Source organism: Chenopodium album, chromosome 4 (genome assembly GCF_948465745.1).
Source record: "Chenopodium album chromosome 4, dcCheAlbu1.1, whole genome shotgun sequence".
Lineage (NCBI taxonomy): Eukaryota > Viridiplantae > Streptophyta > Magnoliopsida > Caryophyllales > Amaranthaceae > Chenopodium > Chenopodium album.
In genome coordinates this window covers 5,252,215-5,321,267 of record NC_137837.1, presented here as the reverse complement: position 1 = coordinate 5,321,267, position 69,053 = coordinate 5,252,215, and the positions used below count along the sequence as shown (strand labels likewise).

General features: G+C 35.2%; 12 protein-coding genes across 13 annotated transcripts in view; 10 read left to right on the top strand and 2 right to left on the bottom strand.

Moving 5' to 3' along the window:
* Window positions 1–1,956, top strand: part of LOC145627521 (B3 domain-containing protein REM16-like) — a 6,285-nt gene extending 4,329 nt beyond the window's left edge. Inside the window, exons 3-5 of the mRNA XM_081679903.1 lie at window positions 696–1,248; window positions 1,396–1,562; window positions 1,675–1,956. Of these exons, the coding sequence (XP_081536029.1) occupies window positions 696–1,248; window positions 1,396–1,562; window positions 1,675–1,956 (1,002 nt within the window). The remainder of the gene's footprint in view (window positions 1–695; window positions 1,249–1,395; window positions 1,563–1,674) is intronic.
* Window positions 1,957–7,349: 5,393 nt separating this feature from the next.
* Window positions 7,350–8,134, top strand: LOC145626439 (B3 domain-containing protein REM16-like). Its single transcript, XM_081678872.1, has 2 exons — window positions 7,350–7,585; window positions 7,768–8,134. Exons 1-2 carry the CDS (start codon window positions 7,385–7,387, stop codon window positions 8,104–8,106), a joined length of 540 nt encoding a protein of 179 aa, XP_081534998.1. The 5' UTR covers window positions 7,350–7,384; the 3' UTR covers window positions 8,107–8,134.
* A 4,252-nt stretch (window positions 8,135–12,386) lies between these two features.
* Window positions 12,387–17,085, top strand: LOC145626438 (protein INVOLVED IN DE NOVO 2-like). Its single transcript, XM_081678871.1, has 7 exons — window positions 12,387–12,538; window positions 13,359–13,449; window positions 14,209–14,390; window positions 14,658–14,750; window positions 15,273–15,524; window positions 15,744–15,956; window positions 16,511–17,085. Exons 1-7 carry the CDS (start codon window positions 12,485–12,487, stop codon window positions 16,739–16,741), a joined length of 1,116 nt encoding a protein of 371 aa, XP_081534997.1. The 5' UTR covers window positions 12,387–12,484; the 3' UTR covers window positions 16,742–17,085.
* Window positions 17,086–18,528: 1,443 nt separating this feature from the next.
* On the top strand, window positions 18,529–24,694 carry LOC145628686 (lipase-like PAD4). Its single transcript, XM_081681056.1, has 4 exons — window positions 18,529–18,794; window positions 18,971–19,313; window positions 22,745–23,467; window positions 23,554–24,694. Exons 1-4 carry the CDS (start codon window positions 18,775–18,777, stop codon window positions 24,355–24,357), a joined length of 1,890 nt encoding a protein of 629 aa, XP_081537182.1. The 5' UTR covers window positions 18,529–18,774; the 3' UTR covers window positions 24,358–24,694.
* A 36-nt stretch (window positions 24,695–24,730) lies between these two features.
* LOC145628687 (amino-acid permease BAT1 homolog) lies at window positions 24,731–28,571 on the bottom strand. Its single transcript, XM_081681057.1, has 7 exons — window positions 28,344–28,571; window positions 28,046–28,228; window positions 26,935–27,054; window positions 26,650–26,841; window positions 26,233–26,535; window positions 25,649–25,831; window positions 24,731–25,437 (listed from the first exon to the last, which is right to left on the bottom strand). Exons 1-7 carry the CDS (start codon window positions 28,422–28,424, stop codon window positions 24,946–24,948), a joined length of 1,554 nt encoding a protein of 517 aa, XP_081537183.1. The 5' UTR covers window positions 28,425–28,571; the 3' UTR covers window positions 24,731–24,945.
* A 3,356-nt stretch (window positions 28,572–31,927) lies between these two features.
* Window positions 31,928–33,655, bottom strand: LOC145628685 (psbP domain-containing protein 2, chloroplastic-like). Its single transcript, XM_081681055.1, has 3 exons — window positions 33,252–33,655; window positions 32,991–33,146; window positions 31,928–32,321 (listed from the first exon to the last, which is right to left on the bottom strand). The coding sequence occupies exons 1-3, from the start codon at window positions 33,636–33,638 to the stop codon at window positions 32,061–32,063; spliced, it is 804 nt and encodes a 267-aa protein (XP_081537181.1). The 5' UTR covers window positions 33,639–33,655; the 3' UTR covers window positions 31,928–32,060.
* Window positions 33,656–34,271: 616 nt separating this feature from the next.
* Window positions 34,272–39,541, top strand: LOC145628684 (NAD-dependent protein deacylase SRT2-like). Of its 2 annotated transcripts, none has more exons than XM_081681054.1 (12): window positions 34,272–34,419; window positions 35,227–35,269; window positions 35,375–35,612; window positions 35,831–35,896; window positions 36,469–36,514; window positions 36,987–37,147; window positions 37,232–37,361; window positions 37,781–37,945; window positions 38,079–38,206; window positions 38,438–38,537; window positions 38,861–38,968; window positions 39,081–39,541. In XM_081681054.1, exons 1-11 carry the CDS (start codon window positions 34,384–34,386, stop codon window positions 38,915–38,917), a joined length of 1,170 nt encoding a protein of 389 aa, XP_081537180.1. In that variant the 5' UTR covers window positions 34,272–34,383; the 3' UTR covers window positions 38,918–38,968; window positions 39,081–39,541. The 2 variants fall into 2 exon arrangements, with proteins under 2 accessions (XP_081537180.1, XP_081537178.1); XM_081681052.1 differs by having other exon boundaries at window positions 34,273–34,419; window positions 39,078–39,541.
* A 3,536-nt stretch (window positions 39,542–43,077) lies between these two features.
* On the top strand, window positions 43,078–44,397 carry LOC145626437 (small heat shock protein, chloroplastic-like). The gene is made up of 2 exons (XM_081678870.1): window positions 43,078–43,370; window positions 43,904–44,397. The coding sequence occupies exons 1-2, from the start codon at window positions 43,115–43,117 to the stop codon at window positions 44,212–44,214; spliced, it is 567 nt and encodes a 188-aa protein (XP_081534996.1). The 5' UTR covers window positions 43,078–43,114; the 3' UTR covers window positions 44,215–44,397.
* A 1,701-nt stretch (window positions 44,398–46,098) lies between these two features.
* LOC145626436 (small heat shock protein, chloroplastic-like) lies at window positions 46,099–47,476 on the top strand. Its single transcript, XM_081678868.1, has 2 exons — window positions 46,099–46,472; window positions 46,914–47,476. The coding sequence occupies exons 1-2, from the start codon at window positions 46,229–46,231 to the stop codon at window positions 47,219–47,221; spliced, it is 552 nt and encodes a 183-aa protein (XP_081534994.1). The 5' UTR covers window positions 46,099–46,228; the 3' UTR covers window positions 47,222–47,476.
* A 3,365-nt stretch (window positions 47,477–50,841) lies between these two features.
* On the top strand, window positions 50,842–52,447 carry LOC145626435 (small heat shock protein, chloroplastic-like). The gene is made up of 2 exons (XM_081678867.1): window positions 50,842–51,238; window positions 51,692–52,447. The coding sequence occupies exons 1-2, from the start codon at window positions 51,019–51,021 to the stop codon at window positions 52,000–52,002; spliced, it is 531 nt and encodes a 176-aa protein (XP_081534993.1). The 5' UTR covers window positions 50,842–51,018; the 3' UTR covers window positions 52,003–52,447.
* Window positions 52,448–54,697: 2,250 nt separating this feature from the next.
* On the top strand, window positions 54,698–55,970 carry LOC145626434 (small heat shock protein, chloroplastic-like). The gene is made up of 2 exons (XM_081678866.1): window positions 54,698–55,023; window positions 55,403–55,970. The coding sequence occupies exons 1-2, from the start codon at window positions 54,777–54,779 to the stop codon at window positions 55,708–55,710; spliced, it is 555 nt and encodes a 184-aa protein (XP_081534992.1). The 5' UTR covers window positions 54,698–54,776; the 3' UTR covers window positions 55,711–55,970.
* A 1,905-nt stretch (window positions 55,971–57,875) lies between these two features.
* Window positions 57,876–59,088, top strand: LOC145626432 (small heat shock protein, chloroplastic-like). Its single transcript, XM_081678865.1, has 2 exons — window positions 57,876–58,219; window positions 58,560–59,088. Exons 1-2 carry the CDS (start codon window positions 57,979–57,981, stop codon window positions 58,865–58,867), a joined length of 549 nt encoding a protein of 182 aa, XP_081534991.1. The 5' UTR covers window positions 57,876–57,978; the 3' UTR covers window positions 58,868–59,088.
* Window positions 59,089–69,053: the final 9,965 nt, after the last annotated feature.

The window sequence follows — 69,053 nt, the reverse complement described above, 5'->3', positions numbered from 1 at the left end:
TTTATTTATTTGTATTCATATTTTTATATTGTTATTTATGCCGTAGTTTAATTTGGATTTATGCCCATCTTTGGTGGGATTACTAATTGAATCTGATTTACGTATCTAAATTATTGATTTATGCATTTCAAATACTATCAAGAAGATTTTTGCCTGTTTAATGGTTACAATTAGGGTGTTATGCACTATCATATCTAAGTACAATTTGCTAATTACAAATAGTTAGTACTGATCTGCCTATTAGTTGCCTTTATGTTACTCGAACTCTTCATTTCACCTTAGGTATTTTTGTCGAACCCTTGACCCTCAAACATGGTTAGGACACTTACACACCTCATTTTAGTTTAAAATTATGGAATTTATTTTATAAAATAGCCAAGGTTGACACTTGGACACGTACCTGTGTCAGACATGAGTACTCAAATCCGAGTAATATTGTGTAGTCTAACTAATTTATCAAATTGACTTTTTACTTAGAAAATGGGTTCAAGATATTCAAGAATAGGTTATTTTTAGCTTTCATGTCAAAGTTGAGACGTACTTGAGAGCCATGTTCATATGTTCGTAAGAATCTTAATTTTTGTGCAATTCAACAAGTTTTTTCACGTATTATTGATTGATTGAAATGTGCTAAATTTCTGATTCACTCATTCATTGATGTTAAAATTTTCCTTCATGTTTAACATTATGATCAGGAGATTCCCCTGTATTTCTCCGAAAATGTCAAGGGGAAGTTACCTCATAAGGTGGCTCTCAAGTGGCCGAGTGTCAATATCGATACCTGGGAAGTTCAGCTTAAAACACACGACGATACCACTTGGATTGTTGGAGAGGGTTGGGAGGAGTTTGTGTCTGCTTTCGGATTGGAAGAGAATGACACTTTGGTGTTCAAATACAAAAACAATTCCTATTTTAAGGTCAGGATTTTCAATGGGAAAACTTCATGTGAGAAGGAATCGTCTCATTTCGTCGTAAAATCAGTTTCTCAGCAATCGCAACAAAGTTGTTCACTACTTAAGGATACCTGTAGCCTAAAGCAGGAAACTATTGGTGAAGTTGAGAAGATAAGTAACAATGATCAGAGCTCAATCTCAAGAAGTTCGAGGGAGAAAAGAGTGTTATTTGAAGACTCTGAATCAGATGATGATAAACCTTTATTCTTGAGATGTATCATTCGTAACAAAGATGCAGTAAAACCAAAATGTCCAACACCATTGGCTTTTTGTAGAGCTGTTAAAAGGAAAACAGGTATATGTTTGTAAGTTTGCTCAATTTTCTTGAATTCTATCAAGTATTCATTGGTGTTTTGAGAGACTAAAAATGAGTTGAAACTTTTATGTTACGGAGTATATGTTGATATTCCTCATTCATTTTATAATCTTCATGTGGCCTTAGAACCAGAAGTGGAGTATAACTCCTATCCGCGCAATTCATGCAGTCGGGATCAGAAAGAAATGGAGATACAAAGGGCTAGGCAACGTGCTAAAGAGCTGCAAATGCACCGCGAAAATAGTTTTTTTGTTGCCTTGTCAAGATCCCATGTTTATGGGACAATGAAATTGGTGTGTTCATTTGCATCCCCCTAGTCCTTGCACAATGTTTCACTAACATAAGAATAATGTATTAATTTTTATGTCTAGCCATGTGATCTGATGTTCTGATGGATATATGCAGGGGATTCCGAAACATTGGTGGAATGAAGTCGTCAAGGTCCAGTATGATAAATGTTTGAAACTTCGTGTTAAGGGCAAAGACGAGTATGATCCACATTTGTACGTGTGCTACTATGATAAGTCGAATTGTACGGGTACAATCACTACCGGGTGGAGGAAGTTTGTTCAGGAGAATTCATTGTATGAACATGATTGTTGTGTCTTCAGTCTCGCTAAGCCATTGGAAGATAACTACGAGTTTATTTACCTAGAGGTTGAGATAATTCGTGCTATAAATTCATAGGAAGATCAAGATACGATTAAATGGTGAATGGTATAATGCTTGCCTTAACTCTTTTGCTTTTTGGATGTATAGTAGTAGTAGATCAGTAGCTCTAGTAGTGCACTTTTGATATTAACACAAGTAATCGAGATGTATAGAACATTGTTTTAATTTGTTGGATGTCGCGATGATGTAGGTACAAGAACCCTCAATTTTTGGTTTGAAACGGATCTGGTGCATCCGTGCAATGTATGTAACGTGTGTTCCTAGAGAGGATCTAATGAACTATAAAGATACCGTATGAAATGTGATCATTATGATGAGAAGTATTTAGGGTCTGTTCTCATTGACTGAACTCAGCTGAACTGAACTGAAATGAATATTTTATAAGAGAAGGAAATTGGGAGCTGAAGTGAACTGAACTGAATTTCAACGTAAGAGAACAGACCCTAAGTTTATGATACTTCGTAATACTCGTAAAATCTTTGTGTTCAAGTTCTTCTGATTGTTTTTGCTCCTGTGGAACAAAGATAATGTAATGTAACAAGCAAAATGTGATTAATTTTTGTTCCACAGGATAGTGTATATGAATTTGATACATCATACATGAACTTATTATTAAAATTAATCAAATATTTTACACTATTCATCCATTTCTTTGATTATTGGAGTATCTTTTATCACATTTTCTAATATACGAAGCATATCAGCATTAATTATTAAACACATATAACTAACTATGAAAAATATTGTTAAATTAGTTTCAATGCATATGAAATACTTATATGCAAGATACGTAGTTAAATAAATACACTATGTATAAACTTCGTTTGAAATAATGCATTGACAAAAAATTAACTTTACTTTTTGCCAATTTCGAGCTCAATTTGGACACTTGAAAGACAAAACTGATCCCTAAAACCTTAATAAAAAAATTTATTGGCACGCAAATTAAGTAAAAAAGTGGATTTGGTGGCAATTAACAAGTTAGTACAAAATTTTACAATTTTTTTTAATAAAAATGGCTGATATTTGCAAAAGACTCCGTGTAAACTTTAAAATTTAAATGGCAGTTTCAAGACAAAAAGAAAAAGAAAGAAAAAAAAAACCTTTTCATTTGCAATGACAAATTTTTTCAATGTTAAAAGTAATAATGAAAAGGAAAATTGTAAAAAGACTTAAATTCTTCGCATATACTCCATACTTCCTTCAATTTTTAATATTACGAAGTAATTATTTTCATTTGCAATCTTGTAATCAGAAAATAGTTACTTGGTATATATGTGATATATTTTATTAGATGTGTCTCGAACAAATTTAGGTAACTCCGACAAACTAAGTTAAACCAACAACAATTAAGTTACTCTCTCCGTGTTTTAATAAGTGTTACACTTTGAGTTTTAGGCAATTTAATTGACTTTAATAAAAATAAGTGATAAGTGGAGTAATTGAAGTATGAAAAATTTCCAATTGCAGCCATTTTAAGTATGATTTTTGAAAATTGCAACCATTTAAAAATAAAATTGCAAATTGTAGTCATTTTAAGTTTGATGTTTGCAAATTGCAGTCATTTTAAGTTTGATGTTTGCAAATTGCAACTATTTAAAAATAAAATTGCAAATTGCAGCCCAAAGTACTAAAAAATTATACTCCGTAAGTTGCAATCCAATTCAATTTTTTCATAAATTTACGTGCCAAACAATGTTTCGTTAAAGTCTTAGGGTTCATTAAAGTGCTTAAGGGACCAAATTGATGAGCTCGGAATTGTCAAAAAGGAGTGTGGACTATTAGTGAGTAAAAATATATTGCTCCCTTCGTCCCCCGAAACTTCGACTCTTATGACTAAAATTTAGTCTGAAAATGAATATCTCATTTGTATTTAAATGCCTTTTAATTTGCAATAATATTTGTGTAAAATTAGCTTCCTTAAGTACCTTTTTTTTTTTCATGTACTTTTATTGCTTTCTTTCTATCTTTTTGCACATCCATATAAATTTACCTTTCAATGTAATTTTACTCCACTAATTTTATTTAAGTTTCTTAATACTCTTGAAAAATGTCCAAAGGGGTCGAAGTTTCGGAGACGAAAAACTTAATTGTAAGGGATTTTAAAAAGAGTTTTAAAAGTTACAAGTATTCACTTAATTCACTATTTCCAAACTTGTCAATTCTCATATAGCTCACATAATTTCTTAGTAGAAAAGAAAAGAAGCAGAATATGGAAGGAAGGGGTGATTTTAGTGAAAGTGGCAATACTAAGAAAACAATAGAGGAAACTATGTATTGGAAACACTTCGACACTGTGCGTTTTTCTGTTCAACTTCCCACGGATTTCAAAACCCAACTTGTAAGTCTTTTTCATCATCTACTAGTTTTACCATATTTTATCTGAGTGACTATACTGTCTACTCTCTTTGTCTCGAAATAATTATCATGCATGAACTAATGATACGGAACACATGACATACACCAAATTTTGAGTGTGGAAAAAAATGTTGCTCGGTTGGTTTATGTTTTTGAATGTCATGAACTCATGATGCTTGAAATATACTTTTCATTTTCATCTCAAGCTATTGAGAATTTGATTTATTTTTTTTGGAAAAAAAAAAATAAAATTAATTGGGTATGGTATACTTGATCGAAGTGGATGCTTGATTGCTTGGAATGAAAATTTATTCACATGTTTTTTTTTTGTTTTTTTGAAAGATGTTTACTTTAGTTTAGTACTTTAGTGATTATACTCAGATCAAATGTTCAATTTTCCGTCCCCCATTCAAGAATTATAAGGTATTAAGGTTACATACTTACATCTAGTGCTGTCAAATTTCAAACCGAAACCGTTTAACTGCCCGAAACCGACCGACCCAAATGAGAACCAAACCGATTAAAAACCGATTTTTTTGAAACCGAAAATCAACCCGAACCGTATTTTAGTAAACCCGAAACCAAATCGACCCGAATAATGTTAAACCGTATAAGAACCGAACCCGTTAACAAACCGAACCAAATATAAACCGAACTGAAAGAAAACCGAACCGAAAAAGAACCGAACCGTATCTAACCCGAAACCGGTTCCAACCCGAAACCGTTTAAACTGGCAAAAAAACCGCTTACACCGAACCGTTAGCAAACTGCTACCCGTTTGCACCGAACCATTTAAAAACCGAACTGTTTGTAAACCGAACTGGTTATAAACCGAACCGTTTATGAACCAAACCGCTTCTAAATCAAACCGTTTACAAACTTTTTTATATAATAAAATGGATTTTTTTTTACGGGAATATAACTAAATGGATTAAATATTAGAAATCTTAGAATTTTTTTTTTAAAATAGCAAGGCAAATCATTCATTAAGGATAATCAGTGTTCACAAACAAGAGCAAAACAAGCAGGCTCAGGCCCTGCCTCAAACTATTAGCAACACTACTGCCTCTAGTCATGTATATAAATGATTAAATAAGAAGCATATAATAACCTAATTGTAAACACAATAATACATTAATACACTAACTCTTATAATCTACTTCGTAATAAACTAGTAAGATCAGTATGACTAAACTTGAAACAGAACATAATATGTATTTATAAAATCAATGAGAATTTGTTTATAATATGATGCCTAAATAGTAAATATGAAATGATTCGCGACTTTATATAAAACTTGTGAACGCAAAAGGTTAGCAAGTACTATCAAATTTCAAACCAAAACCATTTAACTGCCCGAATCCAAACAACTCGATAAACAATTTATTCTTTGAAACCGAAAACCGACCTGAACCGTAATTTAGTAAACTTGAAATGGAACCGATATGAATAACATTAAAGTAGTTAAACCATCGAATAACCAAACCAGTTATAAACTGAACCGAAAAAGAACCGAACCAGTTAAAAACTAAACCGAAAAAGAACCGAACCAGTTATAAACTGAACCGAAAAAGAACCGAACCAGTTAAAAACTAAACCGAAAAAGAACCGAACCAGTTATAAACTGAACCAAAAAAGAACCGAACTGTTTCTAACCCGAACCGTTTACTACCCGGACTGTTTACAACCCGAACCGAATTAAAACCGCTTAAGAATAAACCGAAACCGAATCGAACCGATAACTATTTAAACCGAACCAAAACCGACCCGTGAGACAATTAAACCGATTCCAAACCGACCCGTGAGATATTTTTTTTTTTTTAAGGTTGCCCACCCGGTTCACCGGAGCTTAGCTCCGACTACATCCGGATCCGACTCGGGTAGCACACCTGACTTATGGTGGGTGAGTCTCCCAACAAGAGTTTCTGCATACGGTGAGGCTTGAACCCGAGACCTCCCTTAAGCGACATCAAGTTGCTTACCACTTGAGCCAACTCTTGTTGGTTGTTAGTAGGAGATAGAATAATAAAAAGTAGTATAGGTGGGGTTAGTGGGAAAAAAAATAAAATATTTGTAAAAGTGGGATTGGTGGAGAAAAATTATAAAATAACGGTGGATCCAATCTAAATATAAAAGTGTTGCAATTAATATTCTGTATAAAACAAATGTAAAAGGAAAGTGTTGTGATTAATACGAAATGAAGGGAGTACAATACTTCGATACAATATGACATTTAGGCCTTGTTCTTAAATTTTTGTTTTTGAAATGCATATTACATTTTTTGGCAGTAAACAGTTAATTAGTAAGATTGTTCATTTTGATGTGAATATCAGATGATTCCTAAGAAATTCACAGAAAATGTAAGGAAAAGATTACCAGACAAAGTGTTTCTTAGAGGCCCAACATCTGATATTGATGACAGCCATAGCTGGGAAGTACAACTTAGTACAAGTAACAACACAACTTCAATTGTCGGAGAAGGTTGGAATGAGTTTGTAACCGCGTACAACCTTAAGGAAAAGGACACTCTCATCTTCAAGTACAAGAATAACGCGTGTTTTAAGGTTTCTATGTTTGATGCACAAAGTTGTGGAGTTGAGAAGGAATCGTCTTATTTCGTGAAGAAATATGTTTTACCAAGAAGTGATCATAATCATGGGAATAGTCAGGAAAAGATAGCCAATTCGAGGAAAGAGACTTCCCCACATGATTCCAATGTTTTGATTGAGAGAAATGAAGAGAGTGATCAAAATCCGACAAGAGTTGATACAAGGGAGCCGGTGTTTGAGTACATGTCTATAGAGGTTAATGAAGACTTGGATGAGGAAGTTGAGATACTAAACCCTAAACGGAAAATTGATGACCCTGAATGGACACCGGGAAAGAGACCAAGGGGGGAACTTCGCGATGTTTGGGATACTACTCGACATGAGGAAAGCATAGGTCCTCTTGAGAGCATAAGAAAGCCTATTACAGAACCTTTGGAATGGCCTAGAAGTGTAATGAAAGCTCGACAAGGTATAGTTTTCTTGATCCTGCCCTCCTCCTAAGTCCTAACCTTTCAAATTTGTGCACGATTTCTATAATGAGTGTTTTTTCAATCATGTGTACATTGGAAGGTGCTTTGATCCACGACAAGACACCAAAGCATGAAATCCCTAGCAGGAAACGGGAGCCAACATATGGTGAAAAAGATAGGGCTCGGAAATTAGCATCACAAGGGTTAACAGAAGAGAGCTTCTACATAATATTGTCATCCTCGCATGTGTCCAAGACATTCCGATTGGTAAGTCATGTATACGTGCTTAAACATATATATGTATCCAATATTTTGTTCAATACTTGTCACATTGTTTATGTGGTGAATTGGTACTTGTAACATTGTAACATTGAACCCTTTTTTCAGTTACATATTTGTATCCAATAAATTAATACGAGTATAATTTAATTTGGGGCTTATATATTTAGGCTCTTCCAAAAGCATGGACAGACAAGTATATGTCCCCCTCCCATCAAGACGTGATCCTTAGGCTAAATGGTCGGGAATGGCGTGCAAGGTACAACTTTGACAAGAAAAGAGTTGTAGGTCAGTTCATTAGCGGATGGATTCATTTTGCTCGCGACAATGCTTTACATGAGTTTGATGCCTGTGTGTTTACGTTAGCTGGGCGAAAGGATGGAAAAGTTAGCCTAGATGTAAAGATAATTAGGGTCATTGATGAAGAGGAAAATGATGAATTTCCAAGTGATGGTAAAAGTGGTCAAGACACTCAACAGAGAGGTGCTCTGCGCATGATGCAGTTGTAGGACTTAATAAATGCATGGATGGTCGCATGAAGAATGGTGTTTTTGAGAAACAAGTCGTATGTTTTCCCGATCATGTTAACTTATTTTTGACACACTTGTGTTTTGACAATCATGTGTGATCCTACTACATTTAATTTATGTGTTAATTCGTAGTTTCGTACTCGTATTAAACATGAAATACATAGAGTAACTTTTCTTTGGATAGTGTTCCCTGTTTAGTAACTAAAATGTTGGCAACCCCTCCTCTGTTTAATAATTTTTTATTTTTTTTTGCCAAAAAAAAAAAAATAAAAAAAATAAAAAAATTATTATTGCAACATTTGTGGCGATGTGTGATATATGATCTTGTTCATATACTTTTTGTTCAATTATTAGATACTCGGAGACCATTAAGTAACAAGTACTCCATGCAGAGGTGGAGGTCTTGGCCCAAACGCCAACTCTTTTATCTTTATTGTTGGCCCCCTTTAAGATTAGGTTAATAGTAAATGTTTCTTATATGAATACATAGAAAAATTATAGCTCAAGGGTAATTTATGATGTTGCAATACTTGGAGACCCAAGGTCTCCGTTACAGGTTATGTGCAACGACTTGACATAAAGTATAGAGGAAAAAAAATGTCTAATTTGAATACGAGTAATAGAGAAACTAAAATAATCAAAACGTGCCAGCTAGAATAAAATAGAGAAAGTAAAATAAAATGTCCAAACGTGTCAACTAATAAATAAACCATATAAATGGTACTCGTATAATCCAATAAAATAAAGGAAAATGTTATACATAGCCCTTAGAGCTATATATAAGCATTAAATTTACACTTGAAAATCGTAAAAAGTTAAGAAATCATCAAAATATAAACACTAATTACACTTATTTACGCGTGTTTTTGTCATAAATTCCTGATTTTATATAATTTCCAAGAATGTATTTAATGCTTATATATAGCCCTTAGGGCTACATATATCCTTACCCTAAAATCAATTTCTAATGGTAATAATTACCTGTATAATTGCCGTAACCTGTAAACCTTATGCTACAATTTCGAGGTTTTGGAAATGACATTTTAGTTGACAATTTGGTGCTGCTTCTGACATTTTTAATTTCCCTCTGAAAAATACTCATTTCACCACTCCATTTTTTCAGCTAATTTACACTTCATCATCATAAATTTGTTTTTTAAGTGAGTTCGCCATTGTTCTCAAGTAAAGATGGCATCGTGCCGTGCCGTGGCACACCCCAGCCCACGGCAGGTGGGCCATGTCGTGTTGGGCCGCGGGTCAACCTATTTATTATTATTTTTTTTTTTATAATAAATCTAAATAAAAAAACGATATATATATATACTACCTCCGTTAACTATTATTTGCAACAAAGGGGTATTATTTGTGAGATATAAAATATTCTTTTGTTGCAAATAATAGTTAACATATGTAGTATTTTTAATACACCTTAATTTTACATAAATAATGTTATTAATTTATGTTTATGTTTATGTTTATGTTAATATACTTCCTCCGTTTTCTTTTAGATGCAACACACTCTTTAGCGCGGTAATTAAGAAAGGTGGGCTTTACTTGATATAATTAACTTTAAAATAGGATGAGTGGTTGTTAGAAGTGTAATTTAGTGGGCCATGTGCTTTAAATAAGGGAAATAATATAGTTTTTTCCTAAAGTAACTTTCCTTTTATAATGTGTTGCAAGTATTGTGACATTTCCTTTTTAGAGAAGTGTTGCAAGTAAAAGAAAACGGAGGAAGTATATTTTTTTTTTAATAACTTTAATTTAATTAAGTTTATATAAATAATTTTTAAGTTTATATAAACTTAATTAAATAAGTTTATAAAAATAAACTTAGTTAAATATAAGTTTATAAAAATAAACTTAATTAAATAAGTTTATATAATCGGGCATGGGCCGTGCCATGGGTCGTGCCAGCGGGCCGACGACCGTGCCAAATTTTATTTTTTTGTTCACAGCACGGCCCACGGCCCACAAGTGGGCCGCTGTGCCGGAGTCGTGCCGCCCACGTGCCGGTACGGCCCGTTGCGAATAAATACTATTAGCAACAAACAAGTGCCACTTGCAAATAATATTCTCATTAGTGGTTCCCACACGCCAGTTGCTAAAAGCCACTTTTCGCTAGCTATTTTTTTCCACTAGTGGTTCCTATTATTATAACATTATTACAGTATTACTATTACACATACTAGATTAAGTACCCTGTTTTAATCTATTATGCTATCTATACTATTAATATTAAACTTGTTGATTTATTGTCGTTAGTATTGTATGTATTTGCAGGCAGTTGAAAATGTGAAGTACGGCTTGCCTTACCCTAACAATCACTAGCATATTTCAAGACTGCGAGAGTACATTTCAAGTGAAGAAATTTCCTTCCATTTTGTATGACTGTGAGTAATCCTACTGTAGAATTGTGTAATTCTCTTTGAAGGAGGGTTTCTCATTCATTGAATATATATAGGATTTATAACCTAAATATGAGAATACCTAAAATACACAAAATATATCCTTTACAGAATATTCACAAGATAATATAAATATTATCTAACACACCCCCGCAGTCGAAACGGGAGGAGGACGGACGCTGAGACTGTATCTGAAATCCAAGAAAAGTTGGCGAGGTAAACCTTTAGTAAAAATATCTGCGTACTGTGATGAAGAAGGAACATGTAAGACCTTAATCTCACCAAGAGCAACCTTTGTCGCGGACAAAGTGAATGTCTATCTCAATGTGCTTGGTACGGTGGTGTTGTACCGGGTTGCAAGATAAGTATACGGCAGAAATGTTATCACAATAAACCAAAGACGCCCGTCAAATAGGGCAATGCAACTCGAGAAGTAGATTCCGGAGCCAACATAATTCAGAAACAACATTAGCGACACCTCTATATTCTGCTTCGACACTGGACTTGGACAATGTAGCCTGTCGTTTTGCGGACCATGAGACCAGATTATCACCCAAATAAACACAGTAACCTGACGTGGAGCGCCGTGTGTCCGGGCACCCGGCCCAATCGGCATCTGTGTATGAAGTAAGGCTCGTAGGTGCAGAACGGTACAAATGTAATCCATGATCAAAAGTGCCTTTGACATATCTGATAATACGCTTTAGAGCGTTAAAATGAGGTTCCCGAGGAGCATGCATTATACTCTATCACCTACCTATTGAAATTGTCACAAATTTGTAATATACTTCAAGTAATTTTGATCAACTATTATTACTACTACTGATAGTACATGGTTATGTAGAGTATATTTGATAGGTATCAACCCCGTATGTTGATGTTGAAAATCTTTATGTAACTCTCACCAAATACTCTAAAGCCTACACAAAAAAGTAGAAACATTACCGACTTTGTTACTCTGTATAAAAGTTGTTTACCTAGGTTCATCTCAACTCTCAAGTGGAACATCAAATTATCAATCAATTAACTACTTAACAAAATTTACATGAGAAAATAACTTCCCCAAAAATTTTAATTCCTATGTTTAACAAAATGGCAACTAAGGTGGCATTAACACCAATAGACCATTGGATCCACAAGTGCTCTATGGTGTTGTTTTTAGATCATGTTGAAGTTCTCAATCCGAGTCACTTATTTTAGGTTAGGTTCATGATATATTATCGGATTAGAGCAATCATTGTGCTCTTAAAAATGGTTATATTTGCATTACTTTGACTGGTATATTAGTCGATATACAACTTAATTAATATTATTTAAAAAATTAAAATAGTATAATAAATAATAAAAAAATTTAAGGCAAAGAGAGTATGTATTCGAGTGTGCAGTTGGGATTTGATGGAGTTAGAACACGTCGAGCCTATCTTAAATTTGAATTATGCTAAAATAAGTACGTCTTGTGTATGGCTGACCATACTATGTGACCGTTTGTAAATTAATAAAGTAATTTTTATAACACTGACCGAGTAACCCTTATATTACTGACCGTGTAACTTCTATAACACTGACGAAGTAACTCCCATAACACTGATGGAGTAACTCTCGTAACTTTGACGAAGTAACCGCTACAACACTAACGAAGTAACTCACACAAATTTGTGTTGTATCAGTAGTCTCACTACAAATTCAAATCTGAATTTACAACTATTATTAAGGGCCTGTTCTCATAGATTGAACTGCTGAACTGAACCAAAATGAATATTTTATAAGAGAAGAAAATTTAGAGCTAAATTGAACTGAAAATAAATGTATTAGAACAGACCGTAAGTAATTTTTGTGGGGCGAAAGCATTGAAAAAGAGGAAAAAAAAACCGTCCTAGTAGTAATTCATCTTTCTGCTAATTACACTTGACCATCAAAAATTCAAAATTAAAACTTCTTCTTCAAGCGGAATGGAAGAAAGCGGAATTGTTGATGATTCGTCCACATATTTCCATACCCAAATTGTGAGTAAAATCTGTAATTTAGTTTACCCTCAATCTTTATTACATTTGTTAAAAATTTAATCTTTTTGTTTGTTTTAAAACACACTTTCTGATCAATTTGTTCATGCAATTATTTATACCCTTGAAATTCCTTTTGCTTTTTCTAGGCTCTTTGTTTCACTGTCAATATAACAAACGGAATGGAATTCAATTAACAATTTTCGATTCAGATTCCTTTTCCTTTTTCTGTGAAAGTTGGGTTTTAATAAGAGAGTGTAGTTTTGTTAAGAGACCTTCAAATAACCCTTTGTCTTTGCTATAGGATCCTTTTGTTTTTATAACTAAATTAGTTCAGATTACTTAAATATAAATTCCGATAAGTTCAGATAAATAAAATAAGGTCGAAAAATAAAGCAGGTAGATATGAGTAATCTTTGCTCTTTATACGCTCTTTTATACATTTGGAGCAATCTTTGCTCTTTATATATTATTAAGAAAATTGGTCTATTTAAGTTTATGAATAGTGCAAAAAGTCAAAGTGATGATAAATGGTTTGTGGGACTAAAGGAGTAATATTGTTTTAATACATAGGCCAACATAATTATAGTTAGTGTATGTTCAAATGGGATTTTAATAAAGAGATTGATTGATTCCGTACATTTGATTTCAGCTAATGCCTAGATTAGAATCATTAGATGACCAATTATTTGGTTTTAATGAATTTGGAATAAAAATTACTTGCAACTTGATGTGAGCTTATTATTTATGATGGCCTTGGTTGCTACACTGGTTCATGATTCTATATCTAGATTCTGAAGTTAATTTTCACATTGTATATTAGATGACTCACAAGAAAGCCGGTGACCGAAAGAGAGGTTGGAGAGATGAATGCCAGATTGTTGGTTCAACCCAAACCCTCAAAGTACAAGCAGGTACTTCATATAAATTCCCTTTAACTAATTTGTTTTAGTAGTATTAAGGAGATCAAGGGTTGTTTGTCATCTGGTAGTGGAAAATGACTCCAGTGTTTATGTTACATGCATAAATGGACTTCATTTGCTCAACCCAATTTTCACCCCCTGCACACCTGCAGGGCTGCGGGCGCGTTAGTGCTCTTGTTATGGTAATGATTCCAATGTTTATGTAATATCCTTCCCGCATAGTATGAATCCAATTCTCGCCCCAAAAAACCCCTGTGCTGACCATGAATCCGAAACATGCAAATTGGTGCTATATGTAGCTATTTTAGTACATGGTATACAATTACTGATACATTTGTGGACTAGTTTGACAAAAGTAGCAATCTGCACTCATACCTGATAAGGATGTATTGCGTTGCATTCTAGGTAATGCTGATAGTAGTCAGATAATTAGGAGAGCTTGATAATGCCTTCTTTTTTCAATTGTAAACCAATCATCTCACCATAGTGTATTACAGACAGCTAAATATTACTACTCCTTGGTATGGAATAGAAACCATTGTCCTCTTAGTATGAAATACGAGTATATACTTTTGTGTTTAATGTTTTTTGAAAGAAAAACGATCATTAGCTTTCTTTAAGATTGAAGTTATTCATATAAAAGCACCTAATGACAATTGTTTGGTATATTCTGTTTTCAATTAGTTTATCTTGTAACACTTGTTAGCTTTAAAGACTATAAATACTCTTATGGGTTTTGATATATGTCAGAGAACAGAAGTATACTATTGAATGCTGAAAATCATCTTCAGAAGATCATTCAGAAATGTGAAAGGCATCAGTCGTTGCTTGAATCTGGGAAACAAGAGCTTGAGAAACTCCGACAAGAGTCAAAGAAGCATTTAGCTCAATGTGCAAGTGTAAGAGAAAAGCTTTCAGCGGAAAACAGAAAGGTGTTACTCCCTCCCATCTCATTTGAATGCTCAAATTTGGATAAAAACAGAGAAACAGGTTTTAGTATCTAAGTTTTGGAAGTACAGATGCTCCAAATATTCATGAAAAGCTAAAGTTTGATGTTATGTAGTATAATCAAGCTTTTACAATGCTTGTATTTTCTTGTGTATTCATCATTAGACGTTTTTATGTTTGCATGTATGTGATCTACATTAATTCTGTATAGGACTTTGTATTTGACAGTACTTAGCCTTATCATTCTTCAGAAATCCGAGGATCGTAGCTCTTATCCTGAAGTTCCTCAAAAAGTGAAACGAGAGGTTGATGAGACCCTGATGAAGCTGGCAGAAAAGCAGAAGGTTTGGAACAATGCTTTTGAATGCCTGGTTATTATAATTGTAGTTCGAAGTTTTCAGTATTTTTTACTCCGTATATCTGATTTGGTGGTATCATTTTATGACAGTTCCTGTCTAATTAGAATATTCAACTTTTGATAAAACACATAAACAGATTTTACTACTTAAATGTTGAAGTACTTCCCTCTGATAGGATGCTCTAAATATTCGTGAAAAGCTCAAGCTTGATGTTAGGGGTATAAGCAAGCTTTTAGAATGCTTGTATTTTTCTTGTGTATTCATCATTAGATGTTTTTACATTGTGCATGTATGTGATCTACATTAATTCTATTTAGTACTCTATATCAATCTTCAGAAATCCGAGGATCGTAACTCTCATCTTGAAGTTCCCCAAAAAGTGCAACAAGAGGCTGATGAGACCTTGATGGGAACAATACTTTTGAATGCGTGGTTATTATAATTATAGTTACTTTGAAGTATTCAGTAATTTTTATATCTGAATTGGAGGTGTCATTTTTATGACAGTTGGAGCTGGAAAATCTTCACAAGAGAATACTGTACCTCCAAAACCAGCTGGATGGTAGACAAGGACTCGAGCTAAAACTTGAGACATTGAAAAGCTTTGAAGCTGATTGCGAGCTATTTCTAGGAATGAGAAAAGATTTTCAAGAGAAGAAAGAACAAGTAGATGATTTAGAAAACCTTGCAACAGTTCTACTCGTGAATGAACAAAGGGCTAAGGGTGAACTGCATGAAGCTCGTGAAGCATTGATGAATGTAGGTTTTTGAAATCCATACTCTGGTAGTCTGGTTAGCTTATTTATTTTCGTATTGATTTCATGATCTAGTTATAGTAGCTTTGGGTTTTCTTCATGGCTCTGCACTTTAACAATTTTTGACGTGCAGAGCCATGAAATTAGATTGACATAAAGATAATTATTATCATACTTATTTTCGAAATCTAAGGCTAATTTTATATGTATGCTTGAGTTTCAGGGGTTGATAGATTTTCCAAATCCTACCATTGGCGTTAAGAAACTAGGGGAGCTTGATTCTTTGTGTTTCTTGGAAGCTTGCAAGCGAAAATATCCCATCGAAATAGCAGAAATTAAAGCTGTAGAATTATGCTCTTTGTGGGAATCAAATCTTCAAGATTTTTCTGATTGGCATCCCTTTAAGGCCATTCTCTGTGATGGAGTAATAATAAAGGTACTTAATAATTGACTCTGTCAATCATCTTTTCTCTATGCTTTTATCATAAGTCTATCTTTTTGGCATCCATCAATTAAACCAGGCAAAGATACGGACAATAATGCAACCTTTGACGGGCTCATGTAGCTTATGGCCCCTCAAACTTTTTAGCAGACCTATTGAAAACCTTTAGTCATTGAGCTGAGTCCGTCTTGAACGGTCCAGTTAGTGGGTCAGCTTATTATGCAAAGAGGCCTGGGGCCGCCGGGCCGGTCTAGCTTGGTGGCTTTATGGTTGGGTTTCAGCAGCTTCCCTTTAAAAATAAAAGGGATGACAACAAACCTAGCTTAATTATGATGAAGTGGTAAAGTGCTGAAAGTTTGGCCTACCTAAGTTTTGTACTACTATCTTATCTTAATGGATATAATTAATTAACTTATGAGTTAATGATTTATTTTTTATGATGCTAAGTCCTGCCTTTGTCTCAGCGATATAGTATGTAACCTATGTTCATAGTTCTTCACATTTACTGTAATTTAATAACTCTCCTCGATTTTCTTGCTGTAATGAAGGAAGACATAGATATGGAGGACGAAAGGTTGAAAAATCTTAAAGACGAGTGGGGAGAAGACTTGTGTTATACTGTGACAAATGCACTGAGGGAGCTTATTGAGTATAATCCCAATGGGAGGCTTCCTGTTAAAGAACTGTGGAACTACGAGTTTGATAGGAAGGCTTCATTGAGAGAAGGGGCTGGATTTTTGTTGCAGAAGTGGAGGACCCTCAAACGAAGAAAAAGATAGACGGGTTGAAGGTTTGCCTTTGCTTCAATCTTGGCTGTGTACAGGTAGAATCTACTGCAAGGAATGCAGATTATATTAGCTCTAATTCAACTTGTGCTTTGTCCAATGTATATGGATCATTTGCTAACTATTGTTATCAAAGCTATTGGACGTCAATGGTATTGGAGTGCACGTCTTTGTAAATCTTTCGAAGAAAAACTCCAATCACAAGGAATGGGCAACCCAAAATGGCTTAGTCCTTATGATATCACTGTATGTCACTTCATCCTAGCATGATTTTTTGTTCTTTGATAACACTCAAAATTATGTATATACTTCAACATATTTTTGCTCTTGTGTGAAAATTAGTGATTTCATGTCACGTATCATATCATTCTAGATAAGTATTGCTTATGGTAAGGTGTAATGTCATATTAGACTAACATTCCGCACAAATCAATTTAAGACAATCCTTGAACACACATTATAATTATACTCCGGATGACTTGATAAATTAAGATGAAGGGGCGAACTCGATTAGGACGTGATTATCCCCTAAAAGACATAGAACCGCGTTTATACTGAGCATTCATAAAAATCACTATAGTGACTAGTGAGTAGTGATTATGGAGTGATTCAAGTCTAACAAATTGACAGTACTTTCAACATTCGATTCAAATTCAAAGCACCTATGATTTCAAATCATAATTAAGGGTTCTACTAATTAAGAGGCCCACATAATTTGTTAGTTGTTGTCAAGCAAGCCCACTCTAAATTCTGAAACATCCACCACAATACCAAAAATACTTTTTGATTACCTTAAGCATCAAACTCTTTGAAAGATGACTTTTTCTCCTTTTCCTTTTCTCACTTCACATTCCCAAATTACACGTTTTAGACCTCAATTTTGGAGACTTTCTTCTTTTTTTTTTTTAGTATCGTTTTATTATAGCCTACCTTACCCGACAGTAGGGTATAAATTAAAATATTTTGTCCCACCTTTTATAGATAACTAATAATTTATGTTTTCCGTATAATTTATTCGTCTTTTTATCAAGCTATTTCAATTAGTACTTGATCTAAATGTAAGGTTTGTAATCGGAAAATTTAAATCTTGTTAGAGGCATTTTGAGAGTAGGAGACTATGAGTATTCTTACTTTTTTCTTTGTTATTCTCAAGGAGCCTTATATATTAAACTGGTGAGAAATTTTGTTGTATCGGAATGCTTCTTCTTACCTTTTAAAAAATAAACCTTGTATTTTTAGACCAATCACCCATACACCCTTTCTACATTGACAGCCCACTCCTAACAAGTTATTTTGATTGTTAATATAGTTAATCGTCAATAATTATATTTTTCTTTATGTAGATCACAAAAGACAATAAAAGATATTGTGTAAACAAAAAGAACAAATAGTGAAGACGAGAGAGTTACTATTACTAAACCAACTTACATGGAGTACTTAATTTCAAAATGAAGGGCAATTATTATAAATACTTACGTAAAGAGTGAGGTGATGTGAGTCGGGGCAGCTAAAATTACAAAGAGTAAAATCTCAAATTGACACTTGTCTCATCGCTTATAATGGTTACACGTTTGTCACCGATTCAATGTACTACAAAGTATATATTATTCTTTTCTAATGGAGCAAAAACGGAATTACTACATCTTAAAACAAAAATTTAACCCTAAAAAATTCACATCTTATCATTATTGACAATTTGACATGCATATTATGATAATTTAAACTAATAAAATGATAATCATATTATGATAATTTAAACTAATAAAATGATAATCATTATAACAACACTCCAAGTCCCAACACTCCCACAATATTTGACATTGACAATAAATGACCCTATCAATCCTCCCAAAATATCACCCTCAACATTCATTTTCTTACTTTAATCATAGTATCCACAAAATAACAAATAAATAAATAAAATATCCAAAAAAAAGTTAATTGTCAAAAATTTCTCCTTCATCTTTTTGAACCTCATTTCTTGGAAAAGAAAAATAAAAAAGAAAGAAAGAAAATAGTCTGAGAAGATGGAAGCCGAAGGTTCAATGTAAGTTCATTAGAAAAACTTTAAAATACATTAACTCTAACAAAAACAATTACAAACTCCCCTGTTTTTCTCTGTTTTTTTCCCTGTTTTCTCCATTCTTTTCTACTTGACTTTGAATTCTTTCTAAATTCCATTTTTTTTTCTCCTACACTAATTTTCTTATAATTTTACTACAGATTTGAAACAACTGAAATGGTGGCAAATTTTTTAGCATCAACAAACCTATTACTTGATTCATGGAGATTATGCAACCAAGCTAACTCCCCTGCATCCGGGCCTTTTCTTGTTCAACATAACGGGCCAGTCGGGCTCATTGCCTTCTCTGGCATGCATGATCTCGGGTTAGGGTCGGGCTCATACATGAACGACATGGTTGCCCTTCAAGAAGGCGAGATTGGTGGGCTTTTCTCCGGGCTCGGCCGACATGGAGATGATCATGATGAGGCTCCTGTTATGGTTCATGTTGGCCTTTTGCAGCTCTTCTTTGGCATCTATGGCTGCCCTAGTTTTCAAGCTCAGGTTTGTGTATTTCTATCTTGCTTATGTTTTGGACCGTTCATATTAAGATAACTAACGTAAGTGTTTTTGTTAGAGTTTTATGTACGTGTATTTTATTGCATGGCTTAAAGTTTACTTGACATTAAAAAAAAAAAAAAAAAAGTTTGTCTAGATTTCTCCTTTCACTTCAACCACTTGTATCGGATTCTTGACATTCGTATATGGGTTGAATTGAAAACACTTTAAGTTCCAACCCTTAATATTTGGCTGATGTTAAGAGAAAATTTCACAAAATAACTAAATTGGACACATAGACACTTTTTTTTTACACATACTTTTGTTGGACCTTTATGTTTATCAATTTATGTAATATAAATTTGTAATACGTATATTCTTCTTTGAGGTGAATTTGAAATATAGACTATATAGTGTTCAATAATACCATTACTTAAGTAAATAGTGCTTCTTATACATTTCAAAGTTAAATAAACTTCGGAAATACTATTATCTTGGTAAGTTTCTATCTTGCTTGTTTAGATACTGTTGAGTATTGATCATAGATTCATAGGGCTGCTAGGTGATATTTCAAAATCTAATTTTTCTTCTTTTTATAAAATTATACAATCTTGTTTTATGATTAGGACTTTTAGCTGGGTTATTTAAAGCAAGATTAACAAATGATGTGATGATATAATTTCATGCATTAAGTATATATATATTTTTATTATTATTATTTTTATGATTAGCACTTTTACTCTTTTAGGAGGGTTATTATACAATCTTAGTTTTGTTTAATGGGATGGGGGGGATTGATGTTCTAATTGGTTAGTAAGCTTCCTTGTATATTTCTATAAATGTGTCAATTATCTCAATTGGAAAGATTCGATTCTCATGCTCATCCATCCAAATACAAAAAAAGTGATTGAATTTGATATGAAACATCATTGTACTAGAACCGAATATTAGAGTGTTTCTATTGTGTGAAACCTACATGCAATACCACTATACTAGCCAAGTAATCAAGCATAGTAGCAATCAATAAGATTTTAAAATCCTACGTTAACTTCATCCCTTTAACATGTTATAGAAATGAATCTATTCATATTCTTAGTAAGATAGTGATGGGACTACATAGTTGGTTTCAAAGAAGCACCCCTTACTTTTTTAGTACATCACACTTGAAAAGAAAAAAAAAAATTTGGAGGACGATGACATGCATAAAAAAAAAATCACTTTCTAACAAACCTAATTGTAACTTAAAAGAGGTAGAAACGTTTAGGAACCGTTGTCTTTCAAGTATATCATACAATATTGTTAAAACACGCTTGTCAAAGCCAGTTAACCTTGGAAAATGACAATTCTTGGTAAAATTAAATCAGCACCTTTCACATTGAAACATTAAGTACGAGTACTGGTTAATGTTTTCTTCCCTTATCATAATGAGATTATGAAACCATTGTGATCTTGGCATAGTAGCACAAACTGATAGCATATGTATGGTAGGTTACAGGTTCGAACTTCTCTTTTCTATAAATAACCTATAATAAGTGACCTTGTTGTTTATTCGGATAAACAATAGTATTAATAAAATGAAATTACTAAATCTTGTTTGATACTCCCTCCGTTTTTAAATACTTGCTCCATTTCTCCATGCGCGGAGTTTTAGGAGAAATTAGATAAAGTAATAAAATATGGAGGTAGTGGGATTGGTGGAAGAATAAAAAATTATAGAAAGCAAAAATAGTCGAGAGAATTGAAGGAGAGAGAATATATGTTGGGACTTGGGACCACTAGGTGAAACAAATTGATTAAATATTGTAAAAACTTTGTAAATAAGAAAATAGAGCAAGTATTTAAAAACAGTCGCAAATGGAAAGTGAAACAAATATTTAAAAACGGAGAAAGTATATGTAAGGGAGTTGATTGACCGACTTGACTTAGAATCATAAGATACAATTTGCGTTCACATTTAAAAGGTTCAATACCTTTTCTTGTCATATCAATTGTAGTGGTCAAGAAACTCGTGGTAGGACTGCAAAAATTAGAACAAGGCACAAAGTTGAATCTTTGGTCAAAGAGGCAAAGCTTGAATTTTGAAGAGAGAGATAGAGTGACGTTGTTTGATTTTTGAAATAGGAGTGTCTAACTATTATTGTTTTGATGGTAAATTTCAGATTTGGTTGTTGGATTATCAAACAACAATGAAATTAAAATGAATCTCTTAGTTTGCTACTACTTTGACTAAATATTGATATTTTGTAGCTTCTGTAAACATAGGTGTAAAGTTATCTGTATTGATTAAGAAATAAAATCTATCAGTCAAAGATCAATATAAATAAAGTTACGTAAGTTTGAAACCTTTTGAGATCAATAAGAAATAATTATTGCTGTGAAATATTTTTATTCATTATCCATGATTTGGGAATTTCGAGATCATTGTGAAAAATTATTGATGTTATCGTGTAATGATTTTATACATTATTCATGACTTGGGAAAGTCGATACAAGTTTTAGTGAACTTTTTCTTTACAACTCTTCAATTAGTTTCACTAGAAGTAAATTTGGGTGAAATCCTTGTATTATACGGAGTTATAACTTAGAAAATATCTCCATACTTATATATGTAAATTACACTAATGCATGCCTCCTTACAAGAATTCAAGCAATATAAACAAAGGCTAATGATAAAAGCCACTTCCCAATACTCTAAATACTTGTATCTAATTGTATACTTATCACAACTTTTGATATTGCTAAGTTTAGAATTAGCACTAAATGTCTAAATCAATATCCCTTAAATCATAATTCAGTGGACATAAGATGTGATGAGATGTTCACACTCTTTTCATCGAGGTTGAAAATGATTTCTAGATTAGTGGTTTGTAATTATGCAATTAAGGTTGAAAATGTAATGGTAATTATGCATATGATAAAGGACACGTTCAAGACATTCATTCCGTGCGACGACTTAACTTTTACCGAGTACAGATTTTTAATAGCCACCTAACACGTAAGTCAACCATTACTTGACCCACTTAATGATCTTCTTAGTTCAACGTTATCATGCATCATTGTTACGAAGTGGTACTTCATACCATTTTGGGGTCTACCACAACTTATCCCTACAAATCTATGATATTTTAACCACGAAATATTCCACTTGAAAATGAGAGGTGGATGAGGTTCGAACCCGTAACCTTTGTGTCACACTGACTCTGATACCATGTTAGAGAACCAACTTAACCAATATTTAAGCTGGTGGTTAAGGTCCAATAATATGTTTTATACTCTATCAATTTATACATTTGGGTAAAATTAACTTGTACAACCCTATAAGTTCAATCTAGTGTAATCAAAACAAGTCAAGATGAAACCTTTGTTCTTTGAATTCAATTACCCAAAATTTTCTAATTATATGGAAAAAACAATTAATCATATTGTTTTACATGCAGATGAAATCACTACTGGAGAAAAGCAAGTCAATTATACTAACAGGACATTCTATAGGAGGAGCAATAGCATCACTAACAACATTATGGCTACTTTCCTACATTCAAACCATTCCTTCACCTCCACAAATCCTCTGTATCACCTTTGGTTCACCCCTCTTAGGCAACAAATCCCTCTCGAAATCGCTCCTTCGACAAAGATGGGCAGGAAACTTCTGCCATGTTGTGCTTAAACATGATATAATTCCAAGGCTTCTCTTTGCACCCTTAGCTCCCATCAACACTCAACTCCATTGCTTGCTTAAGTTAATTCAGTTGTCGATAACATCTCAATCTGAGCAACTACCTTTTAGTGTATCTGATGAAATAAAGGATCAGTTGTTTAGATTTGTACTGGCTTATACTGAGGCAGTAGCAAAAGAGACTGCAGAAAATATGGAAATTCCTGCAGGGTTATACTGGCCTTTTGGGAATTATTTGTTCTACTCGGATGAAGGGACTGTCTGTGTTGACAATGCTGATGCTGTTGTTAAGTTGCTGCATTTGATGCTTGCAATGGGAAGCTCAGGATCGTGTTGCGAGGATCATTTGAAGTATGGTGGATGTGTAGAGAGAATGTCCTTCCAATTTCTGATGAGAAGAGGGTTTATACATGGAGATGTTCCTGCGTCGAGCTATGATGCAGGGTTAAAGTTGGCAGTAGAGTCATCAGGATTAGCAAGTCAGGTACTTGGTTAATAGAATTTGACATGAAATCTGATTATAACATCAAATAATTCCTTCAGCTTACATATTTTTGGTCTGTTTTGCAGGAATCAGTTTCTAGACAGGCCGAAAACAGCTTTAAAATGGTGAAGCAAACAGGTTTGACTCCTAGTCTTAACAGTGCAAGACTTGCTATAGCTCTTGCCAAAATAACACCTCACAGAGCACAGATAGAGTGGTATAAAGCATCCTGTGATGAGTCGGAGAATCAAATGGGGTACTACGACTCTTTCAAGCGAAGAGCATCAAAAAGAGACTATCAAGTTAACTTGTTCAGAATCAAGCTAGCAAGTTTTTGGGATAATGTGATCAGTAAAATTGATAACAATGAACTTCCTAATGATTTTCACAAAAGGCGGAAATGGGTGAATGCTTCTCACTTTTATCAGCTTTTGGTTGAGCCATTGGATATTGCAGAGTATTACAGAAGTGGTGAGCACTTGAAGAAAGGACATTACCTGAGGAATGGGCGAGAGAGAAGACACGAGCTTTTCTCTAAGTGGTGGAGGGAGAAGTATAGTGATGTCGTAGAGGAGAGCAAGAGGAGCAAGTTTGCTAGTTTAACACAAGATTCGTGTTTTTGGGCACATGTGGAAGAAGCTAGGGAGTTGGTTGAGAAGGTTAGACAAGAGAAGAACTCAAGCAATGTGGCTCAGTTATTGCAGGGTATTGATGAATTCGAAGGATATGCAAAAAAGTTGATAGACAACAAGGAGGTTTCATCTGATGTCCTAGCAAAGAATTCAAGCTACAGCATTTGGGTAGAGGAGGTTAGAGAATTGAGATTACAAATGCAGCAATTCCCACAGTTGCCGAGTTTTGTAGATGCAGAAATGGTTCCTAGGCAGTAGTCATAGTTGATCAAGTATGGTCTGGCCCAAAACTTTGCTCATTCGGACCATATCATGGGGTGTGGCGGTGTGGCTGACCCCAATCACAATTTTCTGACCACTTTGGTCCTGATTTCATCAGATTCTGACAGACCTTTTTCTGTTATGACCTGATTTTTCAGGCCAATACTTAGCTCTATATTAGTGCAATGTATAAACATAAGTATATAGAAAGCAAACTTAATTTCCACTGTGATGTACTCATTAGTTGTTGTCTAAATACTAGCAGAACTTATGATCAGAATCATGCCAAGTCTGGCTAACTGTTTATACTAATAAAAATTGTAAATTCACATAATTGCCACTGTATCCAGATCAATTCATACCCAACAGAAGTATCATACTCTTAACAATTTTATACCCCTTTTTTTCCCTTCCTATTACAAGATCTGTCAGGCATTAACAAAAATATACAACAATCTTCTCGTCTGAATCTTGTTGTTGGCTGATCGGAGATTGTTAGTCATCTTTGTCTAGATGCATATCATTACGAACAAAGAGACTAGAATACGTGTAAAACTATATTGTTTACAAGAAGAGAGAAGATTTTCAAACTTTGCCGTTTTGGCCATCAATATTCCTAACAGGCCCCTTGAACCATTTCCTAGCATCTACAACCCACCAAAGCATAATCAGACCCAAAACTACACCCAAAGCAGCAGGTGCATAATTGAAAGTGTCCCATTTGATAGGGTAATAAGTAGGTAAGAGAAAGACTGCACAGGTGTAACAAATCCATAAAAATGCAATTAAGCAAACTGGCCTGCTCGCTCTCCCAAGATAAAATGGCCCAGGTCTGAAGTTACTTTCCGCCATAACCATCCTTGCAAAGATTGGAACTGCATAGCCACCAACCCACCCGATTGTACAAATTGATGTTATAGCTGTGAAGACAACATTGAGTTTGAGTATTGGTAATCCAAGAAGAATGCAGATAGCTGCACAGAGCCACACTGCATTTGAGGGAACTTTATGCTTTGGGTGCACTTTTCGCCAAATGGTTGAAAATGGGACTCCTCCATCTCTAGATAATGCATATACCTGATTAAGAATATATGAAAATAATGCATTTCATGAGATTTTGAAGAAAGTGGACAGAATATATGAACTTATGAAGAGGACATGAGAAATGAAGGGGAAAATAGGAAGTTTTCAAAAACAGAATTAATGTCCTTCTAAATTCATTTAATAGACTGCAAAGAGAAGTCTCTTCCTTTACTAATGCATCTGAATTAAGGACTGTGTTACTTACAACCCTGGCTGCACTTGTAGTGATAGAAAGCCCAGCAAAGAAAAATGATCCCCAAATGATAATAAGCATGATAATTGCTCCAGTAGCATTGTGATATCTTCCATGAAAAGCATCATAAAGTATTTGGGCCGGTACAAATGCTCCTGCAGTCTCGTTGTTTGGATCATATAGGTAGTTCAAATCCTGAATGGTCAGGTAAAGTCCAAGTTTACACTTTAGAAATGATAACGCATTTCTAACAATATCAGAAAAATATTCAACCAGGGACTAATTGAAAGATTTAACTTTCGAAATCAAAATCAAATAGAACTAAGATATTAAGATCCTACTAAAGTCTAACAGACTCCATTATAGAAAGTGAACGCAGATCTTAAGTTATTCTCATTCATATGCTTAGTTAGAAAGTTCCATTTTTTGAGGGACTAGAATTTAAAGGTGTTCAGCAACATTTTGATTGATTCTCTGTATGCAGAAATAGAATTTGCAAGTGCTACTCATTACTGTACTATCTTCTATATTCAGTTACTCAGAAATAAATACTTAAAAAAAGATACTTGTGAACTGGAACAAGTTACAACATATACCTGAATGCTGAAGGTGAGGGTCAGGATATATGCCCATCCAATAACTGAAATGATGCCTAAACTAGAAAGAATTGCAATGGGTCCATTTTTATCTGCTCCTTTGGTTTCTTCAGTAAGATGTGCAGCTGCATCATATCCATAAAGTGAATATTGGCTAACAAGTAGGGATAACATGACTGCATATGCATGATTTGTTACCCCTGTTGAGCTTGCCATTTCAAAATGAGAGAAAACAAACGAGGCTGGCTTTGTAGTCATAGCCACCAGAGGAAGCATAATAATGATAACCGCGCCACCAATCATCTACAAGAAAAAAATATTGTTATGTCTTCTAAGTTCTACTCAGTACAAAGCTAAATTCAAGACAGTGAATATGTTTGTGATTATTTGTACATAGCGAGAAATTATGGAATTCACCTGCCACCACAACGATATTATGTCAAGGATAGCAATGACCTCCAAGGCAAATGTGTTGAGCACAGCCCATATGAGGGTCAATCCTATATAAATGCATAAAAACAACCATTTTGGGGCAAAGTATCCTCCACCTTTGTTTGTTCCAGTGCACAGCAATATAATGCTCTGCAGAACTTCTGTTCCTGCATAAGCCTGTAAAACAAACCATGAAAACAACTTGATCTAAGGTCTTGAACTAATTCTTTTGATAAGTGAAGCTCTTAGGTTTCAGAGTACTTTACTTACCTGAGTACCTATGCCAGCAATAAGACCTATGGTCTCAAACCATGCACAGCACCAAGATGCAAACGGCCCCCATTTCGGCCCTGCTAAATGTGCAGCCCAAAAGTAAAGAGAGCCTGTTGTCTGTTAGATAGATAACCAAGAGATATTAGTCTTTGTAACTCAAGGACAGTGCATGAGACTCAAAAAGATACGAAGCACTATGTGTAAATATTCTACTCCCTCCATCCCTAAATTAAAAGCTTCTTTCTCTTTATTACGTGAGTAATAAATGCTAGAAAGAGGCATTGTATTAAGGGACGGAGGGAGTGATAAATTCTATAACCTGCTCATGAATACTAAGGGGGTGAAAAAATCATGACAGCAGAACACAAAACTTTCTAGTTACTTATTTTTGATGAACTGAACTTATGTTCAAGTTCAACTCTTAATTTTGTTTGTACCAGGACAGATTATAGGCATATATTCGATAACCTAAACCAATTCTAAATTATAGTAGTAAGTGAGATCAATTAGCCCTTGGTTCATAATCCAAAAATAGAACTACTTAACAAGATAACACACCATAATTATGATACTATGATCTTTACAAACGAGATCAAGGGTTTCTGAAACAGTTTAAGAAGAAAATATTTAATTTCGCAGAAACTCAAGGTAGTCCAAAATGTTCAAATGTTTGTTGAAAAAACGAATTCAAGAAAATTCATTGATTTTCTGATATAGAACACAGCCTTGCTCTTACTCCTAACTCAATTGAGACTAGTATAGAAATTGTTTATGAAGAAATAGACTATTACATACTATATTACTCAGACTCGGGTATAATTACTGAACACAGATATTTGTCCAAGTTTGTGTTTCAGCTATTCTATGAAAATTATGACTTTGGTCCAAAATGAAGTTTATCATCCTATTTTGGATTGACTGTCAAGGATTTGACACAAGTAATCGAGGTGAAATGAAGAGTCCGAAGTAAAACAAGTTATACACATCACTAATCCTAAACAACACAGTAATTCTACACAATTAAAAGAACTAATCATATTCAAGAACAAGAATCAGAATTTCAACAAAAGAGAAAAACAGAGGAGAGAGAAATTATACGCTGACTAACCGGAAAAGAGGAGCAAATCTCAGACATAGCAATACCAACAAATCCAGTAAAGAAGGAAACAACAACCCAACCCCAAACAAGACTAGCAGGCCCAGCATATTGAAGACTTGAACCAAACAGGGGAGTTATCCCTGTAAAAAGAGACATTGTTGAGAATGATATTGCCAATGTTTTGAACAAAGTCTGCAAATTCAAAACCAAAAATTAGTTCTTAAATTTCATTGATGCATTTCAACAAACATTTAATAGGCATGCAAGATTAAAGATTGAATCTTGAAGTAAAATTTAATGGTCTAACCATTTCTCTTCTGAGTTCTTGCTTGTAACCAAGCTCATTGAGCCGTTTTTCTCCAGAATCAATTTCTGGGTGTTTCTCCATTGGATTAAAACTTGGATTTTTTACAGAAAAATTGAGAAACCCAGTTTTAGAAGTTGAGTTTGAAGCTGGGTTTCTTCGGTTAAGAGGAGAGAGAAAGAGTTTAGAGAGAAGGGTTGACTGATGCAAATGATTTGAGACCAGCTTAGCTGCGCTTCATTTAATGTTCTTAAGAATAGTCCCACCTTGACTCGTAAGAGTAATAAAAAAAATACAATAATATTAATATTAAAAGATTTGAGATGATTCTCATAATAACTGGATATATTATTCTCTAATCGAAATAATTGTCGTATTATTCCTATATTTTAGGGTTGTATTGATATGTATATGCATGCAATACGTATGAAGATTTATAAAACAGAGTTTAATTATAGTTGAAAAAATTCGACAGCATTCTCAAATTTATAATCTAATCTAATATATATATTTAAAAGGGAGTTTTTTCCCGAGTTTTTAGAGAGCCATGTAGGATTTAATTATTTTAGTGCGCCATGTAGGATAATAAAGTTAAGTTGTAGCCAATTAAAAAAGAGATTATTAAAATCTTTTACAATTAAATGATTCAAATGCCACGTAAGTAAAATTGACAAATGAGATTTTAAAGTTTAAATTAATTAAATATAAAATATTGTCTTTTGATATTAGAAATTTTATCTAATATTTTAAAACTAATATAATAACAATTTTAATCACATAAATATGAAAAATATTTTTTTAAAAAAATACTAACAAACCGTGCATCGCACGGGTTTCATCTGGTTATATGTATAATGGAGTAGTATGTCTTATAGAAAATTAAAAGTAGTATTACATTTCTTTATATGTAACTACTATCAATTACCGTTAAATTCATGTTAAAATTTGAAGGTTATGGAATAAAAAAAACCAATCTATCATACAAATAATTTTCTAGTAAAATCAAAGTTATTATTTAATTATAAAGGATTGAGACTGGACTTAAGTCAATATGACGAATACTACTTTTGAATAGAATGAATAATTTTTATGGACCAATAAAGGGCTTGTTTGGTAAATGGCTTTTTATTGGCTTTTAGTTTTTTCATTTGGTCAAACATCCAAAATTTGTGTTTGGTAAATGACTTTTTCATTTTCATTTCAGCCAGCTGAAAAGCTGACTTTTAAGCCAAAATGAAAAAGCTACTTGGAGTAGTACTAATAACATACACTACCAATTTTACCAAATATGTTTTTAAACTAATAAAAAGTCAAACAACCAACAAAAAAAGCCAATATAAACAACCAGTCAAACTAGCTAATCAAACCCAACCGACAGCCTACAGCCAGCAGCCAATTGTCAAACAAGGCCAAAATGTATAGTGCACTAAATTTTTTTAGGGAGAAATATATGTATAGCAAGATTACTACCCATTTCATATCAAATTCAACATAAGAAATTTAGATATTTTGTGCTAAGTTAGAGAAGTTAGAGTTGTAGACAGATGATGATTGAGAATCAGTCAGCCAATGCGGCTATAATCAATCATAGAATAAAATAACCATATGATACAACGACTAAACCTATTTGTATCATCAGTCATTAGTCATCGTTAATCTTACGCAACAACCAAAAGGAGAATATTGTTATTAGAGAGTGGTTAATGGACATGCATTAGGTCATTGTGTATTTGTGTGTACTTCTCCACTTGACATCAGCTTTTGTTATTAAATTAGAGAATGGCAATCTACCTTCTAATTCATCATTGAAGGTTTATTCTCATCGTGAACACTTTAGGGTGCGGATTTCTTACCTTTCTTTTGACTCCCAAAGGGCCTACGCTGCAAATATGAGCCAAATTGATATGTGCAAAATTCGGACACCATTAAGCAATTCTTCTTACATAACTTTAAAAAAAAAATTGATTCATTAGCTAGTAATGTCCTCTCTCGAATATGTTCCATATGCTTTATATTTTGGGTTTGTGGTTGGCAGTTTATTTGGCACTAAAGTGTCATTTAGTTCTATCAATAGCACTTGCACAAATTGTTTAAAGTTAACCTCTTTGAAGACCATAATAGCAAAAGCTTGTTGTCTAAGGTAGAGACTAGAACTATATCTACCTGTCTTTTATTCCAAAGAGCATTTGTAAGGAGATACTCCAAACCTTATAGCTCACTAAAAGAATAAACCATTATATGTTCCCCATAAATTTACTCATACACTAACAACAAATTGCACGATTAGCTAGATGGCAAGTTGGCAACATTAATACTAAATAAAATAACACATTTTTATGTACTTGTGTAAGGTTTAATGGCCAAACAATGAGTCACTCGGTCTTTAATTTCATCTTCAAAAATGTGTTTTCCTTCCTTATGCATGATACTACGAGTAATATGTTCATGAAAATTTTCGGAATTGGACAAACATTATCATAGACATTGTCGTTTTGACTTTAAGCACGCAATTTAAGGTTGAAATTTGTCTACAATAATATAATAGCAAGAATTAGTCAGATATTGAGTATTAGGGTAACCATATGATGCAACAATATAAATACGTAGTATATAATAGTATAATGAATCATCGTTAGTCTTACGCTACAATAAAAATTAGATTAATCTAATTAGGAAGTAGTTAAAAGACAAGCATCATGTGGACTTCTCCACTTGCCCCAAAAAATATGGGTAGGAAATCTATTTAGGAAGCTTTACATGTTCGTCATAAAAATATTGGAGTATGGTCAACATAATGTCATTAAAATAAGCTCCTTGTTGAAGTGTGTAGGGAGGGATCTTAAAGTTACTCATGTAATGATGTAAATGATGTAATATGGTTCTCTTTCAAAGGGGGATTTTTTTGACTTTTAACCTAGATTTGATAACGTCCATATAATGACTTTTACCAATAGATAGAAATAATGACTTTTGTGTGTGTTTTTTGTCTATCAACTGAGACTTGTTCTATCTCTTTAAGGGGGTTTCAGGTTGTTCTCATCCATGAGTCCGAATAGGTGCATATCCGGTAGGAGGAACCAAGGAAGCAATTCCCATATCGGTCATATATGGACTTGTTCATACAAACCAAGTGACTGTCGTTTGTATTGCTGGAATCTCTTTGGTTAGGAGGTTCACTTTACACTAGGTCTATGGATCTTACATAAGAACTACACACAAGGTCCATATGTCTCCTTCTAGAGGAATGCAAAATACCCAAAAATTTCCAGTTGGGGCAAATGGTTAACATTACTTTTATGTACCACACAGTTTGCAACCTGTTATTCGTATTATTGGTTCATGTTAATTTCGCAGCCAATAACGTAACTACTACGTATGATCTACAAAATGGGCACACATATTTGGGACACAAGAACACATATTTGGGACACAAGAATTACTTTTCCTCAACAGTTGATTCATGGTATATATCATCACATACAGACAGACACCGAGAGCCATACATGCTAGTAGAATTGAAAACCTGTTATAATGCAGATACTAGCAGCTTACAAAGAAGATAAAACAAATTATGCTAAATCTGGATCTTGATTCCAAAATTGTTGTTCTCATAGATGTTATAGAGGAAAAAGAATGTAATTAGATGAACAATAAGCTGTAAATTTGAAGGATGTATGAGAATATACATTAACCAGAGGGAGAAGAATGTGCAAACAAGTTTTATGTAGAAGGTACAGCATCAAAGGAATGAAGTACTTGTTCCAGTATTGTTCTCGTATGGTTGTCAAGAGGACTTTCTGGCTTGTCGACATGAGATATGTTTAACAAGTAGAGTTTCTTTCTTGAGACGAATGCAGCTGAGAATATCCTTTTCATTCCTCCTCTTGTGCTATCAACTACATATTCGAACTCATATACTGGTAAGCCATCGAGGCCAGGTCTTTCTGCTACTCCTATGACTTCAGCTTCCTTAGTGCTTTCCTATTAACACCAAAAATAATTTTATCCCAGAAAGAAGAAAACCCATGTCATAAACTCATAGCGCATTTTGTGAAATGCAATGGAGTATTAAACTTTTTGATGTGTGGGACAAAACTCAAGATTGCAAGAAGAAAGCCAATCTCCAGACATTTCAAATTGCATAAGACATCATCCACTTTCAAGTTATTCATCACTTAGCCCCTCCTATTCTATAACATCCACAAGGATCTAGAAATTCATGAAATTACCGCTCACTGAATGAGGTTAGCTCCCATCCACGAAAAGCAGGGCAACCGAAGATGTAAGTTGATATACTACTACATACTACAAACCACATACAACAGACCGAGCAAGTTATCATACCAGGAACATCAGACGAAACAATCACTACACTAACATAAGTAATTGGACTTACAAATTTACAATTATCTTCTTTAATCAATCCATATCCTCATTTATCCTCACAAAGTCACAATTATCCACCTTTCCAATCGAAGTAACTTGCAAACATTGCTATTTCACCTTAGAACAGAATAATCCTTTATTCAATCAACATTTCAAAAATAACCCATTCAAATTTCCAGGAAATACCCATTAATCAATACTCATTAAACACTAAATTTCTCAATAAACCAACACAAATTAAAATAAAAGAAGGGCAAAATTAACCTTGCGTTTTTCAGCTTGAATGAGCTTATCAGCCACAAACTGAGGAGTCCCAAATTCTGTAAGACTTGTAAGCCGAACTGGGTTCACCACAATCCCAACATTGTTTGCTTTCTTATTCTCCTCCTCAAACAATACAGTTGCTCCTGCTTTATCCACCTTCAAACCAACAAACAAAATTCCAATAATATAAAAAAAAAAAAACACAATTTTTTTTTATTAAATTCCCACTGAAAGAAGAGAAAGAAATGGGGGTGAAATTACCTTAATGTAGGAAGAAGGTTTAAGAAGAGTGAAACCCTCTTTGGAATCTGTGTATCTTTCAAGTTCAAGCTCTGATTTTTCTTGAATATCCTCTGCAATTGCATTGGGAATAGTAAATGGGAGAGAAGATGATAAAATGAGGGCAAAAATCGAGAGATTTAGGGTTCTTCTTTTGGTAATAATTGAAGAATGTGGTGATAATATGATTGAATTTGATGTTTTGGGGAGATGGGTTTTTAAGGGTTGGAGTGTTTTAAGGGTTTTTGAATGTGGAAATTGTTGGTTTGGGATAGGAAGGTGAATTGTGAATAACTCCATGGCTGGAAATCTCTGTTTGTGTTTTCCCACTGTTTTCTTCCATGGACTTATCTTTAGTTGGAGTGCCATTAGGAGGGAGGTGTTTGTTTATGGGAGTGGGTGCTAGGACATGGAGATCTCATTAGAATATCCCTACACATCCCCTTATTTTTGTCCGAAATTATTAGTCACGTACTCACGTATGTTGATTTAAGATGATTTGAAAATGTAATGTTGTCTAAAGTTGACAATTATTTTCAAACATATAGCAGTGTATAGATGGAAGTTGGAGTGGGTGGTGAAGAGTAAACCTGATAAAATTGATCCCGCTCTAATAAACTAGTATACTTGAATCGAAATAAGCATTTAGTTGACATAGAGCCATAGAGATATATCTAATACGGAGTAATATGTAATGTTGCATAGACTTCTAAGTTACTTGACTCAATTCGATAGAAGTGCATATATACTAAGACTCATCACCTAAATATGATGCAATCTAGACCAAACTCGAATCAAATAAATAAAAGACGTCTCTCCTAGATTAGAAAAGAACATAAGTAACACTTTTAATACCGGATGGACTATATTGTTAGCCCTTATAACCTACCCAAACCCCAAACTTCAAAGTTCAAACCAAACCCCCAACGACCCAAACAGACAAACAGCCCCACCCCCAAAATAAAATACAGTAAAAAAAAAAAAAAAAAAAAAAGGGATGTAATTTGTAATTTTGGCGGCTGAGAAACGGCCAACAGTTGTGGGAACAGAAGAATTAATAAGAAATCAAGAACGAGAAGCACCCAGAAACTATTGCATTCTCCAAATTCACATCATGCCTCTTGCTTGGAGATTTCACCCTTTTGGTTCTGTAAGTTTAATCCCGTTCTTTAAATTCCAACTACTTGTTTTTGTGCATTTCTGTTATTGATTGAATGTTGATACAAACTGAGTTCGATTGGTTAATATTTTAGTTTTCAATTTTATTTGGGTGTGATTTTGATTGATTTTTACAATTCAAACTTAATCTATCATGATTAAAAAATTTAGACCCATATGGGTTAGGACAGTCTTTCTGAATTCCAATGTTTCAAATTCAGGTGATTGCCATTTATAAGGGTACCCATTTGATTGAAAAAAAAAAAATTGATGAAAGAAAAATGTTACCTTGATTTAGCTTGAACCCTATAGTTCAATTAAGAAAATTGGAATGTGGGTTTTGTACATGTGAAACAAGACTGTTGAAATTGGGCATTATATGTTGATTGAAGGTAGTGATGTTTGAATCATAAGCGTCTATTGTGTACACATGTGAGTTTTCCCACATTGGAGGAGCCGGGAGAAAACAACCCGCCTTATATGTGTAGGGAGTTACTTATACCAATTGGTTTTGGGATGGAACCACGCAGCATAGCCCAAACCTAGTAACAAGGCAGTTTTATATCTTCTTAACCAAATTGAGTCAATGGTTATATATCTACACAATAGAACTACATACATCATGATTCATATATTCTGCAACTTTTGGTAGTTTCTCGAGTTTTTGATTCATAAACTTTTCCTTTTCCTTATAAATACATCTGCATTGTGGTATTGTAGCACTTATATATGAGTAGCTGTTATTAAGTATTTACTCCCATTTTGAGTGTCACTTGTTAATTGTTGTTTGAACCTTCAGACTTTCAAGAGTGCAAGAAAATTTATAGGGACTTCTCTGGCAGGCAAGCCTTGTGCATTATTTTCTTTCGATTGAGTAATGCCTTTCTTTACAATTTCGCTTTGTGTTGTTTGCGAGGCCTTTTATTGAGTTGCTGTCATGGTTACAGATGCTATTCCATCAAATAACCGAAGGTGGCATTTATTAAATGGAGGAAGAAACATTTTGCTCTTCAGAAAGCAGGTCAGATTTGTGCAGACAACAAACCGGATGTCAGTCCCTGGAACCTCACCTGTTATGAAAGAAAATAAGATTCCAGACTATCTGAGGGACAAGAAAATGATTCCCGATGCATCTGCTCCCAGCAGTAAGGACATCGACCTTTTATATCAATTTTTTGATCAAAGGTCAGCAGCAATTTTCTTCAATCTGCAATCCTTATTAGGACTAACTTTTAGAGAAGCATGAGTCAGCTCCTAGAGTGTGGCAGGGGTTGACCTTGCAGGGTAATATAAAATTGACTAATGAGTTTGCTTGTAGAAAAGTTCTGTCTTGCCTTATTGTTAGAATCCAACTCCTTTCAAATCCCGGACCGTGACACCTATGCTTGCTTTGCCCATTGCAGTAATAAGCTGGTTGTATTGACTGGAGCTGGAATGAGTACTGAGAGTGGGATCCCAGATTATAGAAGGTACAAGGAATTTCTCTTGTGTATATCTTTCCCACTCTTTACCCTCTAGAGTTGATGCCTATATGTGCTTTCCGAAAACCTCCCTAATTGTATTAGGGGTTGCCCTAATATAACTTGACCTCCAACTTTAGCATTGATGGGTATTCACTCAGGTTTGCTTCTGTTGATTGTGTTCTTTAACATTTATTTTTACACTTGGAAAGTGGAATGAGGTCAATTGTAGGCTGATGGAAAGCTATCTAATGGTTTATGAGGATTATGATACCGAGGCACTAGAAATTTGCCTGCTGTAATTTTTAATGGTAGATGTTTGGCTTTTTCGAATGAGATGCTTTGATTATCTTTTGATGCTTAATTTATATAGATATGGATATCATGCTGTCATAGGGATGTGGTTGAATCTTGAGAAGATGACTAATCCATAATCATTTAAATTGTGCAACATTTTGATTAATATCTTGATGATTCAATTTTTTTAGCATCTTACAAAGAAATATAATGTATGGATATTTTTGCAATTATACCAATCCTCATAAGATAACCTACCTGCTGACTAGTTTACGTACTTGCAGCCCAAATGGAGCATATAGTTCTGGTTTCAGACCCATTACCCATCAGGTGATCTGAATTCTGAAGGCATGTTTTTTTAATTTACAGTATTTAAGAACTTCATAGTTACGAGTAGCACATAACTTTTATGTTTTACTCCTATATACTGTAGCTTATTTCACGAGTGCATTTCAATTGGTTCTCAGGTGGTCACAATTTGTTTAAACAAGTGTCTAGGTCTATAATGCTTAATGTTTGGCAAATGACAATTTTTTTTTTGTCATATTCTAAGTTTTCTAACTAGTTGCAACTACAATAAGCGATTTTGTTCAATTAGGTTTATCATCTTCTAGTGTTTTTTTATCACTTAAGCTAAATTTGTAACTGAAGGGGATCAGCTGTGTTCTCTGTCGGAAAGGACTGAGTATATGTTTCTGTTCTTCACTTTTCTTTGATTTTCATCTCAAAATGTTTATGCGTTTAATTTTTCAAACAATTGATTTCTGTTTCCTCCCTATTATATGCTACTTTATATAAGTAGGAGTTTATCCGCTCAGGCAAGGCTCGCAAGCGTTACTGGGCAAGGAGTTATGCTGGGTGGAGGCGATTCACTTCAGCGCAGCCAGGTGCTGGTTACTTTGCATTATCATCTCTAGAAAAAGCTGGAAGAATTAGTTATATAATCACACAAAATGTTGATAGGTATTTTGATCCCCAATTTGTGCTTTAAAGTATGTAGAAACTTAGATATGTAATTCTTGATGCAAGTGCTTGTGGTTTTGTCAGGCTGCATCATCGAGCTGGCAGCAATCCTCTCGAGTTACATGGCACTGTATATACTGTGGGTTGTATTGAATGTGGCTATTCATTTTGTCGGCACTCATTCCAGGACCAACTGAAGGCACTTAATCCTAAGGTCAGCTCTTACTTATATATTGAATCTGTATATTGATTCATGATTATAAAAGCTGTATTCTAGAGGCTGTATATTGCTATCAGGGTGTCTAGCCGTCTAGGAATTCCCTCAGAGAATATATTTCTTACTCTTATTAACCAGCATCTTGTTATTGGTTCATAACTTCATATTATGTCTAGCAGTGATGGGAACAGCAGAGTTAAGAAATTTGTTTGCTTATGACAAATTTGTTTTTCAATGGATATTTTCGTATTTTTCATCACACGTCATACTGATGTATTGACATTGATTTGGCTCGCTCTACTCCAATGAAATGTGATGATATTTACTACTAATGGAGGAAGTTTTATGGCCTTGGAGATGGTATTAGATACTCTGCATTGTCATTATTGGGAAACTAAGATGATGTTATATTGCAGTGGGCAGCAGCACTTGATAGTTTGACTTTTGAAAACCCTGGGTCGGACAAAAGTTTTGGAATGCGGACGAGGCCTGATGGTGATATCGACATTGATGAGAAATTTTGGGAAGAAGATTTTCACATTCCTACTTGTCCTGATTGTGATGGAGTACTGAAACCTGAGGTAACATAGTTTACGTGATACTCTAACCCCTGCTAGAGAACACCTTTCCTTGCTGACTGAGTTTTCTGATGAGAAGTCATTTTCTGCAATATCAGCATACTTGTGATTATGTTGTGGCCCTGTTCATTTATAGGTTGTCTTCTTTGGTGACAATGTACCCAAGGACCGAGCTGACAGAGCAATGGAGGCAGCTAAAAGTTGTGATGCATTTCTGGTTATTGGGTCTTCTCTAATGACTTTTTCTGCTCTCAGATTAGTGAGGTAGTACTAAATATGATTATTTTGATTTCGTATTAATAAGCATGCTGAAAAATGATGACCTAGTTTCCTCCGTATACAGCAATCTATCTGCTAATAGCTATGTTCATTGTAATATTATTAATATACACTAAAAAGTTCAATGCAAACAAAATTTATGCTATGAACTGAATGGTGAACATGAAGAGTACTTCTACCTTTTCTTAAGAAGGATTTTCTGTATGAATGTTGCAGAGCAGCACATGAGGCAGGTGCAGCTACGGCAATTATAAATATTGGTACTACCAGGGCTGATGATATTGTGCCCTTGAAGATTAGTGCTCGATGTGGTGAGGTATGCCTTTTTTATAATTACGTACTTCTATGGAAGAGGTATGATGCTATTACTTCCAGTGAGACCTGGTGAAAGTTGTGAAATTGCCTCAGCCTGAAATGATTGATCCAAAATCAAAATTACATAACTCAATTTGAACTGATCCAACCTGAAAATTAGAATGGCTAAATATGGTTGGTTTTTCGTAAGTAAATTGACAATAGATTTGAATATGACCTGATTAAGATTTAGCTCAAACCTGATCTAATTGGCTAGCTTATGTATTGTCATTGCTGTTTTGAAGTCTAGAATGTTTTCCACTGATGTATTCGTTGACATTGCAGATACTTCCGAGAGTGCTGCATACTGGATCTCTGAGTATTCCGGCTGTTCAATCATGACACCTAAGTGACTCAGGTTGAACGTTTTGGATTTTCATTTTCAGTGAACAGGTAATCATAAGTTTTTCTTTTACTTTGTAATGAACTTTGCAAATTACTAAAAAAATTCAAAAAATTTGTTTGCACAGATTATACATTCTTATATTTCCTTTTTTTTCAGCAGCTGTTGCAGAAGTGGTAGACTGTATGTCTGTATCCATTGGCTTACATTGTGTTAATATCCCATGAATCTGCAAGTGTTTGGTAGACTTTGAAATATGGTATTCTTGCGAATTGGGGGTTTGCTTCCCAAGCTTTCACTGCGCGCAATGGAGAAATTCTGAGATAAGTTAAAATTGTTTAGTGATGTTGCCCATTATATAAGTATTAGTGTATTATGATCAACAAACTTGGATCTATGTTACAGATGAACATTCATGTGGTAAAAATTTAGTCTAGGCCTCTAAGGGGTAAACTCAATGAAATTCATTGAACGAAATTACTTCGTATTTTGTATGAATCAAGAAGTCCATTTTTCTTTGTAAAATTAAATGTAAGTCTTATGTTAATAGACAATATTGTACTCCGTATTAAAAACATCTCAAGTAATTACATTTCTAAATCAATGGTGAACATCGCCTCAAAATATCCTCGTCACTTTTTTTCACTGTCATGTTTTTAAAGTTTATAGTATATATACGTATTAGGTCATGTCCTTGATCTACACGTTATACTATTTCTTGTTTACTAAACTAAGCTAACTAGTAGAATCCAATCGGAAAATCAACCTTTTTTACATCATTTTATGATTATTTTTCCGTATTATTTAATTGAGATCACAAATAATGTGATAAACATGGATAGTTAAACCAATCATTTTTCCAATTCCATTAATAATTGAAACCACCTCATACATTAGTGCAACAATTGGGATATCTACCCTTTTTTTCCCCCCCGAAAATCTCGCTATCAATTGACTCAACTCAAGTCACTTCTTAAGATCATGAGGTTTATCTCTTTTCCAAGAATATAAATTTCCAAGCCGGAAAAAATTAGTGAGAAAATATTTCTTTCAGCACAAAATATTCAATTAAGGAAACAAAAGACCTCAATTTTGGCAGTAAAATTAATCACCAAAAATATTCCTTATTTTGCTATTTTCCTAAACCTAACCTAAAAAGAACTACTCCATTAAGCTAACACTCTATATATTTCTACTCAATCATCATAATTTAAACACAACAATCAAAAGAAAAAAACACACACACAAAATACAAGTATAAAGGTTCAATCTTTAATAGATTGGAGATATGGAAGAGGTGAAATCATTAGGGTTAATTTATGACGTATTACAAGATGAATGGGTGCTAGACTTAATGACATCTTTTTCTTCTACTAATGAAAGCGCCCCAAGTACGCCCACTAGCTACGAGTCGTGCCACGACGACTCATCATCATCATCACCATTGCCATCACCATTACAATCGTCGTTACCATGTAGTAACAAATATAATTGCTATAGTAAGAGTAAGAAGTCATCTACACGAAAAGGTCGATCATCGTTGTCAATGTCATCATCATCGTCGTCTAAGGTGCCCTACTTAGTTCACTTGGCAATGTGTCAAGGTCATGGGAAGTTGTGGCACGCGGTTAAGTCTAGTTGTATGGGATGTTTTAAGGCTAATAATAACAAGAAACAAAGCAAGTGTAAGGGAATTTGTAGTGATATTAATATTTCTAGAGTTTTAGTTCATAAGAGGAAAGGAAGTGATGAAATTAGAGAGGAAGATTTGAAAGAGGCTATTGATTTTTGTAAAAGATCTGCTGCTACTTGTTGATTAAATTAGAGTTAGGTTTTATAATTTTTGTGTTTAGCGATAATAATGTACGTGTTTTTGAGTTAAATCTTGTGTATCTTTTGTACTTTGTTCATTTACTTTGAAGTATTAATTTTTAGCTAATGTTATTTTTGTGTCAATTAAATGTTGGGATGATATATACTCCGTTTCATAATGATGTTCCTGTTTCGCAAATCGATGTAAAATTTTACCCATCTTTGACCGCAAATATCTTTAATCTTACACTAGCAAAAATTATAAAAGTTAGATATTAATAATCTATTCACCAAGACGAATCAAACTAGATCCCACATGACTATATTTGCTCTTATAGATTAAAAGCAATTTAGAAGATTCTCTCTTTCTTTAAAAAGTCGCCTTTAAAAAAAACCTTGGTTTAGGGGTGAGGGTTTAGGGTTAGCTTCAATCGGTCAATATGAATAAAATAGTGGGTCTAATTCAATAGTTGGATTTGATGGCTGATTTCAATTTTGAGTCGATGATCAAATGCTTGTTGAGGCCTAGAAATATTTGGGTTTGGATCCAACTAACAAGTTAAAATATACAAATTATATTTTCCTCAAAAAAAAAAAAAAAAAAAAATACAAATTATATACATACACATGATATATCTAATAAGGGCCTGTTCATATTTACTGAGCTGAGCTGAACTGAACTGAGCTGAACTGAAAAATTAAAATGCATAAAACTGAACTGAACTGATTAGAGTTGAACTGAACTGAACTGAAAATAAGTAAATATTAACAGGCCCTAACTCGATCCCAATTAATCATAATACATATAGACATAGTCATCCGTAGTCAGAACCATGAAAATGTTGTTTAATTCAAATTAAAGTACGTAAATTCAACAATTTTTAGACTTTTAATTAAAAAAAAAAACGTCTAGTGCTCATAAAAGGTCATTTTAGTCATAACATTAAATTTCATATGAAAATCAAGCTAGTAAAATTGCAATTGTTTTGTGTCGATTTTTGGCAGTCTAATAATATGGAGTAGGATTGAATCTGCATTCATAACAATAACCAATTAAACCTAGGTAAGACTCAAAAATCTTTAAAACATATCAATCTGCATTCATAACAATAACCAATTAAACCTAGGTAAGACTCAAAAATCTTTAAAACATATCATTTTAAAATCAAAAGTCTATCCTTTTCCATAACTCTAGCTTTACCAATCCGGAAAATATATAGTAGTAACAAAAATATTTAAACATAAAAATATTTCAAATTTAAATTAAAGGGAACTGCCTTAATTTTAGCAGTAAAAATTGGAGACCAACAAAACTTAAATTTTCTCCTTTCATAAATTGTTCAATTCATATATAGCTCTGAGGGATAGCTCAAGTGCTTAGAGCTTTCCTCCCGATTTAAGAAAATCTGGGATCGATTCTCACGCCTATGTCATTACGATCATCATTGTCGTCGTTATCATTGACAATCTCATCTCCACCAATTCAAGCAATAACAATTGGTCTAGCATATGTAAGAAATCATCTCCGGAATCGAGTAATACTTGTATGATGCCCAACTTGGCTCACTTGGTAAGGTGAAAACACATGTGATTAGTGTTTTGGCATTTAGAAACACAAAAAGTACTTTGAGAAGGAATTGATGTCTTACCACAAACCTAAGCAAAGTAACGAGGCATCTCACACTCCGAACATTAAGGCACGCACAAACTTGGAGTACATGCTTGGATAACGTATTTGGTGTATATCATAGCTATCTGCCTATTTACAATAATGTATTGTTCTGTAAAAGTTAAACAAAGTATAAACAATAAATTAAACAAGGAAGAAGTCACCTTGATATCAAAATAAATTATTATAAGTTTATAACTTTTATAAGTCTATCTCATATAAGATTTTGCTATGTCGCCAGCATTTTTTTTAATACTATGTTACACTTTACCTTACACGTATTAAGATATTTATACAATAATGAGAATGAGGTATAGCTCAAGTGGTTAGAGCTTCCCTCCTGATTCCAGGAGATCCTGGGATAGATTCTCACCCCGCCTTGTGGCTCTCTAAACACCACCAAAAAAAAAAAAAAAAAAAAAAAAAGATATTTATACAATAATCGGTACAGTCTAGCTAGCTACGAGTATGATATACGTACTCATAAAGTGTACGAAGGAAGCTCATAATTTTTGTTAGGAGAAGCTAGCCTCATTACTTTGATTTGATTAGAATAAAGAGCATCAAAATATGTAGGAAATGAGGCTTTTCCTGACAAAAAGAGAAGATGCATAATCAAGCTCAACAAGTAACCATTCATACCTTCATATACATTTCTATAAATAAGTTCCATAGGATAGATTTTTCTAAGTAAGTTCACCTTAAATCTTCTTCAATGGCAAGCACATTATTGACATGCTCTTCTGCCTCAACCCTCGTGTCGAACCGGGCCTCATCCAGCCCATTACCAAATGGGTCGGGCCCTCGTTCGAGGTTGTCCCAAGCACCATCACTAATTAAGACCCCTTCATCAAGGTCTTGTTTGGTGGTGAGAGCCCAACAAGCAGGAGGTGGAAGTCCAAGGAGAATTGAGCCAATCTCATCTGAACAAATCCACAAAAAGGTTGCCCTACTTGAAACTTCTCCTTATGGTAAATATTCCACTCCTTCAACTGCTTTGCTATCTTACATAGGTGAGGAGGATTCTTTTTCTCCTTAATATGAAGTACATTACTCGTTCCATCTCTTATGGATGTACCATGATAATAAGTCACTTTCTATATTTGGTAAGTTCAACTGTTTTCACATACGTGTTATTTTCTTTATAATATAATAACACTCAATTTTCTTCTAAAGCGATACAAATAATTATTATAAAAAAAAAAAAAAAAAAAAAAAAAAAAAATGAACCTCAAAGGTGTAAGGCGTTATATTATTGGATACCATGAAAATTTTCTCTTGGTATAAAATATAATAGAACTCAAATCGCTTCATTTCCACCACACGCTTAATTCATAAATTTAAAATTTAAAATAAACTATAAGTATATTTTTTCTATCTCGAAATAAGAGTCACATATACTAATTAATTAGTCACCTTTAATTTCCTGAAATTTAAATAGAGAACAATGATATTAGATTTTCAAACATAACCCTACTGGAAAAAACTGTAACTTGTTTTGCAGTGCGCACTCCATGGAATACTAGTGAGGACGAGCATGAGATCAAGATGTGGTTTGACATGCCAGGACTAGCAGGTGAAAACATAGAAGTGGAAGTTATAGACGACTTGCTTTACATCAAAGGAGATGGGGGTGTAGATGCATTTGGTAACAAGATCTTGAGTCCTTTCGATAGTAGGGTTCAACTTCCTCATTACTCTTGGAAGGAAGAAATTACGGCCGTGTTTAAGAATGGTGTCCTCTACATAACTGTGCCTAAGATCACCAAATTCGAGCACAAAGTTATTCATGTTCCTGTTAGATCCATTTCATAATTGGTCTACTGAACTGTTTGGAAGACGAAGTTTGGATTGCTTCATACATAAGAAATTTGCTTTGAATGATTGTGTAATAAAAGAGAAGCTCAAGTTAAGCTTATATTGTATGTACTAAGTTGTATACATCGGTTGTTTGTTAAAGCTACCTATACTAATAATAAATAAGACAATTGGTCGATATTATGTGGTTGTGAAAATTATTTTCATTCTTGTTCATTATTCTGATTAATCATAGTGTTTAAATTGCTTGCTCATAACATTGTATAGATGTTTTCCAATTAACAACAAGGACTATAAATTTATTTGCATAATTTCAAGGCAATGTGATCATTATCCTCACTCTTAGGCTCTATATTCTCCATATATACATACTTACGGTCTGATCCACTTATTATAATCTCATATTTGATTGTAAGAAGTTAATTAAGTGACCAATAATAAGTTCAGAAAAGATAAATTTAGAGTTAATAAGTTCTAACTTTGATGTATTCTCATTTCTTAACACGACCGAGACCTTATGATTAGATAGGATCGGATAAGTTCAATAAGTAACCTGAAAGTATAAAATATATATTTTAATAAAGTGACGTAAGAAAGGTAGTTAAAACTAATTTGCTGTTTTTTTTTTTGGTAGTGCAAAGTGTCAGTCAATGACGACTAAGCCAAAAATGATGTCAATGTCGCATATGTTAGTGTCTAAAACAGCAATGTTATAATTAGAATGTACTTAAAGCATATAGGATCATACAGTGTGTACTATGCAAAAGCCAAAAGCTTAAAAAAAGCCAAAAATATGGTCTAAAACTAATACGGAGTACAAAGTATACTACTATATAAAATTGAATTTTCTTAACTTAGGATAGAGTTGTACGCATGACTCAATCCATCTATCACCGACGCAGCCTACTTTTGTTCATGACAAGCTTACAGATCCATGTTGACCATGTATTATTATTATTGTATGTAGAATATACTTCATCATATGTTACTATTGCATGTATGAATTTAATTAAGTACGTTATTAGGGTCCCTTATAAAAAAACAAAAAAAAAAAAAAAAAAAAAAAGAGTACATTATTACGGTGTGTTTTTTCACTTTATATGGAATTATTAATCTTGAAATTAACTTATCTTGTTTAATGGTTCTAAAGTTGGCTTATCTTATCTTAATGAAATTTAATTAACTTGATTTATCCGGATCTAACTAGCTAGCATTAGTTCTATTTCCAATGTTTAATTTCCAAGCTAAGAGGCCTAACTTGCTAATACATGAATGTATTTTTCAATTTGCATTGTTAGGGCACTTGAGCACTTCTCATAATCAAATTAGTGTGCTATATATACGTGAAACGCTGAAGTTTTCGAAATGAAGGAGAAATTATCTATCAAAGAGCATGAATTGTGAGTATTTGATTTGCATATTAAATTATTGTAATTTGTAATAATCATGATTCATGATGTACAATAAAAATATTGGGCATTTCTAGCTTTAGATGTACCCTACAACTAAGTAGAGATTCTCACGTAAAATTTGTACTCATCAAATAGGAAAATTAAAATTCCATTCTCCATAATTACTCCACCAATTTTTAAAACACAATGACAAACAAATCTCTGCTCTCTAGATTTGGATATTATAAATTGTAAAGAACTCTTTAAAGTGCTTGGTAAATAAATAGGGCACTTATTATAAAATGCTATAATAGTATATGTATAATGTACTCTACATCTTTTTTCTAGAAGAAGCTAAATTACTTTACTTTAATTATTTTATTTTTAAGTTTTATTTAGGATATATACTTTGCTTTAATTTGAGTATAGAGATAGAATAATTTATTAATCTCCCTACAAAAAAGACTTAAAACTCAACCGTTTTATAATTTATTAATCTCCCTACATAACTATAAATAAGCTAATAATGAGTGAACAAACATACAACTTGCAATTTACATTTATTTACATCTAATTATATCCTAATTATAGTCTTAGTAAGCTCAACTTACTTATCTTCAATGGCAAGCAACACATTGACATGCTCTGGTGGTGCTGCCACTATGGTGTCAAACCACACGGTCACCGGCCGCAGCCCGGCCCTAGCTGGTTTCGGCCAACGTGCCGGGGTGTCCCTAACACCATCATTGAAGACCCCTTCAATGGTGGTGAGAGCCCAACAAGGAGGAAGTCCTAAGAAAATGGATCCAATGTCACCTGACCATTTCCACAAAAAGGTTGCCCTCCTTGAGACCTCTCCTTATGGTAAGTATTCCACTCCTTCAACTTCTTTTTGGAGTTTTTCTTAATTATTTCTTATACTTGCATGAAAAAAAAAATGGTTGCCTTTTCTTTTTTACCACAATGGGTTGAATCTTTCTATGTATTTCACTAGTTACCTTTTTATTTCACCAACTTTGACAACATTATATCCTATGTCGTACATATATAGTATCATATGTGTTATTTAGTTGATTTTGGTACTCACATAGTCACATATTCACATTGTGACTTGTCTATATATACAAGTACGGATCAATCTATTTTCCTAGTCCAATTATTATTTAAAAAAGTTTCAGTCGACTCACTTGTCTATATATAGGTCAGGTTAAATTATATCATGCATGATATAGAAAGATTGCGATAATAACTATATATTCAAGGCTCCAATTAAATTTGTTCCTGTATTTTTTTTTTTTTTTGTAGTGCGTACCCCTTGGAATACGAATGAGGATGAGCACGAGATCAGGATGTGGTTTGACATGCCAGGACTTGCAGCTGAAAACATCGATGTGAACGTTGTCGACGACTTGCTTGTGATCAAGGGAGACGGTGGAGTTGATGCATTTGGAAACAAGATATTTAGCCCTTACGATAGTAGGGTTCAACTCCCTCTTAACTCTTGGAAGGAAGAGATCACGGCCGTGTTTAAGAATGGTGTTCTCTATATTACTGTGCCTAAGATCACCAAATTTGAGCACAAAATCATCCATGTTCCAGTTAGATCCGTTTAATTAATTTTCTCATCACAAGTTATTGCATATTTATGAATTAAATGTCTTCAATACTCTATATGGGAGACTAGGTTTTGTGTGTGTTTAAGAACTTGTATTTGAATAATTATGTGTGATAGAGAATCTCTCTTCATACTTCTTTGCTTCAATGTATCAAGTTGTATGACTTTGTTGCTTAATTAATATCTTATGATCATACAATAAGATATGTTTTTAACTTTTTACATACGAATCCTAGTTTGTTTGTTTTTTTTTTTTTTTTTTTTTTTTTTTTGAACGGGACATACGAATACCAGTTAATTAAGGGCATGCGCTACACGTGATTTTGAAAACTTTATGATATTTTTGGAGAGCATTTTATATAAATAATACTTCTTCCGCCTCATATAAATTAGTTGACTATGCCATTTAGGCATAAATGTATATGTGTTTAGCAAAATTAATAAAATTTTGATATTTAGAAATTAGACGTTGAGACGAATCTAATAGAACCTCACATGATTATATTTTTTCAATCTTAACACTAAATGACAAAACGAAGTCAAAGTAAGTTATATGACTAGGCTACAAAGTTAAAACATATTGCCAATTAAATAATAATAATAATAATAATAATAATAATAATAATAATAATAATAATAAACAACGTATGTTAGCTTTAGTGCAAGTCCTAATGACCTAATGGTCCTATGGACGTTGTAACACCCCCAAATCTCCCTCTACGGAAATATCAGTATAATACGTATAATTATACCATAGAGATAGACTTGGGCGTATTACCGCCGCGTGATTATGCAAGGCTACTCAAAATACTTAACTCAATAACAAAAACTTGCAGCGGAAACTCAACTTTCTTTTATTAATACTTATGAAATTAGTAACATTGTTATGAGTACTCTAAATAAAGACAAGACCAACATTCCTAAACTAGGTGAAGCAAATCTCGGGACTCCCATATGCTCATTCATGACTCCACTTGAAAATAGTCAACACTGCTTACCATTGCGGTAAACAGGGCGAACCAAAACAAACAGGAAATACAGATTAGCAAAATATGCTAAGTACGATAAGTGCAAGATAATGTAAACTCAATTTATTTGCAAACATGCTTTTAAAACCGATTCCAATAAATAATTTACTAATTCCAAAACTCATGATTCAAAACCAATTCCAATGATTCAACATTCAAAATAATTGATAAACCAATTCCTTTAAAAATCCAATTCCTTTTTGAACCAAAATATGCTAAGTACGATAAGTGCAAGATAATGTAAACTCAATTTATTTGCAAACATGCTTTTAAAACCGATTCCAATAAATAATCCACTAATTCCAAAACTCATGATTCAAAACCAATTCCAATGATTCAACATTCAAAATAATTGATAAACCAATTCCTTTAAAAATCCAATTCCTTTTTGAACCAATTTCTTTAAATCCAATTCCTCACCTAAGTGTGCACACCCCCCAAGCTAGTCTCCTTATATTACAAGGTTATTCTTGAGGAAAGACCCGGTCATACAAAGTCCAAGGCCTTATCAATAAACCAAATCCGCATAGTGGGATTACCAACATGCATGCTTATAAAGCATTAATAATAATAATAATTCAATGGTTCAATAAATCCTTTTAAGATCCAACAAATCCAATATAATTCAAACTCCTTTTTGATAAGTCCACCTACTTTCAAAATCAACACATTTTAAATAAATACTTGAGAATAAAATCTCATATTAATAGCTTTCCAAAGTCAATAACTCTTCCTTGAAAAACCTTTAATTTAATTCAACAAACCTTTTAAAAATTAAATCATTTATTTAAACACGATAAGTAATTCAAACCATTTAAAACATGATTTAAAAACCAAAATACTTTTATCAATACCTCCAAACATGATTTATTTCAAAATCATAATTCAAATCAATTTAATTCAATCACCAATCAAATCATATAAAACATGTTATTCAAACCAATCACTTTCAAAGGTATCTAGCCACCTAACGTACCTTGATCCTTGCTTAGCTATACACACCAAAAGAACCTCAAGAATCTTGGTTGAACACACCCTACAAATAAATATAACCTTAATCAATATAAGGTTAACAAACAATTAAAAACCCCCCAACTATATGTACATGAACCTTTTAATTAATTTCTCATAAACATCATAAAAATATGATTTTATGCAATTAAAACTACTCATAATAATTTTTATAAATCCCTCATAATAAAATAATAATAATTGAATAAGAGAAGAGAAGAAGAAAAAATAAGAAACCAAGGAAAAGAGAAGAATTGGATTTGCGTAGGAAATAATAGGCAGAACTTGCAGAGGCTATAACTCCTTTAATATAGCTCGGAATTGGGTGATTCTTGAGCCTAACCTCAAGGACTTTTCGAGAGGAACAACTTTCTGTGAAACGTCCATACCCCAAAAACTAAGAAGAAGTTCCCGAAAATTGGTTTCAAAGATAAACGGGATGATTTGTGTAAAATTGAGGAGAAGAAAAGAAGAGAATTGGTGTGAAGAATGTGAGAGGTATGAAGGGGTATTTATAAGCTAGGGTGTAGAAAGGATAGAGTTTAAGGTGTGATATGATTTCTAGAAAATGTGATAAGTTTTTGGGGTTGTTAAGGTACTTGAATCAAATTAAGTCTAGATTAATAGTTGGTTTAAAAGATAAGAAAATTTAAATGGATATACATATGGTTGGGAGAAGAAAGATATGAACAAAATGAGATAATGAAGAAGAAAATTAGAGGATAATTTAAAATATAATAATTAACAATCTAAAGTGATAACAATCAATAATAATAAAATAATTGAATAAATAAATATTTTAGATAATATCAAAATTAGTTAAATACATAATGTATATTAAATATTTCTCTTGAAATAGTTAGTAAAATATGGACCGACCTTAAAAAGATAATTAAACCTATATTATTAATTTAGAAATCCGAAAATAATTAATTATTCAAATGATTAAATACTTATATTTGGCGCCAAAATTCAAATATTATTTTGGCCCCAAATAATGAAATTACTAAAATACCCTTTTTATAAAATAATTCTTACTTAATTAATTTTAAAATACGTATGAAAATACGGGGTATTACAGACGTGATTGATTAAAGTTTCTGATTGTATGAAGTGATAAGTGCAGTTGAATCAGATTCAATTCCTAAAAATGGGGTTTTGGCATATAAAAAAGATAGTTGTACTGTGTGGAGTTGATGTCTTACCACAAACCTAAGCAAAGTAACGAGGCATCTCCTAATTTCACAACATAGACACAATACTTAAATTGTTTGGATCGAAAATTTTATAACAAATGTCGTGCACTACGTACTATTAGTCTATTAGTAATATGCATGTACTAATTAAATAATGTACCTTCATGTATCACAATAATAAGATTATACGGAGTACGTATTATATATTTAAAATCGTTTCTAAATGTGTTTATGTGACACTTCCTCAATGGCTCAACTATTCGATTTGGCCGGGTAGAGTCACTTTCACTTTTTTTTTTAATTTTTTTTTTTTAACTTTTGATACGTGAGTCTTTTTAGTAGGAGAAGCCTCCATCCATGTGTAAGAAATGAGGCTTCTTATAGCAAAAAGAAACGGCATCACAATACAAAAACTCACTAAGTCACCATTTATACCTCCACATATATCTCTATAAATAAGCTCCCAATCGATGAATAAACAAACAACTTACATTTTTATCTCACAAAATTTGTTTTAGTTAAGTTTATTTTTAGTAATTTTACCTTTTTTTTTTCCTTTAATGGCAAGCAAAGTGTTAACAATGTTAACATGCACTGTTGCTTCAACTCCTATGTCAAACCGGGCCTCAAAAAGCCCATTACCGATTGGGCTGGGCCTACGTTCTAGGCTTTTGGTGATGCCATCACCAATTAATATTCCTTCTTCAAGGCCTTCTTTGGGGGTTAGAGCCCAACAGACAGGAGGTCCAAAGAGAATTGAGCCAATGGTGACGTATATAGGTGAGATCTCCTTGATACATTTTAAAGACGCAGTATTCAGGTCAGAACTCATAATACGGAGTAATATGTATCGATTCTTATTACTGGTCCTTATTGCTCTCTCAACTATTAAAATAATATACTTAATAACTTTCTAAATTTGTATGGTATTCTTTCAACTAGCCATTCCTTATACAAATGTCTATATTCAAACTTGTGTTTTTCTTCATAAATCTGTCATCTTACGTTTATTAATTTAATGAGCCGTATCTAATAAAATACAAAGTACGGATTACTATTTATGCTAAAAAAAAAAGTACTTACAATTTATTACAGTCTAGCATACAAAATAAGTATATATAGATTACCCCTTCCTAGATATAGTTGTCCAGGCTCAGCTCTTTTCCTAAATTTGAAATCAATTATGATTATATTTCCAAACATACCGCCACATATAATTCATTTATTTTGCAGAGCGTAAGCCCTGTAATACTTCCGAGAACAAGCGCGAGATCAGGATGTGGTTTGACATGCCCGGGCTTGCAGCTGAAAACATAGAAGTGGAAGTTGTGGATGACTTGCTCATCATAAAAGGAAATGTGGATGTTGATGCATTTGGAAACAAGATTCTTGAACCTTATGTTAATAGGGTTCAACTTCCCACTAATACTGTCAAGGAAGAAATTACAGCTGTGTTTAAGAATGGTGTTCTCTATATTACTGTGCCTAAAATTACCAAGTCATCTGAGCCCAAAGTTCAACATATTCCAGTTAGATCCACTTAATATTATTCATAATTACATATATAAATTGAAAATTTTACAGTAGTCTTTTGAAAAGGGTTAGAGCATTATAATTGGCTAAATTAGTTTGTCCGTACTCCATATTATCATTTTTTTTTTTTAGAAAAGGTCGATATTATCCTTTTCATTTCCTTTTTTTTTAATACAAAATATTAAACCATCTTTATTATTTTGGAAATTCTTATTATTATTTCCAAAATGTCTTATTTTGGAAAGTTGTATTATTATTTCCAAATGATGTGGAAAATCTAACCAATTAATCATGCAGTATTAATCAATTATGGTGAATTTTTAATAGACCACTATAAAATTATCCTATAAAACTAGTGTTTATTTTATTGTGTAATAAGAAATGTACTTTGTATTACGTACTCTGTACTTTGTAGTAAAAAGAAGCTCAACATTCTACGTACATTTTAATTTTGAAATATATTTTGTAAGCTGTATTATTACTTAGTTTGTTGTATATTGGACTCGAGCCACTTATTAATTACTTCGTATATTATAAGACAAAGATGTATGTTATGCGGTTAATTATTAAAGGAGACAATTAAGTCATACAGATCAGATCATGTCACTTTGAATATATAGCCATAATTATGGCAGGTGAAACGATACTTGCACGTACTCGTAATTATGTAGTCACAACTATTACAAAATGCACCTCATGACTCTAGAACGAACACATACTTACAATTAATAACTATATTCATGATTGAATTACAAGAAACGTGCACCATATAATTAAATGCATGGTTGCATACACCTACAAGCTCAATCATCATATGGTTAATTATTGGTTAATCTTGTTTAAGTAAGCGAAGGGACATAGTGGTGAATCGCCGGGGTTGATGAGGTCGAGTTGAGACTGAGGGCACGATTCGCACAAAGGGCCAGGGACTTAGGATCCCAGGCTAACCAAAGTGACATCGTAATGGCCGATGCCTAGCTTAGTTGGTGGTGACAATAGTACATTATAAGTTCACAACATAATAGGTGTATCCGTATATGATCGTATCATTTCTATGGCCACATATATACGTACTGCTGCACTAGTTGTTAATACGTGATCTTATTGTCTTCCATTAAGCACCTCCATGTATCTGTTCATTGTACGTATTTACATCAACTTCATTCGTCCCCTATTCTCCTTCGACAAAATCAACAACATACTCTAAGGATTGCACGCGCATACTTAAATTAGGTATAAATTATGCTAGAATATGAAACACTTCATATTCTGTAAATATTAACTGTGTAATTATGTAGAGAGACTCTTGATTATTCTTGTACATTTGCTATTTATTAACTTTTATGTTTGTAAATTATGCACAACTTTGATCATTGATAATTTTTAATACCTTTTGTGAAAATGCAGAAAATTATAAAATTTTATAAATTTCATCCGATTAATATATCTAGCAATATTTTACCTAATAACAGTTATTTAGGGATTGGAAATATTAATACCAGCAATATTTAAAACACCATTTATACACATTAAAAAGAACACGCCCCTAGTATATTTCCAATCACACCAGACATGTAAGGGCCCTTTACAGTACAAGCAGGTCCGTAGCAAGGGGAGGGCAGCTGGGGCGACTGCCCTGGCCCCTTGTTAAAAAGTTCAGCTTCAATACAATACAAGGCCCAGAAAAATATACTTCGTACTAAATAATACTATGTATATATATTTTTAAGAAAAAAGAAATAAAGAAAACAAGAGGTGTGTAATGTACAACACTACAATAGTGCCGTAGAATTCTAAAATATCAAATGACATTTTTGGTCAACGCATTTCTTTCCTAATTTTTTGCCCAAATTATTCACTTTCCTAAGTGAATTTGATTAACAAAAAAAATGTCATTAATTTTAATTGTATCCCGTTTTTAGTAATTTTATTTTTCAAAATGTATCTCATTACAATTTGATAAAACATCTTTTTTAAAACGTTTAATCATAAGAATATTTTCCAGCGTAAAACTTTAATTTGCAAATAATAATTCGCATGTCAACAAAAATTCATTGTATATGAAAAAAATACATGCGTGATATGTGAACTTGAGCCATATATTCAATTCCTATAAATGGGGTTTTGGTATATAAAAAAGATAAAAGTATGTGGAATTGATGTCTTACCACAAACCTAAGCAAAGTAACAAGACATCTCCCAATTTCGCAAGCACACAAAAATTGAATTGTTTGGATTGGTATTTGGTAATAATAACGTATTAAGCTATTAATTAACAGACCGAGTTAGATACTCATAAACAAGTATTTCGTATTAAGTGGATATATAACAACTTATTACAATACACGCATTAAGATTAAATTATATGTAGACAAAAAAAATCATTTAAAATATACCATAATTTATTCAAAAAAAATCATTTAAAGTATACCATAATTTTATTCACCTCATCATCATGTAACATTGGCAATATCGCTAAATAATATATAACCAATTACCATTAGTCATAATAAATTTGTTTAATTTACCCTATTCGGTTTGGATGGAGTCAATTTCACATATTTTGTACGAGTCTTTTTGCTAGGAGAAGCCTTCAATCCATGTGATAGAAATGAGGCTTCTTATAGCAAAAAGAAAAAGCATCATAAGACAATAACTCAACAAGTTACCACTTATACCTCTACATATATCTATAAGTCTATAAATAGCTCCCAATCAATGAATAAACAAACAACAATTTGTTTTAGTGAAGTTTATTTTTAGTAAGTTTAGGTCTTTTTCTTCAATGGCAAGTAAAGTGTTAACATGCTCTGCTGCTTCAACTCTAGTGTCGAGCCGGGCCTCGTCCAGCCCATTACCAATTGGGTTGGGCCCACATTCTGGGCTTTTTGTGACACCATCACCAATTAAGACCCTTTCTTCAAGGCCTTCTTTGGTGGTGAAAGCCCAACAGTCAGGCCCAAGGAGAATTGAGCCAATGTCAGCTGAACAAATCCACAAGAAGGTTGCCCTACTTGAAACCACTCCTTATGGTAAAATTTTCCACTCCGTCTCCTTAAATATGTATCCGTACCATAAATAATAGATCACTTTCTAAAGTTTATAAGTTAAATTGTTCACTCGGTACACATTGATGCATACATTAATTTCTCCATATATATGTTTTTGTTCATAAATCTATATTGTCAATTTAATTGAGAAATTAATCAGGTTGAATATTTATGCCCATAAAAAACGCAGTTGTAACTGAACAAGAAATTACCACTTTTTTATCTCCGCCTACCATAGGTGTTGTAAGTATATATGTTAACCCTTCCTAGAAGTAGTTTTTTAGGCTCTTTCCCTAAATTTGAAATAGATTATAATTAGATTTCCAAACATACCCCCAAATAATCAGTGATTCGTGTGCAGTGCGTACACCATGGAATACTTCTGAGGATGAGCACGAGATCAAGATGTGGTTTGACTTGCCAGGGCTTGCAGCTGAAAACATAGATGTGGAAATTATGGATGATTTGCTCGTCATCAAAGGAGAAGGGGGTATTGATGCATTTGGAAACAAAATTTTCGGTCCTTATGATAGTAGCGTTCAACTTCCTATTAACACTTGGAAGGAAGAAACTACCGCTGTGTTTAAGAATGGAGTTCTCTACATTACTGTGCCCAAGATTACCAAGTTTGAGCACAAAGTTATTCATATTCCTGTTAAATCCATTTAAATTATTCATAATTAACTTATTGCTTGTGAAATAAGTCTTCTAAACTTTTTAGAAGACATATATATATATACATAAATGGTGTGTGATATATATAAGAGCTATATGCTTTGTGTAGTTACTTTGCTTGTAATTTAGAAACAAGCTCAACTACTATCTACATTTGAAATGTATTTTGTAACTTTGTAAGTTGTATGACTAGCTCATATGTTGGACTCAATCGAGCCACATACTATAATAAGACAAATGATGTTATGTGGTAATTAGAGGTGATAATCATGTCGTTTATATCAGGTCAATTTGAAGTTAGTATGACTAGCTTGCACATAAAACAACTCCGTTCATTTCATAATTATTTAAATTACAAAATGCATCTCACTCTAAACCACACACGTACAACATACAACATTATTTCATGATCAAACAACAAGAAACATGCATAGTAGCATACGCTTAGGACTACAATTGCACAATCATACGATTACTCTTACTGAGCCATGTCGAGAGAGTTGGAGACGGCGGGTTTGATATTCCAAAACATGTCATTTAAGAAAGCGAAGTGACAAAGTGGTGAATGGCCGGGTTTAAGACCAAGGGCGCGAAGGGGTGTGGACTTAGGGTTCCAAGCGTATGTGTCATAGTGACATATAGCCGTAGTCTGGACCTCAGTACCCGCTAGGCTAACCAAAGTGACGTCGTAATGGGCTAATGGCCAATGCCTAGTTGGTGACTTGGTCGTGACAATAGTACACAGTGTAAGGATATCTTATCCTATGGCATACTGCTGCATTATTGCCCGGTACATCCAACTTTTTCACCTTTTTTATCACATAATCTTGTCTTCCATTAGACACCTCCATCTTTTTGTCCATTGTTTTTACCTCTACTTCATTCGTGCCCAACTCTCGTACCACAAAATCAACAACCTCCTCTATGGATTGCGCACAAGTACTGCCATTCAAATACGCGTTATTTTGTATTATTAACTGTTAAGAAACATTAAAAAATAAAAAAATAATAAAAAAAAGTAATGTTCAACTTTGATCATTAATATATGTTACTCTTCAAAAAAAAAAAAAAAAAAATTACCCGATTTCTTCGGTACTCTTTGGTCTTTTAAAACATAGATGGAGGGTGTCTTTAACATCGATGGCATCTTCAGACTCGGATTTAATGGAAAACAAAGAGAGTATATCTGTGAAGTTTTCATAGGCGAAGGGGAAGGATATTGAACAATGTGTTTAGGCAAAATAGGGCGGATTTGAATCTTTTGGAAATCTTGTGGCAACTTCATTCCAACTTGCAAGTTTTTCTCTATGAAAAATAACGTATCACTAGAAGAAGTCGTCGAGCTCAATTCTTCTATGTTTACATTATTATCATTGTGCATGAAATGGTGAGGATGATGGTGATGAAGTGAATTTGGATGAACGGGTAGAGTCTCTTTAGAATCCTTTTCATCATCGGGTTTGGTTTTGAATGTCACTCTATTAGCCTTCGTGTCACCATTGTCTCCTTTATAATAAAAGTAATCATAGAGATATTTATAAGGCTTGTTCGAGCCAACCTTCTTCATTTGATCACCATTAATCATAGAGATATTTATAAGGCTTGTTCGAGCTAGCCTTCTTCAAAATAGGCCTAAAAATGAGCCTAAAGCTGAAAATGTTCTATACTCCTATTTAGCTTACATAGTCCTTTGATAGGGGCTTAATTACTAGCTAATTCAAGAAATATTCTAACAATCAATAATGAAAACAAAAAGGTATTAACTATTAAGGTCGTCTCAAATCGGTAGGGGAGGAGAAATCAAATTAAATAGTAGAAATTCCATTCTCTTTATTTACTCAACGTTTTCCCCCTATTAACGCAAATCACGTACTTAACTCTTTGAGAAGTAAATATATGAACATTGTAAATAGTTATAAAGTAATAAAAATATAAATAAATAAACATTGTACGTACTAATTATATTTACACGTCTGTAACTTTTTTTTTATATTGTACTATATGCATCTTTTTGCTAGGAGAAGCCGCATTACTTTGCTTTAATTTGAGTAAAGAGAATATATATCAATGTTATGATTAGAAGCTTCTCCTACAAAAAAGACTATAACTTAGCAATGTACGTAAAATTAACTCCACTATAAATAACCTCCCAATGATTGAACAAAACATACAACAACTTGCAATATTTATTTAATTTTATTACATTATTATTGTTTTAGTGATTTAATTATTTTAGTAAGTTTTATTTGATTATCTTCAATTATGGCTAGCAACACATTGACATGTTCTGCTTCTGCCACTATGGTGTCAAACCACACGGTCTCCGGCCGTAGCCCGGCCCTAGCTGGGTTCGGCCAACGTTCCATGGTGTCCCTAGCACCGTCCTCGAAGACTCCTTCGATGGTGGTGAGAGCCCAACAAGGAGGAAGTCCTAAGAAATTGGATCCCATAGCAGCTGATCAATTCCACAAAAAGGTTGCTCTCCTTGAAACTTCTCCTTATGGTAAGTAATCCACTTCTTACATTTTACTTTTTCATTTTTCTTACTTTATAAAAAAAAAAAAAGGTTAATTGCATATTTTTACTAGTTTTGGGTAAAAATGTACATACATAAATCTTTTATGGCTTGTAACATTAAAATGTACACGTCATGGTTAGGGTTAGATAATATGATTTGAGAAATGAGATACGAGTCAGTCTTGTCAAGTTTATTTAACATTAGTACGTGTTAGAGTATTTTCTATTAGTAGAAATGGTTCAATTGATCCCACTTGTTTCTGAATTGCTTATTATAAACCATAACGTAATAATGACATATATTGATGATACTTGTTGATTTGCAGTGCGCACTCCCTGGAACACGAGCGAGGATGACCACGAGATTAGGATGTGGTTCGACATGCCAGGACTTGCAGCTGAAAACATCGATGTGAACGTTGTCGACGACTTGCTTGTGATCAAGGGAGACGGTGGAGTTGATGCATTTGGAAACAAGATATTTAGCCCTTACGATAGTAGGGTTCAACTCCCTCTTAACTCTTGGAAGGAAGAGATCACGGCCGTGTTTAAGAATGGTGTTCTCTATATTACTGTGCCTAAGATCACCAAATTCGAGCACAAAATCATCCATGTTCCAGTTAGATCCGTTTAAAACTCATAATAGAGATCTACTTTAGTGTCTTCTATATGAAGTGTTTTATGTATAGGAGACTTAATTATATACTTCGTATTATGAGTGTGTTTTAAGAGCTTTTCTTTGAGATGCTATGTAATAGAGAAGCTCTCTAAGTATGTATTTTCCTTTCAATGTTATAAGTTGTACTTTGTATGACTTATTTAAGTATTCTAATATAATAAGACATTAATTAAAATAATTAATTGTTAAAGAGTATACTTGTATATATTATTTGCGTTGTGTTGTGTTGTGTTGAGTAAATATCCATCTTTTCAATCTCAATGGAAATTGTGTACCATTGATTATCTAAACACAAACTTTAAAAAAAAATGGGATGAATTATTGTACATTTATTATAAAGATAACCTAAAGTGATTAAAATTTATCCCTGAAATGAATAAAAGTTACCCCAAGATGAGTTAAAGTAACCCAATTCAAATAAAAATTATCTACGCTTTATTAGTAAAGAATCAAATTTTAAATGACTAAAAATCAATTATTAGTGATTGAATGTAATTAAATTACCTTTATAAAACTTTTCTTGTTGTTGATTTATATAAAAATTGTATTATGTTTAAAGTTACTCAAAAAAAGACAAAAAGTTACCCTAAAATTAGCTAAAAGTTACCCTTATACTACTCGATGTACACTAATATTAGTGTAAACCGGATGTATACAAAAGTTTTTATTATCTAAATAACATTTAAAGTTACTCTGGTTATATAATACCTGAGCTTTTATATATTTTCTTCCCGGAAGTATTGATATTTTTGAAATCAATAACAAAGTTAATTATTTTAATAATTATAATTAGAATAATCTTTGAAGCAAGTACCTTGTGCATTAACACGTGTATAATCTACGGAGTAATTTTTTTTTATAGAGAAATGATCGAGCATTCAAGCTAAGTTGTACTTTTGGATTATAAGACATAAACTTGTATTGATGGTGCTAAAAGGCTGGCTTCTTTTTCGGATTTTAAAAATAAATGAGAAGTTAGGAAAATCTTCTCTCAAAACTAGTCCATATAAAGTTATCTAGAATTAAGCATATATAGAAAATATAATGTAGTTCAATATCTAAATGGCTTTGAGTGTGAGACCAGGAGAAGCTATATAATCCATAGCAAATTGCTTCACAATATACATGGTATGCATGACAAGAATCCAAGACGTAAAATGCCAAAGAAAGGTACATATATGATATATCCTCTATATATAATAAAGTAATAATACTCTTGCCTTCATTGGTTTTGAATAATAATAAACCCATGATCATAAGAAGGTGTTAGGATGGGGGGAGAAACAAATAAAAGAGCATATAAACGTCGCTTAATATGGCCAAGTGAGGTTTCGTCCTAATACCAATTGATAGTAGGAGAAACAATCCACTTAAAACTAACTCACTAAAAGTTCTTTATTTGTCGTTTCATTAATGGATGCTTACATTTATGGTGTTATAATTTTTGGGATCATGGTGCCTTAGAGAGTCATAGCCGTAGGCAAACAACTTAATTAAGCTCAAAATTTCCATGCATTGAAGATTATAAAAGCTCTTAATATGTGTTTCGGGTGAAAACAATGGGGCCTTGCCGAAGGCCCGCTGAAGTGGTGAAGACTGGATTCGGTCCAAGGGATGTTGGGCCGAAGGTTTCCTGCACAGCAAACACACGTAAACTAGCCTCGGGGGTGTTGCCGAGGAAGGCCCCTCCGATGCTAAAGTCAGTACAATGTGTAGAGAGAGAAAGCTATGCAAGAGAATTAATTGCTTGAGGCTTTGTGTGTATGGCTACAAATGAATGAATTGAAGGCTTTTATACCTTAGCACATATGGAGAATGTGGGCCGTGGCCCAATTGACATGTCTGGTGGACTGACCTTGACTGTAACATAATTGGAGAGATGAACCTTGACCTTGGGCTTGTAATTGGATCATTTATTGACTAGGCCCAATTGGAATGAATTGGACCCAAACAACTTGCCCCCCAGACCCGGCCAGGAAGGATGACGGGTCGGGTTTGATTAATCAGAAAAAGGAGGGAAGTAAATGATTTAATTAATCCAAAAAATTTGAATTTAAACCGCAATTAAGGAAATGACGGCGGTTGGGCGAATAATTTGTGGAAGTTGGACGGATAATGGGCGGTTTAGCCACGAGATCGTGCGTTTAACGGTTACTCACTGGGGTATTTAAGAGAGATTAAGGCACGGACTCCCAAAATTCTCATTTCTGGAAATATAATCAAGGAGCGCACCGTCTCTTCTCATTTCTTTCACAGACCCCAGAATTTTCGAGAGAACCCAAGAACCCGCTTCAAAACTTCGCAAATTCCCCGAGCATTGAGCTTAGAAACTGAGACTCGTCAATACCAATTCGTCAATCGGCGACTTTCGCTTCAGATTAAGGTAATTCCCTTTGATTTTAGTTTTTATTTTTCTTCAAATTCGAACTCTTTTTCTTTTTTTTTCGACTTTTTTCCTCGAAACTCATCAATGGCGAGGGAAGTTAGAGGTAGGGCCTGTGCTCCAAGAAGAGCAAGGCCGATTCCCTATCCTAGGAACAGGACGGGGACCTGGAATGGACAGGGAGCAGAGTCTGACCCTGTTGAAGGGATTAGGGCGACTCCCATTTCTTCGGCTCCTCCTCAGGGGGCGGAGGGGCCGAGTGTTTCTGGGCGAGATGATGAAGTTCCCGCCGTCCTTTGGGATATCCTTCCTGGGTTTTCGGAGTGGGAGGATGCTGAAGTGGCTTCGGCCATGATAAAGAACCGCCCCTACTCATGGTGGGTAGAGAATGCTTAACAGTATCGGTTTGCCGAGCAGATTGAGTTGCATTACGGCATCCTTGAAGCTGATGGGTATTGGTGCCGAATGCCCGTGGCATCCGATAGAATCCATCGTCCACCCCCGGGGTATGTGGGGGTATATACAAGACAACTTCAGTATGGGCTGAGGTTCCCTTTGGACGTATTCGTCCGAGACTTGCTGATCCATTATAATATTTCTCTATGTCAGCTAACTCCCATCAGCATCCGAAGGGTGATGACATACTTATGGGTCTGCAAGTTCTTCAGGTATGTGCCGAACCTGCACTGCTTCAAAAAGCTCCATCGGCTAGTGCCAAATATTCAAAGTGGGCACGGACATCACGGCTCTGGGTGGTACCGGATTGAGTCTCGGCCCCAGTACCTAACCATGTGGCCGAATGACTCTTCAGACAAGGACTGGAGAGGTCAATGGATCTGGGTTAGGGCGCCCACAGATCCGGACCACCCTTGCGTCTTCAGTGCCCCCAGGTATCTTGCTGAGCCTGACCCCGAGATGGGAAGCTTGGGTCCCCCCGAAGGTGACGGTTCGGATCCGAACCTTAATCAACAGAACATCTTTGGCAAGCGGCCGAACCCGGGGGGCAGCGGTCGAATGCAGCATATCCCGGAGACTTGGCTCCCCGATACGCATTATGTCTTCCAAGAGAACATGTTAGCAGCTGTCGGCCTCAGCCGAAAGTTTAGGGATGGTAAGTTTCTTCGGCTGGGGCCGAGGCCTTTTAATTATATCTTTTCCTCTGCTTTTACTTCGTACTTCTCTGCTGTGCCGACCTAGCTGAACTAATCTTTTCCCTCTTCTTCTTTCAGAGCGGGACGAGACCAACGTCGGCATTAACTACGATCGTCTCGGCGTCAACCGAGAACGGGTCGTAACTGCTCGGGCTCCTTCTATCACTGAATCGAAGCATAGGGAAGTCCATCTAGACTCTACCCATTTCCAAATTGAGGCTGTTGCTCTATATCAGAAGCAGAAGCCTTGGTGGAAGAAGAGGGATCCCTTGTTTCAGCTGTTAGACGAAGAAGCTGAAGCTGCCCGTACAGCCGAAGAGGTTGCACGGGTTATTGAAGCTTGCGAAGGAGGAGTGGGGTCTTCCAGGGCTGCTGAAGAAGAAGCTGCAGCTAGGGCAGCTGAAGAAGACGAGGCTTTGCTGAAGACTTCGGTGAGTTCTTTAGACTTAGCTTTTCAGCTTTGCTGTTGCTTTCTTTGCTGTTACTCATACCCTTCGTCCCCCCTTGTCTTTTACAGTCCGAGGAGAGTAATAGACAGAGAGAGGGTAAAGCCCCTGCTCGTCCCGAAGACCAGGTACAAGAAGAGTCTGAAGACTCAGACATGGATGAGCAGCCGCTTCAAAAAAGGCGACGAAGAATGGCCATCATCGGCCCTCATGACTTTCAAAGGAGGCCGATGACCATCGGCATCGAGATAAGGGAACCTGAGGAAGGCGGTGGATCGCCGAGGGTTCCCCGGCCGCCGGCTCAATCACCTCCGAGGACCCCTCCGCCACCTCCCGAGATGGAGGTGGATCAGAAAACTCCCGATCCTAAGGGAGGGGTTCAAGAGGAAGCTCAAGAGAGTGCTGCTGAGCACAGAGATGAGGATGCTGTGATGCCCAATGCTGAGGGTTTCACAGCCGATATTGCAAGAGAGGTTGAGGCTTTCGTCCTCACACCTGATGAAGAAGCGGAGGTCATAGTAATTGACTCTGCTGAGAAGAAGGGGGATGCCGAGCCATCTAAGACTCAAGAAGCTCCATCGTCATCCTTCCCTTCCTTCCAGACGCTGCAGTCTGGAGAAATAGGTTTCTCGGCCCCCCGAATGCCAATCCCAGATCACATCTGGGACCTCATATGGGGTCAGAACCGAGAAGGTGCTGCAGCCTACTTCGGCAACTTTGCTGGCATGTCCGAAGTAGATAGGGCGAGGATCTGGTCGCTGAAGGCCACTGCTGGGATGGGCGAATCCAGCAGATCAGTTCCAGACCCAGCCAGGTCTAACCAACTGCTGATGATGCAGGTGATTCTCCTTCTTTGCCTTTATCTCTTTTTCACTTCAGCTCTTCAGTTGTGTTTTGTCGTTGTTTTTTTTTTTTTTTAACTTGTGCCTCTGTTTCCAGTTTGTGCACAATCAGACTCTCACTGTAGAGCTGATAGATACCCTACAAGATAGGGTTGACGCTGCTGAGTATGACAAGAAGGTAGCCGAGGAGGAGCTAAAGCTTGCCAAGCTGAAGCAAGCAGCGGCTGAAGAGAAGCAACAGAAGGGTGAAGAGTATGAGAAGAAAGCTGCTGAAGCCCTTCAGACCTTCTGCGATGCCATGGAGAAGGAAGTTTTCCCCCCGCTGATGGAAGGGGAAAAATTTCTTCAGGAGCACATGGGAGTGGATATTTCCAAATTCAAAGCTGCCATCGGGAGCCGAATCCAAGAAGGAACTGCTGCACAAGCTGAAGTGCAGCAGAAGTTGGAAGCTCTTGAAGCCAGCAGAATGGCTGCTGAAGAGGCGCTCCAGGCTCGGAATGTCCAACTCTCCGAAGCTGCTACTGCCGCTGAAGCTCAACTAGCTAAGCTCCAAGAGGCTGAGGATCAGCTGAAGGTCAAGGAAGATAAGTTGACCCAAGCTCAGACCAAGGCTTCCCAAGTTCAGCAGGAACTGAACGAGCAGAAAGAGTCTTCCTCCAAGCTTGCTGATGAGCTAAAGAAATCCAAGGAAGACTTGGAGGAGACGAAAAAGAAGCTGGCTGATGCTGAGGCTCTACTTAAGGTCCGCATCTATACCCAAGAAGAGTATGAAATGGGTTTCAGAAACGGGTTCAGAGTGTGCCGAAGAGTCTGCCTACATGCTGAGCCGAAGCTCGACTGGTCCAAATGTGCTGAATGGGTCCAGGATCCCGAAGACCCTCACATGAAGTATGCAACTCCAATCGAAGCTGAAATCCTTAAGGCTGAGGAAGCCGAAGAAGAAGCTGAGAGGGAGGAGTTGGAGGCTGAACAGAGGGAGAGGGAGGCTCAGCAGGGTGCAAAGCCCGCCTCTTCTGTTGCTGGTGCTGAGGCCACCCTGGGGCCCAACAACGCTGATCAGTCTGATCCTCGGGCTGAAGCATAGGAACTCGGGCAGTCGTCTTCAGAATCTTGCGGTTCATCGTGCGCTCAACTTTAGACTTGCCGCTTTCTGAATTTTTTGCCTTGTTTTTTTGCTTCAGCTTGCCTTGTCGTACAAACAGTTTATTTTTGTTTCTGTACGCATTTCGGCAGCTGTTATTTTCCGCTTGTGGGCGGCTGCCGATATGGTCTTTGATTTATTTGAACTTGTAGCTCACTTTTCTGAGCATGAATCATTAATCTGATGTTCCTTTCTTCAACTGCTTTGTCTTATTTTGAATGCTTTACTGTTTCTGATCTCGAAAAATTTTCGCAAAAATTCGCGAAGTACAAAGCTTTCGGCTTGAAGAATTCTGCTGAACATAAACTTGCACTGGTAGTGCCTCTTGCCCCTTCAGAAATCTGAAGATTCATATCTTTTGATTACTGAGCTGGGTTTTGCTTTTCTATCTTTTTAAAAATGGATATCCGAAACACAGGGCCAACTGAAGGCAATGCTTCGGCTAACGGCTTTCTGGGATACAAGGCTCAGTTAAGGCAATACCCCAGACTGAAGAACAAGTCTTTGGAGAACAAGTCTTACTGAAGTTTGACTTCAGCTGAAAGACCGGAGTTCTTTAAAAAGACGAGTTTGTCAGCAATCCGAAACCCAGTTACCCGGAGGCGAAGGTTTCAGACAGGGCTGAATAAAAAATTTCCAACAGTTGCTGGTATCCTTGATTTTCTGTCTATCTTTAAAAATGGATATCTGAAACACAGGGCCAACTGAAGGCAATGTTTCGAATAATGGCTTTCTGGGATACGAGGCTCAGTTAAGGCAATATCCCAGATTTGTCCATGGACTCATGTCTTTGGAGAACAAGTCTTACTGAAGCTTGACTTCAGCTGGAAGACCAGTGTTCTTTAAAAAGACGGGTTTGTCAGCAATCCGAAACCCAGTTACCCGGAGGCGAAGGTTTCAGACAGGGCTGAATAAAAAACCCTTAAAGAGTAGATAGAACAAAGAAAACTTTGAAAGAATAAAAGTTGCAAATATTTATATAAATGGTGGCTCCAAGGCCTTTCATTAATTCAAAATGTACTTACAAAGATTGTTCTGCCCCGAAAGGTTTACACATGATATTTCTTCAGTACATCAGCGTTCCAGTGATTTTTCAACTCAGTTCCATCCAACTGCCGAAGTCGGTATGTCCCTGGCTGAAGCTCATCACAGATCTCGTAGGGCCCTTCCCATGTAGCTGAGAGTTTCCCATGGACTCGGCCTTTCTGAACTGCAGCGGCATTCCGAAGGATAAGGTCTCCAATTTTGAGGGGCCTTGCATGGACCCTTCGGTTGTAGAATTTGCTGATTCTCTGCTTATAAGAAGCCATTCTGTCTCGGGCTGAGTCTCTTACTTCGTCGAGGAAATCGAGAGATTCCTTCATCAGTTGCTCATTCTCAGCTGAGAAGTGGTGCACTCGTAAACTCTCAGAGCCGATTTCCACTGGAAGGACGGCTTCGGCACCATACACCAGTTCAAAGGGTGAATAGCCCGTTGCCTCTTTTTCAATTGTCCGAAGGGACCAAAGGGTTCCTGGGAGCTCCTCCAGCCACTTGGACTTTTGATCTTCCACCCTCTTTTTGAGGGCATTTAGGATCTGTTTATTTGCAGCTTCGGCTTGTCCGTTACTTTGCGGGTGGCATACCGCTGAATATGCCAGTTTGATGCCGAACTGATCTGTATACCGCTTCAGCGGTAAGTTATCGAATTGCCTCCCATGATCGAAGACAAATACTCTCGGGATGCCGAAACGAGTGATGATATTCTGCCAGATAAATTTTCTGACAGTTTGCTCTGTAATGTTCGAGGCTGCTTCGGCCTCGATCCATTTACTGAAGTAGTCAACACCGACTATCAGCCATTTTTTCTGGTACATAGCATCTGGAAATGGTCCCAGTATATCCAGTCCCCATTGGGCAAACGGGAGTGGATTAAGGATCGGCTGAAGATCCCTAGCTGGCTGATGGATAACTGGTGCGAATTTTTGACATTTTTTGCATTTCCGAACCAGCTCCTTGGCATCTGAGATCATGGTGGGCCAGTAATATCCGGCCCTCAATGCCTTGTGGGCTAAGGTCCTTCCCCCGATGTGGTTCCCGCAGATGCCGAGGTGAATCTCCCGTAGGATATAATCTGCATCTGTTGGTCCCACGCATTTCAGCAATGGGGCTGAGAAGGATTTTTTCAGAAGCTCCCCCCTGAAGACGATGAACCTTGAGCTGGTTCTCTTCAGCTTGGAGGCCAAAATTCTATCTTCGGGAATCTCTCCTCGAAGCTTGAAAGCTAGGATGGGGCCCATCCAGCTAGGCTCTAGGTCAGCGCAGCACACTTCAGGTGCTTCGTCGACACTTCTTTCTCGACGCACCTCCACATATACAGATCTGTTCAGCTCAGTGAGAGTTGAACTGGCAAGTTTGGAGAGTGCATCGGCCTGAGTATTCTGACCCCTTGGGATCAGTTGAACCTCAAAGGTTCTCAGCTTTGCAATGACTGATTTGATCTTGGCAAGATAGGCCATCATGGAGGGCTCTTTGGCCTCATAGCTGCCACTGATCTGATACGCAACTAGCTGAGAGTCTGTTTTCAGGCAGACATGCTCGGCTTCCAGGGAGATGCACAGCTCTAGGCCAGCGACTGCTGCCTCATATTCAGCTTCGTTGTTCGAAGCCTTGAAAGAAAATTTTAGTGCATACTCAAAGGATTTGCCTTCGGGAGAGGTTATCACTACCCCTGCCCCTGAACCATTTACGGTGGAGGATCCATCCGTAAACACGGTCCAGACTTTCCTTTCATTATCTAGCGTCTCTTGGTACGAGCATTCGGCCAAGAAATCCGCTAGAGCTTGAGCCTTTATGGCAGCCCTCGGCTGGTAGCTGATGCTGAATTCGGTGAGCTCAAAAGCCCACTTGGCCAGCCTACCAGATTTTTCAACTTTGCCGAGAATTTTTTCCAGCGGCTGATCAGTTAAGACCACTATCTGATGGCAATCAAAATAGGGCCTCAGCTTCCGAGCCGCTACCACTACCGCAAAAGCGACTTTCTCGAGTAGAGGGTAGCGAGTCTCGGCATCCGTCAGGGTGTGACTGACGAAATAGATTGGTTGCTGAATTTTGCTTTCTTCCTTCAGCAGTACTGCACTGATGCTGGCTGGGCTAACAGCCACATACAGATACAAAGTTTCTCCCTCTGCTGGGCTAGCCAGCGTTGGGAGTTGAGCCAGATGCTCCCGAAGCTGCTTGAAGGCTTCTTTTTGCTCTTCCTCCCAAACGAGCTCCTTTGTTTTCGGGAGTTTCAGGGCTTTGAAGAAAGGTAACCCCTTATCCGAAGCTCGGGAAATGAACCTCGAAAGGGCTGCCATTCTTCCGGTGAGCCGCTGAACATCCCGCTTTGTTTTCGGCTCAGGAAGGTCGAGCGCTGCTTTGACTTTGGAGGGATTGGCATCAATCCCCCTCTTGCTGACCATGAACCCAAGGAATTTCCCTGACTTCACGCCGAAGACACACTTCTTCGGATTCAGCTTCATTTGATGCTTTCTTAAGGTGGCGAAGGTTTCAGCCAGGTCCTTAACATGGTCCTCAGATTTTTTGCTTTTGACGATCGAATCGTCAACATAGACTTCCATGTTTCGGCCCTTTTGATCGGCGAAAACTTGATCCACCAGCCTTTGATAGGTTGCCCCCGCATTTTTCAATCCGAAGGGCATCATTTTATAATTGTACACCCCGGCGTTCGTGACGAATGCCGTCTTTGCTCGATCGTCGGGGTGCATGAAGATCTGATGATACCCTGAGAATGCGTCCATGAAACTAAGCAAGGCATGGCCACTTGTCGAGTCGACTAGCTGATCGATCCTCGGCAAGGGATAGAAATCCTTCGGACAAGCCTTATTTAGGTCCGTGAAGTCAACGCACATCCTCCAGGTACCATTGGCCTTCTGAACCATCACCACATTTGCCAGCCATTCTGGATATTGGCAAGGCTCGATGAAGCCTGCCTCCAGCAACTTTTTGACCTCGGCTGCGATGTCTCGGTTCTTATTTGCAGAGTAACTCCGCTTCTTTTGCTTAATTGGTCGACACGTTGGGTCAACGTTAAGCTTATGGGAGATGAGGTTTGGACTTATCCCGGGCATATCAGCTGCCGAGAAAGCAAACACATCTCTGTTGTCCCGAAGGAGCTGAATAAGTTCACAACGGGT

Bases quoted from the DNA above. Each gene is read 5' to 3' on its own strand.
- LOC145628685 (XM_081681055.1), bottom strand. From the start codon at position 33,638: ATGGCACTCCAACTAAAGATAAGTCCATGGAAGAAAACAGTGGGAAAA. The intron at 33,147-33,251 runs GTAATTTCACCC...GTTGGTTTGAAG, and splicing joins AACCTTCTTCCTACATTAAG to GTGGATAAAGCAGGAGCAAC. The intron at 32,322-32,990 runs GTTAATTTTGCC...TGGTGTTAATAG, and splicing joins TTCAAGCTGAAAAACGCAAG to GAAAGCACTAAGGAAGCTGA.
- LOC145626435 (XM_081678867.1), top strand. From the start codon at position 51,019: ATGGCAAGCAAAGTGTTAACAATGTTAACATGCACTGTTGCTTCAACT. The intron at 51,239-51,691 runs GTGAGATCTCCT...TTTATTTTGCAG, and splicing joins GCCAATGGTGACGTATATAG to AGCGTAAGCCCTGTAATACT.
- LOC145628684 (XM_081681054.1), top strand. From the start codon at position 34,384: ATGCCTCTTGCTTGGAGATTTCACCCTTTTGGTTCT. The intron at 36,515-36,986 runs GTGATCTGAATT...TTATATAAGTAG, and splicing joins TCAGACCCATTACCCATCAG to GAGTTTATCCGCTCAGGCAA. The intron at 38,538-38,860 runs GTATGCCTTTTT...TTGACATTGCAG, and splicing joins TTAGTGCTCGATGTGGTGAG to ATACTTCCGAGAGTGCTGCA.
- LOC145628687 (XM_081681057.1), bottom strand. From the start codon at position 28,424: ATGGAGAAACACCCAGAAATTGATTCTGGAGAAAAACGGCTCAATGAG. The intron at 27,055-28,045 runs GTTAGTCAGCGT...TCTATCTAACAG, and splicing joins AGATTTGCTCCTCTTTTCCG to ACAACAGGCTCTCTTTACTT. The intron at 26,536-26,649 runs GTGAATTCCATA...TTTTTCTTGTAG, and splicing joins TAATATCGTTGTGGTGGCAG to ATGATTGGTGGCGCGGTTAT.
- LOC145626437 (XM_081678870.1), top strand. From the start codon at position 43,115: ATGGCAAGCACATTATTGACATGCTCTTCTGCCTCAACCCTCGTGTCG. The intron at 43,371-43,903 runs GTAAATATTCCA...CTTGTTTTGCAG, and splicing joins ACTTGAAACTTCTCCTTATG to TGCGCACTCCATGGAATACT.
- LOC145626434 (XM_081678866.1), top strand. From the start codon at position 54,777: ATGGCAAGTAAAGTGTTAACATGCTCTGCTGCTTCAACTCTAGTGTCG. The intron at 55,024-55,402 runs GTAAAATTTTCC...ATTCGTGTGCAG, and splicing joins ACTTGAAACCACTCCTTATG to TGCGTACACCATGGAATACT.
- LOC145626432 (XM_081678865.1), top strand. From the start codon at position 57,979: ATGGCTAGCAACACATTGACATGTTCTGCTTCTGCCACTATGGTGTCA. The intron at 58,220-58,559 runs GTAAGTAATCCA...GTTGATTTGCAG, and splicing joins CCTTGAAACTTCTCCTTATG to TGCGCACTCCCTGGAACACG.
- LOC145628686 (XM_081681056.1), top strand. From the start codon at position 18,775: ATGGAAGCCGAAGGTTCAAT. The intron at 19,314-22,744 runs GTTTGTGTATTT...TTTTACATGCAG, and splicing joins GCCCTAGTTTTCAAGCTCAG to ATGAAATCACTACTGGAGAA. The intron at 23,468-23,553 runs GTACTTGGTTAA...TCTGTTTTGCAG, and splicing joins CATCAGGATTAGCAAGTCAG to GAATCAGTTTCTAGACAGGC.
- LOC145626436 (XM_081678868.1), top strand. From the start codon at position 46,229: ATGGCAAGCAACACATTGACATGCTCTGGTGGTGCTGCCACTATGGTG. The intron at 46,473-46,913 runs GTAAGTATTCCA...TTTTTTTTGTAG, and splicing joins CCTTGAGACCTCTCCTTATG to TGCGTACCCCTTGGAATACG.
- LOC145626438 (XM_081678871.1), top strand. From the start codon at position 12,485: ATGGAAGAAAGCGGAATTGTTGATGATTCGTCCACATATTTCCATACC. The intron at 14,751-15,272 runs GTTTGGAACAAT...TTTTTATGACAG, and splicing joins AGCTGGCAGAAAAGCAGAAG to TTGGAGCTGGAAAATCTTCA. The intron at 15,957-16,510 runs GTACTTAATAAT...GCTGTAATGAAG, and splicing joins GTGATGGAGTAATAATAAAG to GAAGACATAGATATGGAGGA.
- LOC145626439 (XM_081678872.1), top strand. From the start codon at position 7,385: ATGAGTGTTTTTTCAATCATGTGTACATTGGAAGGTGCTTTGATCCAC. The intron at 7,586-7,767 runs GTAAGTCATGTA...TTATATATTTAG, and splicing joins TGTCCAAGACATTCCGATTG to GCTCTTCCAAAAGCATGGAC.